This window comes from Aythya marila, assembly GCF_965140915.1.
Source record: "Aythya marila genome assembly, chromosome: 13".
In the NCBI taxonomy this organism is placed as follows: domain Eukaryota; kingdom Metazoa; phylum Chordata; class Aves; order Anseriformes; family Anatidae; genus Aythya; species Aythya marila.
Window position 1 is genome coordinate 8828100 of NC_139054.1, and position 60948 is coordinate 8889047.

The 60948-nt window shown below is 42.3% G+C and overlaps 2 protein-coding genes across 2 annotated transcripts; both read right to left on the reverse strand.

Moving 5' to 3' along the window:
- Nucleotides 1–16637: 16637 nt before the first annotated feature.
- Nucleotides 16638–23715, reverse strand: LOC309882946 (protein FAM162B-like). The gene is made up of 4 exons (XM_082770484.1): nt 23460–23715; nt 21326–21431; nt 19762–19870; nt 16638–19059 (listed from the first exon to the last, which is right to left on the reverse strand). The coding sequence occupies exons 1-4, from the start codon at nt 23620–23622 to the stop codon at nt 18952–18954; spliced, it is 486 nt and encodes a 161-aa protein (XP_082626610.1). The 5' UTR covers nt 23623–23715; the 3' UTR covers nt 16638–18951.
- A 15056-nt stretch (nt 23716–38771) lies between these two features.
- On the reverse strand, nt 38772–52840 carry SLC6A14 (solute carrier family 6 member 14; the record flags this gene model as incomplete). Its single annotated transcript, XM_082771245.1, has 14 exons — nt 38772–39241; nt 39963–40130; nt 40897–41006; nt 41230–41329; nt 42541–42659; nt 42759–42884; nt 42969–43197; nt 44264–44404; nt 46067–46199; nt 46830–46965; nt 48408–48569; nt 50114–50245; nt 51936–52104; nt 52790–52840. The coding sequence occupies 14 exons, from the start codon at nt 52838–52840 to the stop codon at nt 39092–39094; spliced, it is 1926 nt and encodes a 641-aa protein (XP_082627371.1). The 3' UTR covers nt 38772–39091.
- Between the last annotated feature and the right edge of the window lie 8108 nt (nt 52841–60948).

Here is a 60948-nt window from a genome sequence, read left to right on the forward strand (position 1 = left end):
TTGCTTCAATAACTGCCTCAAGTGAAGGTTGCCCCCCCCCCCTCCCCAAAACCAGGGCACTTCAGGCTGACCCTGAAACTAATGGTATGGAACAAATACTGCAACACCACAGGTAGCAGCTCCTTCATACTGACCAAATAACCTCAAAGAGAGCTAGGACACTTCAAACCCCCCTCTGCACCCTCGAAGGAAAGGAGTTGCTCTTGTATCCCTCTCTTTTCACCCTTGTATTTCACTTACCTTTACATCTTCAGTCCCCTCCTACTTGCTCCTGCCCATCAGCAATAAGCATCCTTTCTCTCTGTGCCTCAGGCTCATATTTATTTGTTCCTTCCAGCAATTCTGAGTCCATCAGCTGCAGCATGTATTTTCCAGCTAATCTTCCTGAGCTGGAGGGGCAAACCCACCTGGTGCTCATCTCCTTGAGGCCCTTCCACTGTGCCTTGTTGTCACTTTTGGCCATGGCTTCTAGAAGTGCCAGAAGTCAATTGCCTGTAAGTTGCAATGTTTAAAAGTGATTGCACTTCAATCAGCAGCTAGCCCTGCAGACTTCAGGAGTTTTGATTTTGCCTTATAGGAAAAAGAAATGTTAAAAACATTCTAGGCATAATCCTGGCCAGTCAGGTACATTAGATTTTGTTATTAGTAGAAGAGATTATTTATTTATTTATTTATTTTAACAAGACTGAACAGAGTACTCAGCAATGTTGCAAGTAACATGTTGAAAGTACCCACTCCAGGGTTCACAAGAGTAATAGGAAGAAACCTGACTGATGCATTGAGCTGGTACAGCAGAACAGAAAACTCTTCCCAGTCAAGGAGCTTTTGCAAGGAGAAATCACAATTTAAAGGACACTGTCAGAGCCACTGCACAGAGAGGAGAAGCTAGATCCATATTTAGTTATGTCCCTAAGCAACAGCTAACAAAGCACTTCCAGGTGAGTGGAACCAGAGATGAAGTGAGAGTGAGGGTAAAACTGGTATCCTCAATATGAGTGAGGAGAGGTGTTCTGGACAAGGAGGTGAGGGAGAAGTCATGGGCTTCCTGTGCTGTTCCATCAAATACCAGTCATCTCCAGTGAAACTTCCTGATCACTGTTGCTCACTTTTCATGCTGTGGTAATTAAAATGCAGTCTGAATCCTTGTTAGCTTCCCTTGGCTAAGACATGAGAGCTAAAACCCACTCACAAGTACTCTTAAAGTTCAGTCACTGCTGTTTGTACAGCACTGTGTTGCAGAGCCAAGAACAAAGCATCTTGGTGTCAAGAAATCAAGGAGCCTGTCCAAAATCCCCCACGGTGGTAATCAGCCTGATCTCTAACTGAAAGGTATATAAAAATATGTGCAAATGGTATTTCTGCCCTCCCCCTTCAAATCAACAATTTTAAAAATAAAAAGTATGGCTTTTTTCTTTCTTGCATGTGACTTCAGCTTTTTGAGTTATCTCCATAACTACCAGGCAGAGCTGAGCTTTCTGCAAGGCTGAGCTTTCCCCCAGTTTCCAGCACCTATGCTGCCCTGTCCTAGGAAAAGCTAACTGGTTTACTTGCTATAATCTAGCCATTAAAGACATCCCAATATAAATATGTACAATACAGGGAACATTTCTGTTACACAAAGTTAACGCGGACAGAGAGATTTTCTGTCTTATTGTTAGATGTATGGATACAGGAGAACAGACAACTGCTGAAATTAATGATACCCAGCCCCTTACTTCCAGACTTTGGACTTTTTACAAATCAAAGATCTTCCATTAAAAATTTGAGGTTACCTAAACTTGCAACTTCTCATCTTATATATCTTCTGTCTCTTCAGGAGTATTGTTACTGTATCCTGACTTGTTCTGGTTATGGACTCCTTCTGTCATGCCATGCTCCATGTCAAATCCCTCTCTGAAAACATGATACACCAAATGGCACAGTACTACACAGAACATCTGCCTAATAGACTCTCATTCCTTTCATCTTCTTTCACATCAAAACACAAAACATTACCAGACACTCTGGAAAGCCAGCATGGTCTCCACAGTGCCCCAAGATCAATCTACAGTTTTAATGTGCTTTTGTCAAAAAATGTTAATGCACATAATGGTAACATAATGAGGCAAGGCTTAACCCAGCTGCATGACAATTAAAGCAGATGATTATTATTTCACAGGATCTAGTCCTTTTGCAAAGAACTCACTTGTCTGTCTGTGTGCCAGATTTGATGTTACAGTTTTCTGTGATATGAAGTCTACCTTTCAATCAAAATATCTGTATCTTATATTAGAACTTGAGCCAACTTAATTTGCACTGATAATCGGCAGTTTTGAGAAAGTTTTAATGTGAACCAACTATTAGAAAGATCAGAAGATCCTGGAACAGCAACTGGAAGTGAAAAGCACTAGTGGTGGACTGAGACAGTGCAGCAGATTGAGTGCTTGACAGACAGGGGATGCCACAGCACAGGGAGGTCAGTGTACAGAAGCTGGCTGGCACGTGCTCATCGGGTCTTTGTTCTGGCTGTGAAAAACTGTACTTGCCAGAACAGAAAAACTGGCCTAAGAAGACATCCCTTACGTGTCTGCCTGGGTATCCCCAAGGAGGCCACGTGTATTTCTGCTCTATCTACCACAGCCCCTCTTCAAATGGACCAGAGCTCACCAGTGCTTCCAGCCATCATGTCAGACACATTTCACTGGATATCCAACCAGCCATGAGAATGTCACTTACAAATAACCCATCAATTACTCATTTGCTAAAAAAATCAGTCAATTAAATGCATCCTGGGCTCCCTGGGTCAGTGAAGCACTCCTGGGTGGGTGGGAGCAGCAGACAGTTCTTCACATCTCTCATCTTTGTGCCCATGGGATCAGAAGCCTCATACTAGAATAGTTTTTATTCTCATCTGTTTGCTCTTCATATTTTATTTCAGATCTGGGACCAATTTAGTGTGTAAATGCATACTGTATGTTGATAAATTATTAGCCTTCTTACATTGCATGCCATTTGGTAAACCCATAGAGAGCTACTTACCATTCCCCACTGTGAATCAAAGGGCATTTGCTTAATAACTCCATATCCAGATGTGTTCAGTGAAGCACAGGGAAAGTGTCATTGTTTACCAGTCTGAGAGAATGTCCTAGATCCAAGAAGACACAAATCCTACCCAGAGCAGCTGCCAACTATGTGTGTTGCTCTTTGGAAAATTTAGTTTAATGAGTGCAACACAAACATCTCCCCCATGAGCCACAGCAGCAAACACCAGTTGTACCCACTGCCTCACTCTGAGCGTTACACAAAGAGAGGCACCAGCTACCAATACAATGGGCGTATGGATTTTCCCCTAGGGAAGATTAGCAATAAATGTCTGGGACACAAACTCTCAGCTGGATTAACTCTCAGTAATTTCATTTTTGTAAGATCATTCCTCACAAAAGCTATGAGCAGTCTAAACACCTTCAGGTGTTTCTTCTGACTTTCTTACTTGGTTGAGTCTCCTTTAGGAGCTAGCCTGAACTCTTGTGCTGTCTATTCTTAAGTCCTTTTGTTCCTTATAAGGAACCTATTCTGCACTGAAATCTCTTTATTTATTTACCTCCTTACTTATTTAAAGCAAGAACAAAAAGCAAGAAGTAACATGGAAATGCGAAAACTTTCAGCTGTTTAAGATGGCCACAAATGGAAGTTCTGTCTAATTCAATAAAATGTACTTTAGGTTTGTCTTTTATGAGAGGCCCTGCATTTTCTCATAGCCTCAAAACTTAGATGTAAAATCTGAAAAGTGCAGCTTCTAAAATGGTTGAGTTATTAACTGCTGCGCTAAGAATATTTGCTAAATTACAGCATGGAAGTATTCTCCAGCTTATTATTTCCAACGACAGGCATCTTTTATTAAGAAACTTGACTTGGATAATCAAGAACCACCCACTGTGAAATGAATGAATTGTGTTTTCCAGAGAGTACAATGGCTTTCTTTACCAGTGCTATGCCTCAACAGAATGGTAATACTTCCTTGACTTGGCACATGTGGCTTTGGAAAAGACGTGCTTTTTTTTTTTTTTTTTTTTTTGGCAGATTAAATTGTTAAATTAAAGCAAAGTCTTAAGGAGTAATAAATAGCAAACAAACAGTAGACCTAATGGACCAACACTAAAAGCAGAGTCCCTCCTTACTGTTTCTTTAAAACACCAGCTGGAAGTTTTAACATTTCATTCAGAAGAAAATAAGTGAGCAAAAAAACATGAAAGAAGGGTGAACTCTTCTTTCTTTTAAAACATTATTTAACTCTAAAAAAGTAAAAGTTAGAAGCCAGTGAAAGGATTTACTGACAGCATCTCTGTCTCACCGTTGATAGGAATGAGCATGCTTTGCTGACACTTCTTCACGGTGAAGCTTTTGGGACCTGCCAGACAGATCTGCAGGATGAATTTGCTTTTTTGTACAGAATGTATCAACACAGTGTTGGTCAGGTTAGGTAGCCCTGAGGTGTGCGAGGCTATGCACAGCTAAGCTTTATTTTAGGTTTCCTTCTAAGCTTGGATACACCTTCTTACAAAACACCATTAAGGAGTGCATCAATCAAGACCTAAAGGCCAGGAGGCCCTGTGCTAGTGGGGGGCTACTGTGCTCAAGACTGAGAGGGAGACTTCAACAAGGAAACCTGTCCAGAAAACTTAACTGCAAGACAATGAACAGCACATGAGCTCAAAAAAATCACCTCCTATGCAAAGGAAGAGGTCTGAGGAAGTTCTCAGGTTCCCCTGAAAGTGCTAGGAGGATGAACCTCCAAATCAGACAGTTTTACAAATGCATTGGGGAAAAAGAAAAAAAAAAAAAAAAAGAAGTAATTTTTTTCTTGCTAGCCACAGAAAGAAATAGATGCACAGATTTTCCAGGAAGCTTGAATCTCTTTGTGTCAGGATGGCTCTTGCACAATACCAAAGATCTGCACATATGTCAGCTCTTAACACTTCAGGGACTCCCAGTATATCTTGATTTTACCCTATTTGGTGAAAATTTATATCTTACAAGCTTTGGTTATGGAACAGCAGCAAGAAGGATGAAATTTTTAGAGGCTGCATGATGTAGAATCTTCAAGCCAGGCATCAAGAAACTTCTAAATAAAATATTTTTCCTTGCCATCTGTAAAAATGAGGCTGCTATGTCCATTCCCAGTGGGCTTTGCCACCTCCTGCAGCAGCAGGACACGCTCTGCCCTTCTGCAGCCTGTTCTGGCAGCAAAGTTTCCCCAGTACTGGCAGCTGTGCTGGGGCAGCACGGTCCTTGAGCTTCACAAGTCACACCAGTGGGTTCAGATTTGCATTTGGACTCAGAACAAAGAGAAATCTATTTTAAAGGTGTTTCTTGGCCAAACTACAAAGCTATTTCTTTTCTTCTTTTGTAAGAATGTGTCGTTCTTACAAAGAATAGTCAAAAAAAATATGAAGTTTACTTTGTTTGAATATCTAAGTTATTCACAAAGACACACCACCCTCTATAACAATACAATGAGCTACTCCAGAGAATGCTGAAATCAGTCAGTATTTTCATCTATGAAGCAAAACATACCCTCTCTTTTACACTTGAGTCTTTTCTCTACTTCCTTGGAGATTATAGCTGGAGGGGTACTCTCTTTGAATTTTACTGGATGTGATGACGTTCTACTTTTTAACGATTGAACCATTAAGTTTTGAATGGCAGATTTTTTCTTCTTTTTTTTTTTTTTGTTTTGTTTTGCTACTGACATAACATCGTTATGTTGTTTGTAGGAATTATGGTTTTTATCTTCCTGTCAACAGAATATGCATGCAAATAGACTTAGATTATTTATAGAGCAACATGAAATTAAACTGCTTGTATAATGACTTAAAACCGGTTATCGCTATCCTGCATAATATCTGTTTAAACACACCACTTGCAACAAGCTTTCCTAATCAAAGGAGGAAACAAAAACACAATGTCACTAATTTTATGCATGCCGTAATGTGCTGTTCAGCTCTCAGCATTGCATCCCTGTGCAGTGCAGAAAAATGATGCTGTTTTTACTGATATGTGCTCTTCAATTTCTTCAGTGCTCTTTGGAGAGTACTGTCAAATTTCAGATTTTAAGGCTCAGACACATTTGAAAAGCTGAAGGAAACATTCAGACACATTTTCCTGCACTTGCTATGTATTAGAAGCATCTCAGGTCTTTCCTTGCACAGATGCCTTTCCCTAAGTTCAGTGTCTCACAGTGGTGTGTCCAGGACCCCCTGTCAATGCACACCTGTGAGCCACGAACACCATGGGAACGCGTGGTACGGAGCTGCAGCTGGGAGCCCATGCAGCCCACATCCTCTGCAACAGCACTTTGTCCCAGGCCAGGAGTATCTCAGCGATGATACAATGTTAGGTCCTGGGCTAATAAATTCAGCATATCCATGTTCCCTTTCTCTTCCCAGTTTTCATGGTAGACCACTAATGAAATAGTCACACCACAGACTGAGGATTTTTTAAAATGCCCACAACTCCTGTGTGCATGGGAAGGTGTGTGGACAAGGCAACCCACCAGGCTCTGGTACAGGCACCTTCTGGCCCATTAGACTTGCTGGTCTGTGGGGTTGGGGTGTACTGAAGGTTGATTCCTTCTTCACACAGACAAGCTGCTTCTGTCCCCAACATCTGCCCCACCAGCCAGCATGGTGTCTCTGCATTGCATTTGGCAGAACTTGGTTGGTTTGCAGCAGTTCAAGTGCCTGTTGGAGCCTGGCACTGGGCTGCTTTCCCCAGGAATGCCTCACATTTAGAACTGCCTTTCCTGGCTTTGCCTCATCTGCTCACATCGACTGAAAGCTATTAAAATCATTAAGTGCTTCAGAAATGGCTTTTGTCAGAAATACAGCTGCCTTCTGGCTGCCTTCCCTCTGGTCAGAGCTAAGCCACAGACTGCAAGGAGTCTCGTCCCAGCACCACAAAAGCCACCTCTACCCCTTTCTACACTTCCCTTCTTGCCTCTTGTGTCCATATACCTGTGACAGAGACAAGGCAGTGTCCTTGCACCAGTGACAGAGATGCACTGAATGTCTGAAATAAAGGTTACCCTTAGTGACAGCTCATACTGCATTTCCTTTGCTAGAAGTGGTGGCAAGCCACAAAAAAGCTGCAAATACGTGAATTATTTCCAAAACATAACAAAAGAAAACCAAGAAAGAAAGAAAGAAAGAAAGAAAGAAAGAAAGAAAGAAAGAAAGAAAGAAAGAAAGAAAGAGAAAAACTGAACCTACAGTCTGACTAGTTGCAATCTCTAAAGCCTCTTCAATGTTCAAGGGGTGAGGTCAAGCAGCATGCTGGGTGAGCAGGGTTTTTGGATGTGGGTGAGGAGCTCACAGCCCAGGGCAGCTCACACCGGTGGTGTAGTGGTGTGAGGAGAGGTTGCTCAGCACTCTCAGGGCAGATCTCATCACAATGAAGCATGTGAGAGCGTGACAGGAAATAAATTGGACCTTCAGTCAACCATTTAGAAGTGCTAGAAACTCCCCAGTGTAAGTTATTCAATTTGGTAAGAAAAAAAAATAGAAGCGGATTAATTTTTTCCTGCCTCTCTGTCTATTTTTTCCTCTTGGACTCACTCTGCTGGTGATGGAGGAGCTGGTGCCATAAAAAGAGTTATTTTGGTGGCTCTGGTCCACACAGAAGCAGGAATTGGCCTCCGTTTATATGAGCTGCCATTTTTCCTGAACACTTTAATGATGCTGGTTTGAAAAGTTGCCATTTACTCACAGAGGAAAGTGCAAAGGGTCAAATTCTTCCTTTTTATTTCTGCTGTTCATCATAACTGTAGCCCTGTTTTATGTCACTCTGGCACTCAACAAATTGTGTCTGTCAAGGGATGAGTATTCCCTTTCAAATCTGGTGCTCTTGGCCAGTACAAACTAGGCAGGGCAGGCAGATGAGGAGAAGGAGCAGAGTCCTCCTGTCCTCTTAAGATCTTCAGCCTTCACAGCCCCATGTTGCTGCTGGAAGGAGTAAGAAACCATCCCTCATTTCAAAAACTTTAACTGATAGGTAAGAGCCGTGAAAAATCAAATGAATCATCTCCACTCAAAGGAAAAAAAAAATCCAAGGAAAGAAAAAAATGATACACTTATGGCTCCTACATGAACTCAATCTTATATCAACAAAGATCTATTTAAAATGGGAGCAAGTCCTACCTTCAGAGCCCACTCACTGCCCTCTGTTCTGAATCTTGCAGAGCAAATTTTGCTTTTTCATCATTTACCAGGCAGATTACAGATCTCCTGAACTTTTAAAGTGATTAATCAGCACAAGACTGGCCAGTACCAAAGGCAGAAACTGTTCCAATGGCATTGCCTAGGCTGTCAGCCTCCCTCTGAAAGCCACCTGATGGGCTGCTTCAGTTTGCAATCCTCACGGATGCCCCAAAGGCATTTGTAATATTACCTGCCTCTTCCATAGTTGCATAACAGATTAACTATCTGTAATGGTATAAGATTTCATAAACAAGTGTAAAAGAAACCAAGGTCAAAACCCAAACCAAGATGTATAGATTGACATCCCAGATGTTAATAATAATAATAATAACACACATTTTGGGAAAATCTTCAGGCTCTGAGGATAGATTTCACACATCCTGGAGATACCTGTGGATAGAGGCCTGTCTGAGAGGGCTTTCTTAAACAAAAATGTTACATTTTTCTGAAGCTGTAAGGTACCTGGCTTGTACCCAGTGTACTACAACTACATAGGGCTGCTCTGAAACAACCTTTACAGACAAGGAATGCTGTGAGGTCTGAGCAGAGAATGCTGCTCCCCATAGCTGGAGGTGTTCTGGGTAGCAACACTGGCACAGAAACCAGAACCAGAAACAGCCCCTTGGCATGGCCAAGGAGCTTCACTCTTCTCGTGCAGTTACCCGAGGCTCTCAGCAATGAGAGACCTCTGCTTCCCTGAAACTATGGTAACCATGGTGATTCACTTTAGAAATAAAATACTGCTGCATTTCTGGCAGAGGAGATAGCAGCTTCTGCAAGGTGTGAGCATGCTGTCTTCCCATATCCTCAGTCAAACAGGGGCCACATTCATTCTCTGTCCAACTACATAACATAAATTTATTTTAAGAACACCACAGAATTCAGCAGGAGAAGAAATATCTGTGTATATTTGAGCAGAACAGGGCAGATCCAACTGGTCCTGGCTGGCCCCACACAATGCCACAGAGGGGACATGCATGGCGCAGGCTGCACAGCACAAGAACTGGCCCCATCTCCTTTCCGAGCCTGGGGACTACAACATGCCTCCTCAGCAGCCTCTGCCAAACACGTCCAGAGAAATCCTGTGCTGCCCAACACCAAAACCCCAGGCAAAGAGTGCAAAACTCCTGCTGCTGAGATGCAGATTCTGGCTAGAAATACTTGTGTTTTCTTTGGAGCCAGCAGCTCTGCTCAGCTTTGCTCTGCCAAATGGAGGCTATGAAAATACTTCATGTCTTTTTCCACACCCAGAAACCAGATATTGTGGCCCGATGCGTGTTGCTGGTAAATCACAGAAGAGCCCAGAGAGATTTGTTGAGAGGTGTAGGTAATCTGAGCAAGGAGGGACACTGCTATTTGCTGTGGAGGGAGGTAGATAAACAGCTGTTTGGCTGGACCCTGAGCTTCCTAGCTGGAGAGGGGAAAGGGGAAAAAATTGAAGTTGAACAGGAACTGGAAGCCCAATGGGGTAGAAATTTAGACCCCACTTTCTCCTTCCCACTTGACAGCTCTCACATTCTGACTGAACCATAACGTTAGTAAACAATCTATTTTGTGTTCTCACTTTCACAGGCTTTTCACTGACATGTTGACATGCAATTTCTCATCCTTTTCTATTATGCATCCTGAGCACAGCATCGGGAGTCTTCCTGCAGTTAGAACTGACAGCCTGGAGTTTTCACTCCTCATAGCTAAGGCATTAATAAAGCTATTTTGCTCATGTTCATGAAGTTGAATCTAGCCTTAATGGCTTTTTCTGCTACAAGAAAGAAAGGAAAAAAAAAATAAAACAGTATTCTGGAACTGCTTGAATCTTAAACAAGTAACACCATAGTAAGCCAAAGGGAGGAGAAAGTTTTTTGCTAAAATGTACCCAGGCTTCAGAGCAGAACTTTAGAAAGAGACATTTTCAAAATGAGGAAATGCCGGGAGGGAGTTTTCTCTGCAGCAGGCTATTGTTGTAGAACCTGAAAATTGTACTTAAACACTGAATTGCTTCATTGTTAGAAGCACTTTAAACATAAAACCTACCAGAAACACGTTTCCTTGTTCTGGCTGTGGGAGGTAGTGGAGCTTTTAGATCAATTGTTATGCAAATCTGCCTCTAGTTTCAAGCTAGGTTAAAATCTGTTCTCCAGACAATTAAAATTGGAGTCACTAAAGTGGTTCTTGCACCAAGGTCAACTTTCTAAGGATGTCAGGCTGTGGGTTTTGCATTTTAAAATGTATGTAGGAGCCCCATTCCTCTCTCACAAGGGATTGAGGGGGAGGAAGGGGGTGTTACTGAAAGAAGGTTGGTGCCTATGCAGGAGAGGAGTGGCTTTGACCAGAGCTCGCCACCACCCCAGCAAAGCCAACCAGAAAATCCCACCTTGGACCAGGGGCTGCCAGCCTGCATGGGTACACCACCACTGGGAGCAGGGAAAAGGGCTGTGGGGATTTATAGCAGCAGATCTGGTGGGTGCATGGTACTGTTAAGTGCACACATAAGTGCACCCAACTCTGCTGCAGGCACCGATTTCTCCATGGTGGCTTCAAGCTGCACAGCCCTACAGTTCCCATGCTTTGCTCCCTGCCTGCGTTACAAATACCATTTGCAACATTAAGCCATTCACCACACTGTCCTTTTTTGAAAGACCGCAGTCTAGAAAATTAAGCACTAAACAACCCATAGTTCAAAAATGCAGATTTTTTCAAGAAGATTAAGACCATTTACACAGACTCCTGTTTCCTACTCCCTCATCTCAGACCACAAACTGTTACCTGCACCTCCACCTCTCCGGAGTGAGCCTGATTTTTCTGGAGGACCAGTGCTGTAAAACTACTCCTGGCTTTATGGAGCCAGGTAAATAGCATGCAGTTGATTTATACCCATCAATTCATGACAGGCAGACAGGTTTTCCCTTAAGAAATGTGCTTTGTTGGCTGGAATGTGACTTGTTCCGTAAAATGCATGAGTATGTCATCAGCAGAGGTGCACGGTGTGTGTGATGAGCAGTGCATATCAGTGCCAAGCCCCCGGCCCACCATCAGACCCCACTTCCCAGCTCCCTGCTGAGATCATTCCCATCCCTAGGGAGCTTGCCAGGGGAGCCCAGGCTGCACATACAGCTCACCTCATGCCCAGCACAGCATGAGTGAGTGACAGTGACACCTGGCCAAGCAGCACAAGCTGGCGAGGACCCACTGCCCCAGGGGGGTGGGGATGAGCACCAGGAGAGCTGCATTGTCTGCAACTGAGTGATTTGGGTTTGGTTTTCCAATAAGCAGAGCACTGCTGCCTGCTCTCGTATGAGAGAACAGAGTGAGGCCCCAGCTTCAGCTGCTCAGCATCCAGTGTGGGGACTTGGGAATGCTAATGGTGGGCTAACAGCTAGCACAGGACACAACACACATTGCAGCAAGCACAGCGAGGCAGCGGGGGGCTAATGGAGGGTAATGGCTCTACAGTCAGAAATCATATCAGTTCAGCCCACACAGAGGTCTAGTTTCCAAGAGAGCCGTTATCTCAGCTCTGATGCATGGATGTCAGAGCTCCTATGCCCATTTTATTGGTTAAGTACATGTTTTTATTGCTGTTTATAGAAGTATTCCTGCATGCTGAGAAGCAAGGGAGCCCGTTGACTAGGAAGCACTGAACTTGCACCGACAGCTGCGTAAGAGCATCCAGACCCTGGCCAAGCCTCTGTGAGAAGGCTGGTCAGTGCATGTGGAGGGCTGCCTTAATTTCCTGGTCATGACCCACTTAAACACAACTCAAACCACTTTTTCTTGCTGATGAAAACATTAACAGGGAGGAGGGTGTCAGAGGAAGAGGATGGCTTGTAGCCAGCCAGATGCTTTTAAATACAACCCTTAAACTTGGCTTGTCCTGAGGCCTCATCTCTAAAAGCAAAACAGAAATGGGTGCAGCCTGTGATAGTCCACACTTGCACTTGTCCCCTCTCAAAGTACCCCTGCTCCCTGGGGTGCAGCAGGCTGGTGTCTGCATTGCAGACACGTTGCACATGCTACATCCCCCACACCTGGCACAGCAAGGAAAGAGGCTGTGGGGAACCCTTACAATTTCCTTGGCAAAGGTGGGGATAAAATGGCCCTGGCAGCACCCACACGTTTCTGCTGAGCCTAGCACGTTGCACTGAGTGCAGCACAAGGGTCTAACAGAACATGCCACCCTGAATGCAGTCCCCTCTGCTGGGACTGTGTTGTCTGGAGCGAAGCCAGGGGACCAAGGGAAGTGGCTGCAGCCCCGACTGGTGCCAAGTAAACCCAGACAAGCCACATCACTGATCTCCCTGCCTCTAGGATGTGTAAAGTGGCACCAGCATCCTTTGAGAGCCATTGAGGCATGCAGGGTTAGATGCCCCAGTTTTGCAGAAGTGGTAGAAAAGCAGAGCTTCAGCTGTCTCTTCTCAGCACAAAACTTTCAGCTTTTTTGCACAGGGCTGAAAGTGAAATTCTCATCATTCAGCCATCAGATGAGACAGCCACACTATTTCGCTGTCTCAAGGGAAACCTGCTTTTGAAATAAAGGTAGGCTGCAGAGATTTTACTTTCTTTTATGTAAATATATGTGTAAAAGAAAAAAAAAAAAAAAAAGAAGAAAAAAACTGAGAGATATTGCAAATTATTTTCCAGTCTGGTGCATTTCTTTGTGCACATAAAGTGGCTCTGGAAATGGGTGACAGACTCATATTTAGACACACTTTTGCCAGGACTTTTTATTATTATTATTTCTGTCTAATTGAACCAAAATGAAATACTGGGAATTGAGCTGCTCTGCTGAACCCTTTGTCCTAGTTCTTCCCAAAAGGAAGTCTGACCTGCCAATGTACATTTTGAGCTTCTCAAAAAAAAGGTCAAGCTTCCCACCCCACGAATATTGCAGAGTGCTTTGTGTTGTGGGAAGCCTGGATGAACAGCAGCAGCTGCCCGTGCTGGCAGAATGGGCAGAGAAAGGACGTGACAGCAGAAGGGATGCACCACTCTGCTCTCCCCTAGGCTGGGCACCCTGTTCCCAGCCCTGTCACCCTGAGGACAGGAGGGCCCAGCTATGGGACTGCAGCTCACACCTCTGGATGTAGAGATGAAGCTGCCCTGAGGTGCCCATAGCAGCTGGGCTGTCATTCTGGCTTTGGGGAGGATGGCACCTTCTGCTGCAGAGCATCTAGGTGCCAGGTCAGAGTTTGGCCTGTGGTAAAGGACACTGGGAGGGAAGCAGTGACCTCTGGGGAGCTGCCCACACAGTGCTGTCTGGGCAGCAGCTTTCTGCTCCTCTTCCTGTTCAGTTTCCTTCCCAGAGCCTATCTTGGCAGGACACCTGCATGCTCCCAGCAGCAGGAGACACTTGCACATCCAGCTGTCACCCATGGAAGTCCAGAGGCACCTGGACTTCACCTGAAATGAGCTCAAAATGCCTCCCTGGTGCATTCAGCAAAGTCACTAAGCAGTAAGGAGATAAAAACTCCTCAAACACTAAATATTAGCAGCTACAGAGAGGCTGTGGGAGTTGGCACATCAAATACTGCAGCTGCACAGTCGGCTTTTTGCCCATTTCTGCAGAGTTTCACAGTGCAGCACTTGGCAACCCACAGCATTCCCCTGCCAGTGCGTGGGCTCGTGCTACAGCGGCAGGCACCCAGCAGTCCTCGGCTTACAGCATCCCCTACACCGCCCGCACAACAGCCCGCACAACAGCTCTGGGAGAAGAAAAAAGGAAACGAGTGGGAGAGCACGACATGCAATAGTTGTACTTTTGCTTAACATTAAGGTTTGTTTGTCAAGTAAAATTGCCTCTCATGGGGCTTAGTGCACTGAAATGCTGGGGTATTTAACTTCCTACCTTTCAAGGCTTACTCCAGCCCCTTGGTACAATCTGAAACTGTATTTTGGAGACTGTTCTATCTGCCCTGGAACAGCATTATTTTAATGACATCTTTATAGCTCTGGTGGATGCCCTTGGTAAAGATTTTAGCCCTGCTGTTAGAAATTTGTTGCAGACCAATGCTTAGACAATGATAAAATAGCTAACAGGGAGCTAGGAGTTGTGTGCAATTCACAGTGCACCACGTGAGTGAGGTTTGCATTAATACAGTCCGTGGAAACAGAAACATGAACCATTGGGAATGACTGTAATTAGCATATGACTAATTCATTGGGTTGTTTGGGTTTCCATTTCATTTATAAGAAGTCTCTGGACCATACCTCATCCGCATATTACAAACTGACATGCAGATCCCTTGATTTTCTGGTCTAGCCTCACTGGCAGTTTCTGATAACTGTTCACGCTGCAGAGCATACATAAGCCATGAGTGAGCTCAGCTATTTCCTGCAAAATCATGTTCCAGACTGACCTTCTCCCCCTGGCAAGCCCTCACACACCAACAAATAGCAGTCCCTGACCACATAGCTCAAGGTTTGGACCCCTTCACCAAGGAAATGCAACACTACAGAGGAAAAATCAGATCTGAGCTTCAAGTTTCCATGTAGAAGGCTGCCTCCAAGCTCAGCCAAGGTGTGGAACCAGCCCGACCAACACAGAGCTGAGGTCTGTGTCTGGATCCTGCACAGAGCAGGGAATTGAAATGCTCTGGTCCTTTTAGAGCACTAAACCTTTCAGGAGCTACCTGCTCATCATATGACAGGCACAGTGGTTTTGTAATAAATCATACAGCATTAATGATCATCAAATGACTTAACCATGGAAAATTGCTCTAATGCTACCTCAGTGCATTAATAAATGATCCATTAATTATTTCAAATTACTGAGCATTGGTCTTGCTTCCCTGCTACGCTAGAACAACTTCATGACAAATACAAACAGGAGAATAGTGTTTAAACTAGCTCTGAAATCATGACAGGTGTGTGGATCCCAGAGAGCAGCAGGGCTCTCCTGTGGGTCAGCAGCAGCCAGAGATCAATTGACCAGTGAGTGAGTGGTACCCACCAAGCAAATATCAGAAAGAACAGGTGTTTTGAAAATAGTAGGAATTCAACTCCAAAAGAAAGCTGATGGGTAACTACATACACACAGGAAGGAGTTGAGATGGAATATTTTTTACTCCATATTGAAGACAATGTCCAATGCCTGGAAGCTGAAGCCGGGTACACTCAACCTTAAAAATCAGCAGCAGTTTCCCAGCTTGGTGGAAGATTAAACACTGAAAAAATGGGAAATTCTTTAAAATGAGATTTTTCTGAATAGCAAGATTTCATTTGCATCCAGGCAAAACATCCTTCACAAGTGCAGTATTGTGTGGGTCCTGCTGCATACCAGGAGACAAGCTGATCAAAGCAGATGGATGGAAGGAAACGAAGTGTCACTAGAAACGCCCTGAGCAGGTCAAAGAGAGAGACAAAACAAACAAGAGAGAGACAGAGATCTTCCGAGCTCAGACTTTCCCATCTTACACCCTCTCTCCAAGGCACTGGGATGCTCATCATGCAGAGCCTTGCATACAAGCTTGATATCACCTCATTGGTAGAAGAAAGTTCAGGTGTATTTAACTCTGCCCCACAGCAACTGGGCTCCTTGGGGAAGCTGACCTTTTAGAAATCAGAGGGATTTCCAAAAGCAGTGGATGACAGCTTTTAAACACAGCCAGAAGGAAATACAGCATTGATTTTAATAGAAGCAGAATTAGATTAGCTCCAGCTACCAGGCAAAACATTCCCAATAATTATTATAACACAAGCCTCTATGGCACCAGCCAACAGCCTGTTGTTAACCATTTCCATGTAGGAGTTCATTAAAATGACAAAAAAAAAAAAAAAAAAAAAAAAAAAATCCTACAAGATAGAAAGCTTTCTTTCCTCCCAGGGCAGAGTGATAAACGAGGAGATGGGAGTTGAAAGGACTCACCCCCAGTCTGCCTGAGCATCATGACAAACCAGCATGCCTTCAGCTCTATCCCCTGCCTTGAAGAGGACCCAGACCCTCCTGCTGTCCTCAGGGACAGGCTGGGTAGATACAGGGCATGCTATTAAAAAGAGAAGAATATCTCCTACCTAATAACAACTCCCATCCCTTTTTAAAATGACTGTGGGATCAGGTGTGACTCTGAAGCAATATAGATGGGAGAAGGAAAAAAAAATAAAAAACACTACCCTAAGGTGGTGAGGTTCAGCCAATTATACATTCAGGAAGCTGTGTTAATTAGAAGCTTTTCAAGAGAAGAGTTAAAGGACTCTGCAAACACAGATGGAAACCGATTTTAACAAGCAGTGATAAGCCCCGGTGTCGGAGAGGCATCAGAGCAGTACAATGTCCTCTGCTGGCATCTCCAGTTACTACAGGGACGGCTTCAGCCGAGGCTGTGCTACACCAGCAGCGACTTGTCACTGAGTGCAAGCCAGCCATTAGTCCAATTGATTCTGGGTGGAATATTACAATATTAAAATGACTAATTTTGTAGCTGGAGCTGGTAAAGGATTATCCCCTACATAATCTTCAGTGCTCTTCATGAGAGCCCAAAAGCACCTGGGTCATCTGATTGCTCAGAAGTGACCCATCATCATTGGCTCAGGGAGGAGGGATTGATTTTTCCTTCTTCTTAATGACAATGTGTAATGCAACAGCTTTATACAGTAGTCAACAGAGATTAATGTTATTCAAAAGGGTTTGACGATTATTCATACCTGAAGCAGGTTTTGTTGTTTGTTTTTTTTTTCCAGGCATAGGAAGATGAAGAATAGAACGGAAAAAGTCATAATCAATTTGCTTGTTTTTTAAATATGGTTATGAGGTTCTCCTTTTTTTGTTTAAGTCAGGTAAGTTCAGAACACGGATATGATTTTGTTTATAAGCATCAAAATGGGCTCCTTTAAGCGTTACATGTGCTGCCTTAAAAAGGGTACATGAAGGCCATTTAAGAATTAAAAAAAATAAATAAACCTAAGCAACTGACCAGAGATGTTTTAGTTCATCCCCAAGTGAACACTAACTTTGAGGAAATTCTTCAGGTTTATTGCATTAACCAAGAAAACCAGGTCACATAAAACAAATGAGCACATATTACCTGTGCAGGCAAAAAGCACCATCTCAGCAGAGACTTGCTTACTTGGTACTTGTCCTAGACTGTTATTTTCACTTTTCTGAGATGTGCTTCACAGGGAATACTACAGGGAGCAGACATCGCTTTTTGCAAATTGTACTGTACAGGTCCGTGAGTTGGAAACAAGGACTGTGAACACCAGCTTGTGACAGATGTAACATCCCTTTCACACACGTTCCTCATCCCAAATGGGTGTGCAACATGGAGAAAAGTGGTCCTAAAAGGCCTCAGAAGGGAAAAAAAAAAAAAAAAAAAAGCCACCAAATGACCACAGACACAGGAGACAAAGTGCCAGAGTTCAGCTGCTGACCACTAACTCCCAAGCCCTGGGGATGATCCCATCCTTGCCAGCAATTTGTTCATGTAGTGACATACCAGCAGTAAGTGGACATGATTTTTGGCACAATAAATCTGTGAGACCTGAGTGGGAGCTTCCAGACTCTGCTGGAGCCCAAGTGTTACTCACACAGGGTACAAACCAGCAGCAGCAAAGAAAAGCCTTGGTGTGATGCTCAAGACACAGAACAAAAGCTGAGCTTGGTTACAACATTTACCACCTCCTGTGGTGGCCAGGGTGAGACAGATGGGTTTTGTCACTCTGCATCCTTTGGTACCCCACGCAGTGCACCCAGCTCCATGGGCTTGTTTACAGGTGTTAGGGATTTATGAATGATGCACAGGGGTTCAGACCACAAGTGTGAACTGAGGTTTGTGTTAAAGTTTAATCACTTTATGAAAATAGAACTTTCAATAATTTATTAGGATCTCTCCCATTTGTTAAACAACATCCAAGAGCGCTTGGTGACACTTTAGATGAAGCTGTAAAGAGAAGTGTTTGTTTTAGATGTAATTGGACAGCTGTTTTATTATAAGTTAATGAACTATGGTGATTAAAAAGAATTCTGTTTTAGCAAACCATGTTTTAACAATTAATCCTGACTAAAATCACAACTAAGCAAGAGCTAGGGAGCTTTCATGACAATGACTGGAAGCAGAAGATGGAAAAGCAGACCCAGTGAAGTGCAACAGGACTAATGGTGCCTCCAGATAGGCTCCCTGTGCAGGGTGTGGGTTCCCAGGAGGGCAGCTGCCCCACAACCACCAAACCACTCCATGAGCCCACACTACCACTCCACACCACCATCAGCTTCTCTGGCACAAAGCCCCTTTGGGCCCAAGTCAGTCACGAGGGCCTGTTCACACCCCTCCAGCCCTTCTGTGCTCGTGCCCCTCCTTTCCCCCTGTCACAGGAAGGGAGAGGGAACAGCAATGGCAGTAGGCTCAGAGGTAGAGATATTTGACCTCTTTCTGGTTTCAAAAAAGACTTTTCAGACTTGTTTTGCCCCAGCTCTGTGTCACTTTTGACAGCACCACAAGAAGCTGATCCAGAGATGAGGAGTCCTGCACCCGTCCCTCTCACTCTTCCCAGTTTAGAGACATCTGCTTTTTAGCTGAACATGGTGACTAAGACCAGAGACCACAGAAAGCAGTCCTTGGAGTTTCCGTAACATTTTCACAGTTCGTACACAGCAGTTTTTAAGAAGCAAAGTCCTTGCTCTGCTGGAGTTGCAGGGAAAAAGTTCCAAAGCATAAAATGAAAACAGGTATGTATGCCATGTGTGCAAGTCACTTATCTCCTGCTGTTATTGTAAATCTGTTCCTGATCATTGTGGCTTCACAGCAGCTGCCTCCCGATCTTTTTCCACTTCAGCCCTCCATTTGGCCTTCTTTTGTTCATTCATCCTCAGCAGTGTGTGATCCCTTTTGGCAGCCTTTGAAAAGAAATGGTGAAAATCATTGCATGCACACATTTCCCACCACTAAATTTCCCTGTATTTGCACCACTTGCTTAGATATCACACTGTTCTTTTTGATATTTTGTAGTGAAAGACATTGTCTCCTCATTTTACTAAACTGTCATCATTTTCAGCTTCTAATTAGTGGAAAAGTTGCACTGCTTGATGTTTACAGGTGATCAAGCAGGACGGAAGAAGGGCACAGCACTTGCAGCTGGGACATGCTAGTCTAGCTGCTGACCCTCCCTCCCCACCAATGGGATGCGGAAAACAAGTCTCGTATCTTTTAGTGGCCATGGTGGCCCAATGGCTAGCTGCGCAGTGCCATGGGAGCCCCACTCCCCTTGCTGCAGGGTAGGGCCAGGCTCTGCAGCTGTTGTCTGAGCTGCTCCACAACCTTTGGACTGGCCTCCTGGTGAAACACCATGATATGGGGCATTGCAGTGCACTGGCTTACGGTAAAATAGGTCAGAAGGAACACATTAACAAGCAAGTTGTGTTTCCGTGTCTATCTCTCCTCAGGAGAATAGGGTGATAGAGGTCCCAAGCAAATATTGCTAATACGCACTTAACACCTATCTGTCACCCGGCTGCTTATTTAAAAAGAATATTACAAACAGCATACACAGATCATACGTTTAAGTGGATCAGTTCCCCTCACTCAGAAGCAATACTCACTTCTTTGCCTGTGATTACCATGGCCAAACAGCCCAGCAAGGTCAGCGCGATCATGATATAGCAAACCTTTATCCTCACAGTGTTCCTTGCTGCATCGAGGACCTCAGACCTGTGGAAGACAGAACAGAGTTTCCATCCTGTAGCAGCATGTGGGAAATAAGATCATGGGGAGCTGGATAATGAATCCTCAAATCTTCCAGCAACTGCCTTTTTATGTACTATGAATTTAACCTTCTCTTTCTGCAAGTGCTTACGGGACTCAAGGGGAAAAAAAAAAAAAAAAAAGCCTATGCAGGAAAGGTTTGGCCAACCCCCTTCTCACACACACACACAGAGTCAGGTATTGCTACTCTCAGCTGTTGACAGCAACAACACAAACAAACTCTGCTCTTGTATCTTTTTTCACAACAGAATGAACAGCTAAAAATTACAAGGACAGAAAAGCAATTTCATCGTGATAATAGAATTACAAGAGGTCCACTCTTGGGAGCTGCAGGGCACAGTGTGGGGTGCTGCACAGTACCAGGAGACACTGGGGCCATGCCATGTTACTCACAGGGGAATAAAAGCACACGTATGACATTTTGGCTGAGAACAATAGAGAGCTTTCATGCAGCAAAAAGGCACAGAAAGTGGTGATTGCATGTGTAGCCACATCCCCTTCCCAGATGCATGAAGTGCCCTGCAGCCCTGTCTCACCACCACGTAGACCTCTGCCAGGCAGCTGGCAACAGGCACACCAGTATCTACTGCAGCGAGAGGCTGAGACTGAGCTGGAGCATACAACTGCACCAACCGTCCAGACTTGTCTTCCCAAAGGACTGCACGCAGCCATTTCTGAGAAATCTCCTCCACCTTCCATGAGTGACTCACAGGATTTATCTAACCATTCATATTTGCAAGAGTCTACAATGTGACAACCTGAGTCATTCATGAAATCCTGTCCAGCTGTGGATTTCTTTACTTAGCAAGGAGAAGGCCAAGTGGAGGAGCCCCCAGTATGCCCCAAGTCTGGAGACATTAGGTCTCTGAAATGAAATACAATCCTTTAGCAAAATTCCACGGGATGTGAGATATCATGGAGTGTAAAACCACAGACCAGACACCAGGAATTCTTTGCAGATGTTTGTCACCAGAGCTATGCATAGCCCTAACTTTCTTTTAAAATGTATGTAGTATTATTAATTGCTAATCAATAAAAGCTAGCCAAGAATGTTAAAAACCCAAAGTAGATGACATTGTACCATGGTAATTTCTGAGCTACAAAGCTACTTGCCTTGCAAAAGACACTTCAGCTGAGTCTGAAACTTATGCTACTTAAAATAAGTGAATCTATTGTACTTCATAAGGTATAACAAGGAGTTAATGCTCCCAAAAGTTGGGATTATTTTTGGACACCAGTAGCAGCAAGCCCCAAAACCATATCAGTCCACAAACACCCACCCTGTAAACACACTTCTGACTAATGCAGACTGCAGTCTCAATCTGTTTGTTCATATCCAAAAGCATCATTCAAGCAAAATTAATTTAACATCAGAAGGAAAAAGGTTTTACATATACTTACGTTATGTACTTGGGAATGTCTTCCTCCTTTTTAAAGCGTCCTGCCCATACTAAGACCTTTTTATCAAAATTTGTAGGCCTTCTTTCATTCATGAATGCTTTGTAACCTTTAAGAAATTTTACAAAAGGCAACAGTGAGCTAAACTTAAGAAGAGGAAGAGAAGAAAAAAAAAATATATAGTTACAGAGAAAAAGGATTCAAAGTTCAAAATAGCGTTTTTCTGTTCTGTGAGAGCCAAATGTGCCTTATAATATCAATGGGATTATGTAGCTGATATGAGATACTTGCTTATGTTTAGAGCTTATTCAATTTAAAAACATATATTTTCTTTATTTTAAGTGGGTTTTAAACTAAAAATTTCTCCAACATTTCTTATTAAGAGGCAGAAGGGATGTTGGGCTGAGGTCACCCCAAGCCCACAGTATGTTCTCACCCTGCTTGCATCTTGCTTTTAAATAGTGAGTTCAGCACACTGCCAGCAGCACTAATAAGTCCTCAACAGCATCTCCTTTGGAAAGTGCTGATAGAGAGATGAGGCCTGTTAAAATACAGCCTGGTGGGAGGCTGTTGTTCTCATGCAAGCTGGGTACCACGTTTCTGTAATCTAATGATGATACATTACACCCCAGCAGACTACCGCAGTGATGCCATTAGCATGCTGTCACTGTGAGAATGTTGAGAAAGAGACTCCAGTGCCTCTTGACAGAAACAAGCCCAGTGACAGGCCACAACGTGGCCAGTGGCAGGGAAACCCTGTGAAAATAGGGTAAGCAATGGTTAGCCCAAAACCTGTTTTATGCCTTGCATGTCCATATCATTGTCAGGCAGCTGGATCTGCTCATGCACCCAAGCAGGGTGCACACAAGATTCTGGATTATGATGCCCTGTACTTGCAAATGTGAGACTGGTGTTTTTAGTAGTGCCCTGTGGGGGAGGCAGGCATGCCCCAGGGCATGCAGAAAGGGATGGACATGGACATGAACGTGGACAGTCTCAGTGTCCCCTACTCCCTGGTTGTTGTTGAATTACTGATGTTTGGCTAAAAGGAAATCGCTGCAGATACAGAAGAGGGCACAGAGCATCTCTTCCTGCCTGTGCTGAGTTGTAAAGTTACATTAAGTGTCTTGGCCCCAAGTGTGTTCATGTGTGCCAGGTCTTGTGAGTGGCTGAAAAATTCCAGGTGTGAATCTTGGTACTTCAATCCCCAGGTAAATTTAATCTCCTGCTTCTCATATTTTTCTTAACCAGTGTCAGTGAGACCAGGAGAGAGACATCTGAAATATCAGTGAAAGCCTGAATCTGATTTGCAGTCAGCAGTAGGATGGATTGCTAAAAGGACAGGCTCCATCTCAGGGAAAACAAGGGCAAAGCCCTTTTCTAGACAGCCATATCTATTCCATGGAAACACCAGCAGCCCCACACAGCCTGGTCTTGCTAGGGTGAAGAATTTGCAGAGGCATGGCCAAGGAGGTGATGGCATGGATTATAAAGAGAAACAGTGCCAGAGAGATTGGCCACTGCAGGAAGGGCTGCCTGGTACAGAGACGTCATCTGGAGGGGGCACCAAGCAGCTCCCTGATGGGAAGATCAGGCTAGAATGATGCCCAAGCATGGATCTGACCTTCCTTCTCACTAGAAGGAGCAATAAATCCATCCACTGCCTTTAAGTTACTGCACTGAGCCACTCCAATGTCCCTGTCAGCGATGGCATACCCCTTACCTCCAAGGTGTGCTGGGTGGGGAGGGATAGCACATGGCAGCGGCAGGCATCACCGTCCCTGAACGTATGGGGATGTGCACCCATCCTCCACCAGAAACCCAGCAGCAGGGTGTGAGAAGAAACTTTTACTTTCTTTTTTAATTAACAGATTCCGGGGCATGAGATGTCTGCTTGTTTGCCAACACAGGAGAAGGACTATTTAACACAAAAATCTTTATTCCCGAGTACTATGCTACTAGTTGGAACTTCTGATTCTCTCTGTGCCTCAGCAATGCTTATAACCCCAACGCAGCACTGAAATAGCACAGCCATAGATGGGAACGAGGGTCATTGTCTAGCTGTTTCCTGAAAAAGAACAAACACCTTCCCCTCCATTCCGCAGCACAGAACAGTGACCAAAGCATTTCTACCCACCTGGATTAGCTGTCTGCTGCACCACATCCTGCACGCCCTTGGCTTTGTCACCGATGGCCCTGGCAGGGCGCAGGAGCAGCGGAGCAGCGTGGGGGCTCCAGGTGCTCGGACGAGCCCCCCACCACCACAGCCTGGGGCTGCTGCCCAAGAGCCTCCCCAGCATCCTCGGCTGCTGCCTGCAAACAGCCAGGGCACCGGCTGGAGCCCAGAAGGTTGACCCAGAAGTTATTTACATAAGACTACCGCTTCCTGTGAGTGGGGAGTAGCACCCTTTTCCACATTGGCTGCCAAAATTTTCTAATTGCGTCATGATGACTATGTAAATTTATTGCCCTTGTTTGTCAAAGTGACTAACCTTCTGCATTGCACAGGCAGGGACGGCTGCTGTGGCAGCTCACACCCAGCGTGGGCTCTCCACCAGGCTCACCATCCTAGGGAACTGCTCTGGATATCAATGGGTATTTATTTTTTTTTCCTCACTCTTTATTATGCTAGGACTAAAATAGGACAGTGTGCTATATTCTCCACAAAGATAGGCTTTGTAACTGTTAATTATCACAGTCAGTTAAGCTGTTAGAGTTCTTAATTGTTCTCAGCTAAGAAAATAATCTTGCAAATCAGTCCTGTTAAACAGCCTCTGTGAAGAGGAGAGGCTTTTCTGCTGTCTCAGAATAAAGATGGTTTAGTGAAGGGAAACTAAAGGCAACACTTGTAGCTGTAAATGCATGTGGTGACCCCATCCTGGGATCATGACAGTCCCACATCTAAACAGCAAACTTTCCTAGAAAATAAATATATATCAGACATGGTTTAAATCGATAAACTAAGAAATCATGTAAAAGACCTCAGGTGATGTAGTATTTGTCAGTGAGTACAATTGGTCATTGAAAAGTAGCACCAATCTTTGAAATATTTGTCCTTTTTCAATTCAGTCTCCACAAAGTCTGACTAGCACTGGGTGCTTTTTATAACATCAGCTGTGCTAGTCAGAGAATGAACCAAAAACAATGCCATTTTTTTCACTTTGACATTTCTCCTGTATTTTGCACAAATTCTCCCTGATGGGTCAGGAAATGAAAATGCAAAATACTTTTCTCATTTGTAGCAGTGAGGTATTTACTTTCCTTAAATGTATGAGGCTCCAAAGCTGATTTACAGGAAGAAAAAAATCCATTCAAGAGGGAAGAAGCTATTGCCAAAAGGAAAATGTTCAGAACTATTTAATAATACTATCAAGTGCAATATTGCAGATAACCAAAGTGTGTCTAACTCTGAGGGGAGGAACTGCAAGGGGATAGAGCTCAGGATGTTGGCAAGGATGTTCTTTTATGGCTGAGAGGATGAAAGATGCAAAACAGATGCATCTCCAGCTACCCAGCTCCTGGCCCCAAGGAAGAACTCCAGTGTTTATAGAGACATTTTATATTTTTGAGAACACAAAGTTACTGATATTGAGGAAAGAAGAAATGCAGCAATGACAAACGGTCCTTTTCCTCTTTCATGAAAGCTCCACAATGCATCCGGACATTACACAATGTGTTTAGCTTAATTTGCGTGTAATTCAGTAAAGCAAATTAGATCCATTTCCAGATTAGGAACCCATACAGAAAATAAATGGTGGTTTGAGCTTCCAGCTGCAAACTAGATCTGCAAACAAGCAGAAATCAGTGGCTGTGATTATGCTGGAAGAAGCAGAAGAGAAACCTAGTAAAGTCACAGTGTCCTGATCAGGATTGCAATGGGGGGAGATGGGGTGTGCAGAAGAGAAACCTGCATTTATAGCATAAATTTTACAGGGCTCAGCATATCTAAGCATCCCCACAGACCCTGTTTTCACCTCACAGAAGAGCTGCTGAGTGGAAAATGGGCCTTGTCCACTCAGACATCCCTCACTGCCTGGGCAGGTGGGCTGGAGGTGACAGGGTGAGCTGCTGTGATTTCCACCTTAACAGATACGTTGAAAGTGTTTATTGCAAAAGTGACTGTCTTTACCTCATGTCCCAGTCTGGGTTTAAAAAGAAAATATATATATATCATTTTTATTTTCTCTCTCAGCTTCTCAAATGCAGAGAAAATCACAGGGTTTCCAGGCCTCCAGTGCTTATCCACCTAGGGGTTGCCAATTGTTTCCTTTAAAAAGCACACCAGCTAACAGCTGTATTAATCATGTCTGCTGCGAGCAAAACAGCACTTCAGGATTTATTATGCCAGAATTTAGAAGTGCAAAGACACACAGGTCCTCATGAAACCACAAGAGGCAGTTATTTGCTCCTGAATTTTACTCATTTCTCTGGCACTGGGAATGATTATCGCTGGGATGAGTTTTGCTCTGCAGTGCAAGACAGCTAATAAAAAGCTATACACACCACTGCATTAGGAAATCAAACTTTCCCTCGTGCACCATGAATCTTTCTCTGACCTAGAGTATCTTGAGTCTCTTCCAGACAAGAGATGCAGGGTGCTCTTGAACCAAGGCTCCTATATGCAGCCTGGTGTTCTTAACCTTCCTCAGAGAGGTGTTTTATGCCCAGCAAGTGAATGTCCCCCCGCCCAGGTTACAAAACATCCCTATAAGGCTCTTCTTTTTTTTTTTTTTTCCACTCCCATCATCCAGACATAGCTGGATACCCATCAGTGTCTCATTATCAGAACACAACCATTATTTCATGATTGTTAAGCTCACAGACATGGAGTTTTCTATATAGCAGTAACATCTTGTTCAGACATGCAAAATTAGCAAGACCAGGCTTAAGGCACCATCTTGTCCTCTGCCAACGTCCTTCTGCCAGGAGGAGACCAAGGCCCCAGCTCCTCAACAAGCCCTGTACAGTACAGATAAGACACAGCAAGTATCTGTAAAGACATCCCCCAACCTTTCTCTGACCCTCGCTGCAAGAGGAGAGCACGGGTCTTAAGGTTTTTGAGTTACAAAGGAGCAGGCTAGTTCAGACAAAATAGAAGATGGTTTGCAGCTGCAGTGACAGTCATGACATTTCTCTTTTCTCTGCAAGATTGATATATAGCTATAGACTTTGCTGCACACTGGTGCTTGTGCTGAAGATGGAAAACTACACACAACTTCACAAGACTCCTTCCTGATTCTTCAACACCCTCAACATCCTTTCTGCCTTCTCAGACTCTGCTCTTGCAAGCAGGATTAGCAGTCAATCATCCTCCCCTCCCTAAATGTACACAAAAGCCTTTATAGAACCAGAATCAAAAAGCCACAATATAAAATACATTACTCTTTGATTTCTGACTGCTTTTATAGTGTCATTCCCATCACCTTAATCCTGATTATTGCCAAATTATTGCAGCAATGAATAATTTGGACCCAGGTTGTCTTCACTTAAACTTCTTTATCTGCTTTCAACAATCACAGGAATGAAAGTTTATTCCTCCAAAAAGCCCAGGCAGGACTACCTCTTTACATCTCCTGGTTAATTTTCATAAGACTGCACAACATTTTTAGTCATATTCACAAAAGAATTCACAGGAGTATTTAACTGAAAAAAATATTACTGCATTGTTTTCACATGCACTGTCCTCATAAATATATGGCTTACCATCAGGTTCTGCTTAGCATACCACACAAAGTTTTCACGTACTAGGATGGTGATGAGGAGCAGAAGATAATCTTATCATAAAATTCTTTACCTTCCCCCCATCTAATTAAATGTGCTACAGAGCTCTGCTTTTGTTCGTAGCACATATAAACAACTCTAGATGAGCTTGTGCCTTGTAAAATTATAAGTGAGACAAGACAACTCAATGTTCTCCAGGAATAAAATTTAACAGAGCAAGAGCAATGAATTGCTTTGAATATCTCACTCACCTGCAGAGCCCAAGCACCCATCCCTCCTCTTCAGGGATCAGTACTCCACATGCCTCTGTTCTCTCCTCCTATCTCCTCCAAACTGAATCCTGAGAAACTTAAAGCTCCATATCTTTTTCTTACCAAGGCCAAGTCAAATTAAAGGAACAATCATGGCATCTTACAGCAAACCTTGGTTTAGAGGGTTTGTAGCACCAAAACCAATCATCAGCATGAGGCTCTAATCACTTCAGGAAGCTTGGGTTCATTTTTTATAATCTTGAGTGCTATCAATAAAACTAAACATCTAATAAAAGAGAGTAGTGATGGTGAAGGACACCCCCCCTCCCTGTTTTCTACGACAGGAGCAGTCATTTTCCCCAGGTGAAAAGGATTTGAGCTGGTCTCTATCTCTGTCATTAACACAAGACAGAGCATGATTTGGCCTCCTCCCTGAGCTGTTGTATTTAACAGTTTTATGTAATCAGCCCTGAGTGTGTCGGGTCTGAGCAGAAATGTCTGACATTACAATCTATAAATAGTTCATATCTAAGAAGATACACCTTCTCTGCTGTCAAGGATGTCTGTTCTCAGGGCTCTCAAACCACAGCTAGCAGGACTGATGTTTTGCTGGTTAAAGTGTGTTCACTTCTGGAACCATATGAGAATGCAGCTCTCCCTCTCCTGCTGGTAATGAAAGCACCTATGAACACGGATGTTGCAGAAGCCAAGAAGATCAATAAGCTACAATCTCTTTGTTCCCTTCTATCAGCTCTAGGTTTTTATCTAAGGAGTAATAGGATATATGTCAGTTGCTATGATGCAATATAATATTTATTGGTCACAGAAAAACACAGTTATGAATTGTCTTAATAGCAGTCAAATTAGGTAGAGCTCGTGGGCTGGACCTAGAGTCACTATCCTCTGCAAACAAGGATAAAAATGGGACATGGGAGGGGTCTAGAATGCACTTGGTACAAAGTGCAGGGTTTATAACAGGTGGGGTCAGAAGGACAAAGCCAGTGAAGGCAAAACAAAGCTATTACTCCGACAAAGCCCCAGTATGACCTTTTCCCAGGGTTTGGGGTGGTCATATAGAGGCAATGAAACGGCATATGGCCTCCAGCACAAAGGTGAATGGGACACTCAGCAGCCACCTACCAATGGGCTGAAATGTGTGGTGGCTGCCTACGACTGCCTTCATCATGGAGAGGCTGATGAGGAGCCATATGCAAGTAGCAAAGAGCCCAGGATTCATGGAAAATCCTGTCAGGTGTTCAAGATATTGTGATGAAATTGCAAGTTTTAAAACCAAGGAAATTAATGTACAGTGAGCTTTGCACCAGGTCACTTATTTCTGGAATACTGCACAATTGCGCTCTGTAGCATAAATGTGCAAAACCCTACAAGGAAAAAAAGAACATCAAAATACTAACAATTTACATTTTGACTCACAGTGTAGAAAACCATTTAATTTAAACCTTTTCCACACCTGTTTCCCCAGCTGAAGCTGAGAAACACACTGACACGGAGACTGGTTGCTCACTTGTCACTTAATGATTTTCTTTCCTGAGAAAAATGGCATTGTCTTCAAAAATAGATGCATTAAGAAATTTTTCAGTCCATTAGTTGATAGTTTGGGGAAAAAAGAAACCTAATTTAAACAGATTGAACAATTATGTGTGGAAATGTCTTTTCCCCACACTTGTTTTAATATACAGATGACTTTCATTTTTTCAGCTCCTGCAGAGAAGTCACGTTACTACCAATCAGGCCAATAAACCTGCCTGTATTGTTATCAGCCCCTGCACTATTGGGTTCAAATTTCACCTTTTAGTGACTGGTTGAGTATATGTGAAATCAATACAGGAGGAAATGTGCAAATGTATCCTGGGTAACACAGGGGAGGCACTGTCCCAAGGACAGGTTTGTCCCAGCAATGCACACCATGGTAGTTCATAAAAGGGCCAGGTGCCACCTGAAATTTATGACCCATGTCTTGACAAGTCCTCTAAAGAGACCACAGAACTCTTCCAAACACTCCTAGGTGAGATGTGACCAGCCTGTAGGATGAACTTGAGGGCTTATGTTGTAGAAATGGGGCAAAGAGTACACATCTCTTTGGGGCTAAGGATGTGAATTTCTGGATGCAGTATTTTAACTTAGGATGACTCCAGGCTGCCAAGTAGATGCCTCTGAAAAAGCAGATGAAATTTCAAGATGTACAAGCAAAGTCATTCTAGAAGAGAGAAAACACACTTAGAATACTTATATGAGGTATCTTGAATAATATGCACTGCTCTGGCTACTCAAGAAAGGGGGGAAAAAGAAATTAAATAATGGAGGAGGGGGTGTAATATGTATTTGTCTTAGCTAACAAAATACAAATGGAGGGGGATCGTGGTAGATATCTCTGAGAGAAACTCAACAACAGAGAAGAGGGACAGTTAGGTAGGCTAAATCACAGCAATGGCACCTGATCAAAAAGATGGAAGCTGTTGCTGGTGGTTGCAAAAGGCTACACATTCCTTGTGCTGCTCTGTGTACCTTGCAGCAAAGAGGCAGAGGCTGTCTCCATCCCAAATGAAGCACATGTGGTAATGGGCAGCTTTATGGCTCACCAGACTCCTGCAGCGCTGTTGGGAAGTTTAACTTTGGACCATAACTGCACAGTCATTAGTGTTTACAAAACAAGTTTCCAGGGAAACAAAATTACACACTGAAGAAATAATAAGAGGCAATGTAATCAGATGTGAGAGGGAGATCATTTCATTACCTGAACCAGGCCTCATTATTCACCGTTTCCCTGGCAAAAGCTGATAAATGCAGGTTAATGAATCTTAGTGCTCTAGATGAGCAAGGGGAGCACTGGCTCAGTCCTGCCGCATGCTAAGCAGGACCAGAGAATCTAACTTTCAACCAGAGGTGCAAGAGATAAAATACCAATTTATCCCCTTGCAGAACTGCAGTGAGACAGGAGAGGGGCTTTACCCACTGCTCGCTTGGTTTAACAGAGTAACCATATCTGTGGGAATGCTGCAGTTCATACCTGACCCCAACTCTAAATGTCCCAAGATTAACGTGGGATCTGCCACATTATATGTACACCAGTGATAGATGCAAGGGCCAGAGCTGACTATTTAGGGAAAGACTTCTATGTCCAACAGTATCATCTGGAGACTTCCCAGATTGTCCCAAGAGTCACTAGCCAGTTCTGTACAGGTTGGGGGTGCAGAAGGAGCACCTATTAAACCTGTGAGACAATGCCAATAGCCAGGCAGGGTCTGCAGAAATAACTCAGACTGACAAAAGCACAGATCACACTATATATCTGTTAGCATTTACAGAGCTCCAGAGGATTATGACTCTCAGAGTACATAGGGATGCTATTCTGTCTGGGGCTGTGTCAGTTTTTTTAAGGAGATTAGCCCTGTCAAATCTCTGAGAGAGGGGGTAGAAAGACCCATTTTGATGATTCACAGTTTACTAATATTTCTTTTCACCTGTGTCTTTTCCCCTAAACTCCCCTTCCTTTTTATTTTATTTTGTAAATCCTGGATTTAATCAAAGCCTGAATCTCCACAATCGAATGTGCAATTGTCCGACATCTGAATGTCTAGAGAATCACTCCAGCACAAGCAGAAAGGTCTCATTTGGCAGCACCAAGCCGACTCTCTGGAGACTTGGGACAAGGGTCTATGATCGGCCAGAGGGTTTGGATTCCTGTTGCATGATTTCAGGCCTCCCACAGCAGTGTGACTGGCTCCCACCCAGCTGCAGCGTGGAGCTGCCCAAGGGGCTTTATGCAGAACCCAGCCTCGCAGGCAGGTGCTGGGAGCAAGGATGGACTGCCTGCCCCATAAGCTCCACACTGTGACATCCAGGCTATTGTGTCCCTGCCCAAGGGGAGCAGGCTGGCCAAAGATTACCAGAAACATTTTGACATGCAGAAACACTCATGAAAACATTTTAAAGGATTTTGTTGGAGAAAACTCAAATTAATTCTGTATCTAATTACTATTGAACTCCCTAGCTGGAAAGCATCTGAACATTTCTCCCAAATTGATTTTCATGGAAACATCAATCCAAAATGATTATTTCCAAGATCTTGAAGGGAGTAGAGCACTCAGGACCACCCAGGCTCAAACCCTCCAGATGAACCCAGGATTCTTCCAGCGATCACACTCCTCCTCTCTTCTCCCAGGTCACAGGCTCCAGGGTCTAGCCAATGCCTCAGCAATCAAAGTCTCTCATTACAGCCTTTCTGCCTGGCGCATTAATTTGATCTGTCATTTCACAGCCCAGTAGCTCTATCTGAACAGGTGGAATATGGCAGATTCCTCTCATTACTTTAGTCTTTGTCAAACAACCAATATTAATTTGCAGTGTTCTACATATTTCTAGATTTTCCCCTAGGCATTCATCTTTCTCTGATCAACAGCCATATCAAATACACCACTGTATTTCTAGCTTCCACATTGCTGTCTGCCTTCCCAATCTGTCCTATAAATATGACCAGTGTTTGGCCTTTTTGGCTCCTATTTGGTGTTTGCTTATTTGTTTCCCTCTTTGCTTTCAAAATACTTGAAAATTATTCAAAGTAAAACACATATTCATGGCTGCAAGCTGCCTTGCAGGCTTTCTTTTTGTGACTGCAAGAGGGGACCTACCTTTTCAGAGCACCAAAGTGGGTAGATCTTCACTGCACACCATCATCACAATTGCACCCAGCTCCTACCACAACTGTAGCACTCTGCCAGTCACAGCAGGGCCAGCAGACCTGGCCAAGCCAGTGAAGCCAGATAACCTCTCAGCTCCCTAAGTGTGGTGCAATTGAAGAGCTGTGCTGCTCCCCCCCCGTTTGGCTTACTGTGGAACTCTCACTCATGGCTCAAGCTGGACACAGGTGGGCTGCAAAAGACCATTTCTAAACTGTCCCTAACTAAGACTCCCTAAAAAAAGCAGTCCCCTGGAATCTGACATGAGATACCCAGTCAAGTGCCCAGCTGAGCAAACCACTGCCCCTAATTTCCTGCCTGGCACAGTCTGCACCCTGCCTTGTACAATACCACTGCAATCACAAAACCATGCATCCAGGCCCTTCTGTTCAGTGCATGCAAAGCTGCACCCAGGTGAGCACACTGCCTGAGCACTCCTGCAGGTGAGGAGGCAGTCCATTCCTTCAGTCCACCCTGGGCTCCCACAAACAGAAGTGCAGTTCAGTGCTTGTGCACAAGCTTCCTATCAGTAGCACTATTTGTACCCAGCTGCTTTTTTCTGCTGTCATCTAAATTCTGGCAGCAATAAAAATGAGTGATTGGTCCCCTGCTTACTCACGCGCCTGTTCTCCATCCACCCCAGGCCATCTGGTCGCACTTGCAGATGACATCCTTGGAAGCAAAGGGAAATGGCACAAAGCAGCATTCCCGGTAAGTGAGGGAAAGGATTAGCAGCTCCCTTCTTTCCACCAGGTCTGACCACCTTCCCCACACACAGCCTTCCATGCAGGAAGTTGTTCTCACCAACTATGAAGCTGTGGCCTCACAGACACTTCTGTGAGGTACAGGCTGGATGGAAAATTTTCCCCGCTGGTTTGAAAACTCTTCTGAGCAACTCTGTAGGTAGGCAGATATCTCAAAGCTATCTTCCCATTTCATGGCTAGAAGACAGAAGCAAAATTTTAGGGTGTCCCCATTTTTGAGTGACTGCAGCCAGGTGCCTGGTTATTTCAGCTGCCAAGCCCTGCCTGTCCCACGAGACACAGATGAACTGGCAGAGAACACAACGAATAAGGAAATGCCAACTGTTATACTCACAAAAAAGCAGCAATTGCCTGTGCAGGAATAACAAGGAAAAACAGACTTAGTGGCTAGCTGGAGTGCTGTGGGAGCAGTATGGGATCACAGGTTCAGAGATGCCCCAGCTCTCCCACATCAGCTCAGTTGCAATCACTGGCTCATTTATGCAGGGATTTCTGGATAAACCATTAAAATATTGCTGACTTTCTCCTGTTTGAATGACTTGCTTTCCCTGCCTAGTGTAATTTGCATGCCATTTTTATTTCAACCCAATGCAGAGAGGTACATACAGTAACAAAACTTCTGCCATTATAATTGGCAGTAAGAGCAAGACAGCAGTGACTGCTGGGTGGACTGGGTCTTCTTTTGCTCTTGATGCTGCTCTGTGTCCTTAGGCAAGTTACTTCAGTTACTTTGGTACACTGTTGGACAATCGCCCCTCTCTGGCTGTTGTCTCCACCAGCCATTACCTTCCACTGAAACTCCTCAGTACTGGAGCAGGGGAGCTCACCACCTTCCTTTTCTGTCTTTTTTTTTTTTTTTTTTTCTGGCTCTAAAATTGTTAGAAACCATAAACTGTCATTACCTAGCCTCTTTCAATCCTTTCTTGATTTCCTTGGAAACGATTTTTCTTAGATTATTTTCTCCCATAATTTTCCTTAGATGACTCTTGTCTCTGCTCTCCAGCCCTGATTTTTGCAAAGCAAAATCTTAATTCCATCAGTTGCTTGCTGAACAGACCCTATTTCAACACTCCAGCTGTCTTCTTTCCCTTTCTCCAAACCTCTTCAATTCTGCTTTGGCTCTTGAGCTGGACTCTATTCAAGAAGCCCAGACAGACTTCACCCCACACTGACTCCATGCTTCACTGAGGTCAGTTATACTTTCATAATTGGCTGAGTTGTCACGCACTGATAAAACAGTTCAGGAAAGTTAACTTTAGCTGGTTTTATTGGGGGAGAAAATCTTCCTTTAACAGCTGTGACCATGCTATCTATTGTCCTCACTGCGATGGAGCAGGGTCAGCCCAGGTTAGGCTACCATTCCCCACAGCAATTCCTTCAGTGAGAGATCCAGTTTAACAAGCTGCTGTCTCTTGCACAATAGCCTCTCAGTTCTACATCATGTCCTGCTACCTAGCCAGAGGTTGCTGTCTTTGATTCATCTGATTATGGTAATTCTAGCCTTCAGGGGATATACTAAATCATCCCATGAGTTTAAAATAAAATAAAATAAAATAAAATAAAATAAAATAAAATAAAATAAAATAAAATAAAATAAAATAAAATAAAATAAAATAAAAATATGCCAGCACTGTTAGTGTGTGTGTGTGTTTGTTCATTTTTTAAACAAATCATTACACCAATCTACTTTAGAGTAAAGTCTTTACTCGTGGTATGGAAATAAGCTTAAAAGTATTCCCAACCATATGCCAGGACCAGAACTTGACTTTTTTTTTTTTTTTTTTTTTTTTAACTGTAAAAGGTCCTACCAGCATATTTACATCATAGATCAAGTTGGGAAAGATTTTTGTCATCCTTCAGATAGTTTTAAAGCAATGACTATTTCCTCATTCCAAATGAAGAAAGGTCAAAACACCAACATGCCCCCTCACCTCCCTTCCAAAATATTTCAAATTGGGCAAATTATTTTAAGTTTCAAGAGTGTAAAACTTCATTATTTGTCTTTTTCAGTACTTAATAGCCTGTATTTACTAATGTTTCAAAACAAAAGGATTTGGACTAAAAGGCAAAATCACTGAAATCACTGAAACTGTGTTTTTCCAACAAGGTAAAAAGACCATTTCTCTGAGGCCAGCAGCCATTAATTTGTTTCAAGACTACTTTCAATTTAAACATTTTGGAATTTTCTGCCTGACCAGACATTGTGGAGCATTCCCAACATGCTTGAAAGGTGACTCTCAAGAACTATATGATTTTGCTGTCAGCAGATAGGCTGTGCAAGCAGTAGATTTCTCCTTGGTCCTGTGGCTACTCGGAAAGTCAGCTCTGCTCATATTGGTACCTCTCACTTCTCATTCATCCATCTCCAAACAGCTGCACTACAACTATGTGAGGGATGTACCATCCCTCAGAGCTCAGCTGCGGTACCATTGTGCCCACATCAAACACAAACATACTTATGGATATGAAGCCAAATAATGACACAAAACCCTGCCACAGGCCCACAAAATGAGGGAAAAATAGATTTAAAGCTGAAACAAGAAAAGGAAGACTTCAATTTAAAACATGTACATTGCTTTTGGGCTTTAGGACACCTCACCAAGGCCATGTCATCTACAGGTACAGAGAATGAGAACAGCGTGACTCTAGGGACTTGAAAGGGAAGAACACAAAACATCCTAAAACTGAGCTGTGCAGCCATTTCCTAGAACTACCCATCTGCTGGGATGGCCTGCAGCCAGCTCCTTTCTGCAGAGAGGCCAGACTGGCTTTGGCAGGGCAGATGTATTGGTACCATAACAGTCGGTCAAGCAGAGGTTAGATGGAGCACTGAGTTGTCTTTTTCCACCCAACTGGAACATTTAAATTAAAAAAAGAAAAAAAAAAAAAAACACTTTTGGTATTGCCTGACTGATTCATAGCTCAGAGGCTGCTCGAGGCTGCCCAACAGCTACCAGCAGGGCAGGACCGAGTGCCAAATGACTCAGTTTTCCGGCGGCTGCTTCGTAATGCAGGTCCCGGAGGCCTCGGGTGGAGCAAGCAGGGCCGGGGGCTGCTCTGGGTGCGGGGAGGTCCCCGCCCGCCCCCGCTGCCGCGGGTGCCGGCAGCGGAGCCGCAAGCACGAGCCCAGGCTGCTCTCTGCTGGTTACTGCAGCGCCACGCAGCCCCGGCAGGAAAGCGAGCTGGGGGGGGAAAGGGGTGATCCGGGAGAAATGCATGGATTGTTATTAAATTTGGCTTCTGACCCCCGAGCCGTCTCTGCAATGGAAATAACTGGCGTGTGTGGGTGTGTTGTATTTGCTTTCATAAGCTAGGCCCCACGCTAACTTACGTGTTTATACAAATAATACAAGTACCATTTGTAATACCTCTTTTTAAATGTTTCCACGTTATAGATGAGGCTTTTTGGGGTTTTTGGAACTGCTCGTGTCTAAGTTCTCATTCCTGCCTGAAAACATACTTCTGTTTTGAACCAATCCAAAATGAACATATTTCATTTCCAGTTCTACTTTTCTTTTTTTTCAAGAGTTGTCCTCTCATTCCTGTTTAGTTTGATTCAAAACGGAACCATTTTAGCCCCTTTCCTTAAAGAACAACAACAACAAAACAAAACAAAAATGCAAAAATATATATCCCACCACACAAGAAAAAACACAGACATTTAGATCACTTGCCCAGCACAGAGCAACCTCCCTTTACCAGGAACACTACATTGGTCAGCACTGCAGATTTTTCAGCACAACACACAGTAGGATGTTTGCCAGAAGACTGCATGGATGAGGAAGATGCCCAGGTGTGCTGCCTCCATGCTAAGGGACAGCAATTCTTTGCATAACCGTCAGGGGCTATTGAACAACCCCAGGTGCCAGGACAGAGTTGCGATAGGTAAGGAATATGAATGCTGACACCTAAATATTCATTAACACTGCTCAGCAGTTGCCAGCTTTCAGCAACATAAGGAGTAAATCAGCTTACCTAAAGAGAACAAAATAATTGGGTGCTTTGCAAAGATGGAACTTGCTCATGCACCCATATACACATACAGAGGGATCCCCCAGCTCTGCTACAGGCGAGGAAGGCAAACCTCATATTCATAAATGTGCTGATTTTCTTACCTTCAAAGAGAGAGAAAGCACCTATCTGGGTCCCCAGCCCTTAAGAATTTGTTTTCTGTTGCTCTTCTGGGAGGCTTAGATGGTACAAGATCGTGAAAATAGCTCCTAGAAGCTTGTAAGGGAAGTCTAGAGCAGAAACCACATCAAACTAGCCCTGTTAAAGGGGCCCTGTGTGCAGCAGCAGGGTTTCTCCACAGAGCAGTTGATGGGCACCAGGTATTAGTCTTCAGCATTTCTTGCCAAAGCTCTTCTGGACTCTTTTTGGACCTTTTTCAGCCTGCCTGCTTCGCCACCGCCTTTGGAGCTCTCTCATTAGCTACTTAACTAACTTCTCTCTCCTTCCCAAAGACTGTTCCTTCCCAGGTACAAGCTGTTGCCCACCACAGCCCAGTTGTGGCTCTGATGGTTATTGGGGAACAAACACCACAACTTTGCAGCACAGCCTCCCTGCCGCTCCCAACCTCTCCATGCATCAGAGCCAACAACAGCACTGTTTTCTCCTGATTCATGGCTAGACACTGACCCCAAAGCAGTTGGAATGCGGGAATATTTCACTACCTCCTGTCACAGACTCTAATCCCATAGTCCTTTTTATAAACCCTCACACAATTACTACCTTTTCTGAGTCAGCTCCAGAACATTCCATTCTAACTTCCCTAAGAAAATGATTCTTGAGGTTGAACCTTTCAATCTGGATCTCCCAAAAGCTTAGGATCATGGAACAGTTGGTGGTACTTCCCACCCGACAAAGTGCTCTCCACAGCTCCATGTAAAAGGCTGAAATCTCATTTTCCAGGTCAAAAAAAAAAACTCCAAACAAACTAACAAAACACATTAAAAACAGAAAATTGCATTTTATTTGCAATACAGTGTTGATTTGTCACAAAAATATCAATATAAAACATACAGCAAGGTATGCAGCTTGGGCATCAAGCCATTATCCACACTCCTTCAATGTCCAGAAACAGTGACAAAGCCCTGAGAGGAAGGGACAGCTAGAAACCCTGTTGCATTGTTCCCAAGGAACATTATCACAGTGAGAGAGACATTCCTCAGCACACAAAATGTATGCATTCATTCCATAGATCTTTTCTTCCCTTTATTGGGAGTTCACTTCTATTTGGGAGCACAGACTTACACTTCTACCTAGGAACTGGGGGGTTACGTTAAGAGAACCTAACTTTTCAGTAATCTCGTGATTTCAGCAAATTTTGGACTACTGGTATTACAAGGCAATTCTAACCTTCACTTAGGGTAAAGTTCTGCTTCTCTTGGCTCTACTGGAAGACTAATAACACTGTCCGAACATTTTAAATGCTCTCTGGTCTCCTTTGCAAGGAAAAATCACAGCCTGAATGAAACATGCAGAGAACAATAAAAAAAGCCTTTATGAGTGTAGAGAGAGCAGACACAGCAGAAATCAAAAGTTACTATTTCAGTCTGCAGAGCCTAATTACAGATTATTGGAAACAAAGAATTTTTGAGTTATAGACAGATGAATGCTGGGAATGAAGCATGACAACACACAAAAAAAATGACTATTTGTGGATCCCAGGGGAAATAATGACGAAGAAGCCTGCTTTTCACCATGTCATAGCCTTACTTCCAGTGATGAAAGTTTTTTGCCACTCAGCATTAAGATGCATAGATGAAATGAACACATGCTGTAGAAAATATCAAATTCTGAGCAGCCTCACAGCATTGAGCAAGGCTTAGAGAAAAATTACTCATTTTCCCTAAGCTACAGAGCCAAGCAGCAGCACACCCCTGCAGCTCACCTCCAACTGTGGAGCACTGTGGAGGGCAAAACACAGCAGAAGGTAGCAACTACACACTGTCTGTAGCACACTGGTGCATGCAAGCACAGCACCTCATCTTAAATTTCACATGGCTGGGGAGCACCAGAATGTGTTTTTCTTCTCCTCCACACCAGTATGCACAGTCCAGCTGGATACTGGTTGGATGCAGTTAAGCATGTCCAGTCCATCAGCCTGGGGAGGCTGCAGAGCATTTTTCTGCCCTCTCAACCAAGCTGTCTGGGGAGGTGTGTTCCTCCTCAAACATACTTCTCTAAAAATAAATAGTATGGCTTGCTTTCATCTGAGGGTTGAACTTTGAAGGGCAGAGGGTTAATTTTGTTGTTGTTATTTTGCATTGTCACTTTCTAATTGTTAAAGAAAAAACACATCTATGTTAAAAATTTGTCATCCAAATGGCCATCTCATTCACGAAAGTATGTGAAAGCAGACACAGTAGGAATCTCATGTTCCTTTTCCTTTTGGGGATTTACAACATGACTGTATCTTTCACCTCGGTGACATTCCAGATAGGGACCCCAGTTTGCAGTAGGCCTGCAGCAGCTCACAATACGCTGGAAAACAAAAAACAAGACACTTAATGTCCTACCTTAGTCTGTACTATTCTTAAAATTCAATAAAGCTGTAATTCTAAATATGCCCTGTAACTCAACAAATAGCAGACAAATTATCTTTTTTTTTTAATAAAAAATAAAAAATTAAAAAAATAAAAATAAATAAATAAATAATAAATAAATAAATAAATAAAATAAATATTTTTTTAATAAAAAAAAAAAAGCATTCCAAATGTCTTTGTGTTCAGTGGGTTCAGCCACAGATATCATATAAGCAAGGAAAGATGCAAGGAAAGATGTGAAAATGGGACTCCCTGGAAAAGCTTGGTAAGAAGAGCATATCTCAGTTCCTACATTTGTTCATTTCAGTGAGGAATAGGAAGTAAAACTCCAGGAAAAAAAAAATATATATATATATATGTATGTATGTGTATATATATATATATATATTTAAGGTTTAAAGGTAGATGGAATAACACCAGAAGCCATGAAAAACACTGTTGAATGCGTGGGCACACTCCCATAGAATTAAATTTTATCTTCACATCAGATCACAGTAGCGTACATTTGCCTCCAATTAAACTACCAAAGATGAGCTTTAATCTAAAAATGCAGTTGATGACACCTTGAGGAACATGCTCCTGAAAAGAGGGCACAGACATTCCTTAAAATTCCAAGGAAAGTGAGATTTGATACTCTGACGGAGTTTTTGTGCCCTTACCTGACAAATGTTTCCTTCAGCTTTACATATTTTTACAACAGCAATGATGGGAATCCAGATGACACAGAAGATAATCATACACCAGCCAACAGCAGTTCCCCAGGCTGGATATAAAACTGAGCCATAAGTGGGAGTTGAAAACGTGACCAAAGACCAAACCAAAATTGCCTATTAAAATGAGAGAGAGAGAGAAGAAGAGTTTCACATAATTAACTTGCACTGTATTTCCAAGCTAGTTAAAAAAAAGGACTATCTACAACTACTGCACAGTTCTCTTTTACTTTTTGGACATGTGATTTGTTCATGCAGCTCAACACTTCAATTACATCTACATTTAAACAGAATGAGATTTCTGAGTTCTGTTGCAATGTTATGCTGGAGAATATATGTGTCTGCAAATCTCTTGGATTTGTGATATTAATAAATTCTGTAAGACAAACATAATCCAACCATCTACAACTACAATTAGAAATGCAGGAGTAATGAAAAACTGAGATGCATGTGACAGCACAGACAAAAATCTTAGACAGGGGAACAGCTGGACGTCCAAAGAGTAAATCCATGCCAGGGATCTGTCCAGAACACGAAATTTCTCTCAAACTGGAGAGTCTAGGTTTTCAATTCATCATTGCAGACTGAGAGAATATGAAGTCAGCTGCTAGGACAGACAATCTTGTTGCTCAGTATTACTCCTTGAAATGTGGATTCATCTCACTAGCTACTGATCTAAGGTCTAGTTTCTCCTGGAAAGGACACAGAGAGGAGTGATATGTATAGGAAATCACAGGTAGCATATAGATTGGTCTACTGACTCCATCATACCTTATCTCTACATACGGTGCCCAGACATTCATCTCATATCTGCATGGAAACTCATTCTATATCAAATTAATAAATTCTGTCACACTAACGTAATTCAGTCATCTGCACTCACCACTAACAGCACAGGAGTAAGGAAAAACCAGCACATTCTCCACCACATCCAAAAGAAACAACTCTTCTTTCCAATCATCATCTCAATGTCTTCGATAAATCTGTTTCCTCCTGTTGAAAAACAATTAAACGGTGTATTGTAAAGCTGGTATGTATCTTGCAAGTGTGTTTACTTAAAAATAATAGAAGAAAGGTCTCCAGTTCTGTGATAACAAGATGAAAGACTTTAACCGTTAAGAAGTTATAAATCTTTTATTGCAGAATAAACGTTTAATATAGATTGTGCCTGTGATTGTATAATCCAATCATGTCTTTTCAATGCAAAAATATTTACCGTAAATGTAGATGATGCCTATTATCTCCAGGACAGCAGCAATAAGTATTCCCCATCCAGCACAGAAATGATCTATTAAGTTAACCCAGTAAATTCCTGCCTGTAGAACAAACAAGAAAGAGACAAAAATTTACCTGGTACCCATAATTTCTTTTTGCAAATAAAATAAGTTGTGCCATTCAAATCTTTTTAATTAGTTACCAGTCCAAGTTTTTTAAATTCCTGATTCTTTGGGTTAAGTACACATCCGTGAACATTATTTTATTTAAATTTCTCTATGTAAAATTGAAAAGCACATCTGATGAAATACCATAGATCTGCATATTAACAAGATATGCGTACGTGTAAAGAATATATAAACAGCTGATAACAAGATTCAAATTTGGAACTTGACAGTACCAAAGCATCAGCTTCACAGGAATACAAGAAAGAATATAGGATTAAATGTTAGCAAATATTGCTTCACCAGCTTGAATATTGAGCAACAGGAATAGCTATGCCAGTTAATAACTCTGATAGGTTTGTATTTTCCTACACACACAAGTGTCCCAGATTGGTTAAACACAGCTTTAAACACCTGAATACAGTAGTAGGATCACAAAGCAGGGAACAAGCTTTATAACACTTCACACTCCTTCATATTAAGTCCTTTGCAAATTTCTGTCTCATTTTATAACCTGTTTTTTGCTTGACTACACAACTGCTTATTCACCACAACCATCTTCATTACATTCTCAGACTAATTGCATGCATGAATCTGTATTTCTAATGTAAACATTGCAATGAACCTTTCCATCCTTAAGAGCAACTGCCTCAAGAAAAAGTAGAGTGTACAGAAAATTCCATATTTTTCAGAAGTAATCGTGAGCTAGTTGTTTTTTATGACTTGAGCAGGCTATTACTCAAATGCTGTCCTGTCTGTTAGTCGGTTATAAACACAAAGATCCCATCCACATCTAGCAACAGTTCCCACAGTGCTGCAGATATACTGTATATATATGCTTGAGATTACACAGATAATCTCCTAAACTGAAGAGCGAAAAGTCAGGTTGATGCCTCACAGGCTATCTATAGGCCTCCAATTTAAAAGCATATCTCAGTTTAGTAACCACAGAAAGCCTTAGGTTCTTCAAAGGTTCCCCATGAGAATTTCCGCTTTGCATGTCCAGCACATTGTCAAAATTCATGATTCTCTCAGATCCATAAAAATAGGGGCATTCAAGGAAGCCCTTGTCACACTGTGAAGGGATGATTTGACTTATCACTTGCAGCATAACTAAAGCCATTGCCAAAGAAAGCTTAATGCCTCACCTGAGTAACACAGATAAGACCAAGAAAGAAGAGCAATATGCACACACCCAGGGTTATAGGGATTCTCAACTTTTTCATCATTTGGGGGTATATATCTTGTATGGTGGTTGTAAGTGTTTCTGCAAGGGAAGGATAAGTGTGGGTTTTGAACAGAAGCAGCACAATTACAAAATGACTTTTCATTTGAAAAGCAATGGGTTATTTAGAGCTTCACTCACCTATGGTGGCAAATTGAGAGTCAAGGCCCAAGAGCAAAAGCATGAAGAAAAATAAAAAGGACCAAAGAGGAGAAACTGGTAACTTGGAGAGAGCCTCTGGGTAGGCTACAAATGCCAGATCAAAACCTGCAAAGAAGTGGAATGAAGGATGTTATTGTTATGCCTTGGTCGAAGTAGGTCCCTGTACTGACAGTGTAATGATCAACTTACCTGAATCTACAACCTCTGAGACAGGTCTCTCCAACACAAATGCCATATGTCCCAAGACGGAGAAAATTGCAAACCCAGCAAACACACTGGTGAGGCAGTTTGTTACACAAACAAAAATAGCATCTGAGTAGCAGTTGTTGTGGAACTTATTGTACGAAGACAAAGCAACAAGCCCACCCCATGCCACAGACAGGGAGTAGAATATCTGAGTGGCTGCATCTTTCCAAACCTACCAGAAACAAGAACATGAGAGTTACTGTACTACTTATAAAACATATCACAAATATTCAAGTCTTCCCTCCATGGAAGCTCCAGCATTTTTCTACACTTAGTCAAAGTATCTAATTTTATTTCATATGAATTTCAGAGTAGGTGGGATATAACCTGCTGGTGACCCTGCAGTCTCCAGCAAAAATAATATCGTCTGTGATCTCAGGAAGGTCACATCCCAAGTATGTTGCCAAATATATAAGCCTTATTGGATTAACCGTGAAGAAGAGATTCAATTCATTCACATATGTAGGTTGTTGAAATAGGAGCCTTGTCACAGTGCCAATTAATAAGGAAAACCAGGACAGGGTATCAGAAATGAGAGTTTCCATGTTCTCACCCACTTGTGTTCCTCACACCACGACCCAGACAAACCACTTCTGTGAGAAACCAAGCCTCTGCTGCAGCCCTGCAGCTAGTGCCAAATGCTTTCAAAAAATACCACAAATTAAGTGCACTGAATATTTGTTTTTCTTCAAACAGATCTAATGCTGTCCTAAACTAGAACAGAAAAAAATCCAGTCTCCCTTTGCATGAAGTGCCTTTCCCTGTCCATCTAATTTTTTGAGCTAATTTGCTGTGCAAGGCACAGCACGAATTTCCAGCTCAGGTGGTCCTTCATTTTTCTGATAAAGGCCCTTGAAATCTTTAGCAACATGGGCTAACAAGTAAGCAGTGCTCACTCCCACGGAAAGAACTTTCTCAGCAGGCTTTGCTAGGATGAAACCCATGCCTCCAGAGAACTACTTGGAGGCAATATGGTAGAAATTGCTACTCTCTGGTGTGGTAGGGAGGGAGCAAAGAGTAGCTACTTTTTAGATCAAGTGTAGCTGGAACGGGAATTTGAACTTCTTATAGAGCTGGAAAAATCAGAACCCTGCTGTGGATAAGGAACCAGGGCAGGAAGTGAAGAATCATTTGGCTGGATTAAAAAAATAAAATAAAAAAATAAATTGCTCCATAAATGACAAGCCCATATAACCACAGAAGTTTGTCATGCCTCCAGACCTCACACTATGTCTCACCTCTGCCTCCATCAGCTTGGTGATGTTGGACTGTTTCCCAATGTAGTATTCAATGCCATCCAGAGCACCCTCCAGGGTGGCACCTCGTACCAGTAAGATGAGCAGGATGACATAGGGGAAGAGTGCAGTAAAGTAGACAACCTACAGAAAGAAGGGTGGGGAGGCACATTAGCAGTGAGGGGATACACAGCCCTCTGTGCATGAGGAATAATGACCGTTTAGGCTAAGAGCTACTGGTACAAACAAAGAACAGATCATTAGGGAAGTGAGGCCGAAGGTGAACACACATGTCAAACACTAATCATCTGGCTTAGCCAGTTCTGGAACTTCATTCCAGCAGAAAGCCCAAGCCACATATCCACTTCTCAGATACCACTTGATCAGTTTCAGAAAGGTTTTCTGACATGATTTACTGCAGTAGCAAGGCCTGAACTCAACTACCCCAGCTGCCTCTTGCTAGGCAGTGTTTCTAGCAAATGAGAGCTTGGAAACAGTCTAAATTAGGTTATCAGGATGGAATTATCTCCTGTTGAGACTGAAAAAGAAAACCATGCTGGAAGCTTTTCTTTTTACTGGAAACAAAGATTTTAAGCTCTCCCAGACACCGATCTTTTTTGTTGTTTGTCTATTCAACTTCTAGCGTGATGGGATCCAGGCCAGCAGCAGGGCCCAGCAGTGCTATTAAGATGCAGGTTATGTTCAACAATACTATTGTTTCTCTAATCTTGGTTTCAGCATTACACAGCCAGATAATTGACACAATATTTCTGATTACATAAAGCCATAGCACTACACCATCATACGATGGGTCGTCATTTTTGAAGTCCTCCTTCACATATATTTGCCCACAACGGCAAATTCTCTCCACACTTTATCTTTTCCCAATTCCTTCCCAACTAGATCGTTCTGATTCTTAACTTATTTCTCAAAGAGCCTTACCTTAATACAACAACAGAACTGACAGTTAGAAGAGCCATTTGCTGAGAACCCAAGGAATGTGAGTGTAAGAAGAGCATTGTGCCAGAAAAAAAAAAAAAACAAGACTGGGTAAACACAGGTATTCCAGAGGTAATCCAGTACCAAGAGCGAGGGTAGAAAGCTTGGAATAGAAAAGGAGAACAGAGGGAGATATTAGAATGAACAACAGCAAACAGGTAGTGAGGAATCACAGCAGGCAGGTAAAAAAATGAAATTCAGCCTTCCTGAAATCTGGAGAACTCACTCACCTACTCCCAGGAAAACCCAGGCAGCCAGGGGAGCTCAGCAGAACTAGAGTTTGAAAACCAACATTTGTGGGGACCTGACCCCTAAAGTCTGCTTGAAATCTTGAATATAAACAAGATTTCACAACCAAGTAGGAAACTGTACCTGCATATCTGTTTGCAGGACTTGACCTGTATTGTCCAAACATCTTAGCTAGTCTGTAGGTGCAAATTATTGGGTGTTACCAGGGCAGGCGGGTGTGTGCAGTCACATGCACATATCCATCACAACAGGCCAAGCAACTGCCAGAACTCAGCCTGGATCGTTTGCGTGACAGCACGAACTCTGAATACATGGCCCTGGTGGAGCCAGGAGAGCACTGCTTTAAGTAACTGCTGTGCAATCAGCACCTTACTCATATTTTATGTAACAGTTATGAAGCCAAGGAGCAGCAACAACTTCTAATTCAGAGACCAACAGAGGGTAGTGGGTTAGGATTGCATCCTGCCTTGTGCTAGCCTCCCTCGTGTCCAACTGACACTAGAAGTGCTGCTGGGCAGGATCAGGCAAGAAGTCTGCTGTCTGCTTTCCCTAAATTACCTTTCCAGAAGATTTTATTCCTTTAAATAATGCAGCTGCAACAATCATCCAAGACAGGAGGAGGCAGAGGGCCAGGTACCACACAATGTTACCAGTCTCGTCCAGCCCACTTGAGCGCTGAAGAGCCACTTTACTGAAAGCACAAAATACTGCAATGAGAACAGAGTGACAGCAGAACACACTCCCCTTTGGCCCCTTCCTAAAGGAAAATGTGCTGCTTTCTGCATATATTACAAGACCCTGCAGACATTTTCATGAGTGTGCAGCTGTAACTGCATGGAGTTGAAAAATAAAATATTCAACTGCATGTTTTTCACTTTTAATTTCCGCCAGCCCTCAGTTCTCCATGTGTCTTCCATCATGACTACCACAGCCTTTCAAGTTAACTGTAAAATTCTATTGGCAGAAGAAGAGCCTCTGAGAAGAATCAGTTCCCAGACAAATAAAAATCATGTGGCTAAAGAAATGGAGATTTCACATTAGGCCCAGGTTGTTCAGAAGGTGAATATATTTTACACAATAATTCCTTAAGAACGATATATATATATATATATACACACACACACGTATAGATATAGATATATATATCAGGACTCAAGAGAAGTGGAATTCTTTAGCTGGATTATTTTTCTGTTTGCTACAGGTTGACTCTTTTGCTTCCATATATGTAATTTTAAGTGCCCAGCCTCACCAATGAAAATTTAAGTTCTGTCTGCACAGATTTACATGCCCACACTCCTTGACTAGTTTATGTCTTACTTACTTCCAGTACTGCTCACTGGGAAATTGCACTGGTTTATAGTTTATGGTGTCATTGATACACGTGAGATTGTTGCTTGTGATGAATGAGTAGTTTGCATGAATGATTTCTCCATTTAAGGTTGCATTGCAGTCACTTACTAAAAGGAAAAGTGAAAAAGGGACTATTAACAGGCAGTGATAAAAAAAAAAAAAAAATGCCAGCCTACTATACTAAGTATGCTTTCTCAAGTTATAGCTTCAGTTTTTCTACTAAAGTAACAACATTTAGAAATAAATTTGAACTACTACTTGCAGCTGTGACTTCATTACTCTGAATGTAAATCTAAACACCAGAAACCTGGTGTGCTCGGCTACCCCTTTCACTTTTTGTAGAGTACTTGCAAAAGGCAGAACTGAGGATAGTTAAGATCTGAGCCTTAGTTATACTACAAAAACCTTTGTCCCAAACCAAGCTTACATGCTGTTTAACCTCTAGCAGCTTGACATTATTATAGTAGATGACTTCTAAAGAACTTTAAACATTTTCACTACTGTCATTGCTTTGTGTTATAATTATTTTTGTTTTGTTGTTTGTCAGTCTGTTTTTGGGGGGGAGGGGGTGCTAGAACATAGAACAAACATGATCTGCTCTCAGTATTGAAGAGCAGCACTGTATCAGCACTTATTGTGAAAGTCTGATTGAAGAATACTTGAGAACAACACCTTCAGTTGTGTTTTGTATTGCTCCAGCACTTTGAAATTTCAGATTAAAACATGTTTGTTCTACTCATAAGCAGGAATCTTTTTTTGTTGTTGTTGTTAAATAAAACATCTTAACTTCATTTTATGAAACCTATGAATCTTATGAGATGTTAGTAAATATGCAGTTAAGAGAGTTACAATTAGATTAGCATTTTAAACAATATAATCCATCGTGATCCTGTCCTTGTTATTTTAATAATCTCAGAGGTTACATGGCAATACATTTCCAACTGGGCTAATAATTAATAATTATCTCACCAGCTTCACCTTTTGCCTTAAACTGGTCTGACACGGAAATTGGTAAGGTAAATGTTTGGCACTACATGGACTGCCAAATATCAAAAACAATAGCATGGAGATATGCTCTAAACATAGAATAAATTGCAAAACCAATGCCTTGTTAGTGCTTTGGATTACCATAGCCACAGGAGAGGCATGAAAGTACCCCCGAAAAAAGAATAAAAAAGTATAAGAAAGAGTAAGAATAAGAAAAGTAAGAATACTTTTGTTTCACATAAGGGAGGTATTTACTTTGCCATGAAGCCTAATGAAATGGGAAAGCAGTATTTCTTCTAGTATGTACAATCCCCAGAAACATTAGTGCTTAAAAGAGGAAAAAAAAAGGCAACTAGAAAGTCCACCCCAGCTCTCTGTAGATTTCCTAAGTACCCAAAGCTGGTAAAAGGGAAGCAGACAAGCTTCAGGTTTGTGTGTTTAGAGACAAAATCCAGGAACAACTGTTTCAAGCCATCTTGCTCCTGTAATTTCTCCCAGAAAACAGCATGAAGTACAATTTTGCAAAAGAGTAATATTAAGATATATTTGTTAAGTTGAGTACTTAGGCGTGTTTTGCTGCAGAACTCATCTGCCCATGAAAAGCAATCTGACCATGGTAGCACTTTTTGAAATGAGGCAAATAAGTAGTAGAGTGCATAAGCAATGATAACGTTGTAGTAGATCGCCACAAACGTTGAGATGATGACCATCGTGACGCCCACTCCTAAGAAAGAGAAAAAACATTTGTCTTAATTACTCTAAACTTGGGTTGAAAAATTGAACAGCCTTCAGCTGGATTTTAAAAAGTTACTTGGGAAAAAATTACTTTTAATAATTGCAAACCATGAAGAGGTAAAACCATAAAATGAGAGGTATGACCAACTCAGAGGTGGTTTTCAAACAGAGTTTGAATAAGACAAACAGAATAACTGGAACAGTTGTTAAGTCCAAGTCTAAAGGAGAAATTCAATATTTTTGTTCTCTCCTAGTTCAGTGGGAAGCTTTGATTGCTTAGTGCTTAGTAAAATAAATGATACAAAAACTAGGACTGATCAAGATATTTTATAGATCCTTGTGTAATTATTAATTTTGCCAGTGAATGAGAAACAACACAGCTATCTCTGCCAATAATACTGTTATCCTCCTTTGTTAAAATTAACATTGTCCTGAAAGTTTGGGAAAATCTGCTAAACAGGTCTTAATTGTTTTAGAGTGTATATTTAAATTTATATCTTCACAGATACGTAAAGCATTAGCTATGTCTATAGACTTTTTCTTTGAAGATAAGTCACTATTCTTCTCAAAAATGATTGTTTGTGCTGCAGAATGGAGACTGGCAAAAGGAATAAGTATTTAGCCAACCAGCTAGATTGTAATACCTTTTGTTTCTGTAGAGAAGGTGACAGGTAAATTTCTTATTTTATCAGAAAAAAACTTCCTTGTTCCTACATTAATTTCCCTGACAGATAAAGAGGACAAACAAGACCAATTACATAGTCCTTTACACCCATCATTTCAAGTCCAGGATGAATATAATTGAGTAAAGCATACAGTCAGTTGCTTCCAAACGCATGCCTTCATATCAAATTCGAACTCTCACAGAGATATGCAAACTACTACAGAATATCATTTCTCTTATCACAAGAGGCACCTCACCTTATAAATCTGAGGTCTGACCTATTTTATCATAACAACAGATGAATCCCAATGCAGTGACGTGGATGAATGCACAAACAGTGGTGCATAAAACAATCAACCTTGTTTTCCTGTACCAGTTCCAGTAGCCAAACATAGAATTAGCAAATCAGCATGAAATTGCCTTGTGAGGTATTTAGGATATATACGTAAAGGAACAGCAGTAAAGTTAAGTTCCGAAAAATGATTTGCAATCTCTTACATACAGGGCTAAATATTTTACTGGGGTTTTCCCTCACACAGCAAGCTCTGTAACTTTCCTCTCTCTGGACAGCTGCAGATAGCCTGACAGGCTGCATGACACCAAGGCAATCACAGATAAATCCTCTCATAATTAACAACTTCATGGAAAATCATTAACCCACATTTATTTATTAATTCACTAGTAAGAAAGATATATATCTGAGAATGTAACACTAACCTTGTAATGGTAGGAATATTCTCCACACACACACACACACAAAAAAAAAAAAAAGACTTCTTATAGTTAATAGATGTGGATTAATGATTAGTCCATGGAATTGTTTATTAATAAAATGAGAAATAACTATAAGAAATTTTAACAATACCAACCTTGAAACAATGGTAATATTCTCCAGACAGAAATTGGCCCTAGACTGGCAAACTGCCCCAGGGAACATTCCATGAAAAATAAAGGCAAGCCAGCTAATGCCAACATCAGTGTATATGGGATTAGAAAAGCACCTGAAGGAAGAACAGAAAAAACACACACACGTAAAACAATGAATATTTCAGTAGTCATCACAGTTGTAGTACATTTTATACTCCCACTTTTCCCTACTCCCTGCCTCAAATAACCCACCGATTTTGTCTGTTTTGTTTTTTGAAGAATATAGATTTATGAACTCTTCTGTAAGACTAAATAGTACCTATGATGAAGGGACACATTACCAGAAGAACAAATGATTTGCATGGTATTATTTCTCTTATAGAATTAAAAGCAGTTTACAGGAGCTATTGAAGACCCTGTTCTCATAGAAACAGGAGCACTGCTCAGCTGTAGGCTCCATTGGCTTTGTCTGCTTTCTATTTCATCTTCTGGCTTTTAACTTAAAGAGGAACAGAACCATCTCTTCATGTACTTAACTGTGAGTTGCAGCTGCACTGTTAGAGTAGCTACTGGATGTCAAAGCATGAAAATTATTTTATACGGTTGGCTAACTCCTATGTCAAACAGGATCTCAGCATGGCTTTTGTGTGAGTCCATCTTAAAGTGCACATTAACCTGATATCAATGAGAACCCTGTTCTGTGAAAGGGATTGGCACTGCTTTTGTGTATGTGCAAAAGACAGGGAAAGTGAGAGTTCAGCTTTCCTAAACATGACCTGATATCCACACATGTAAGTGAACTGAAGTTCATCCTCTTTGCTATCAAACATAAAAGCAATCAAGGGCCCAGTACTACAAGGAACTGCAAATACCTGCTGTAACTTAAGGATGTAAATGCCCCTTCTGAATTAGCTGGGGCAAAGAAGGATACAAGAAATAGCACAGATATGCTCCAAATGCTAAGCTTTCTGCTGCAGCAGATACAAAGGCACACAGTCTATGGAATAATGTAATGGCTTGTTTTGTTTTCACAATTTTCTTCAACAACTGTAACTAACAACTGGGCCAATAACTCAAACCAACAAAGTTTCTGTACCAAGAATCCCATCTTGTGTTTCACATGCAGCTGAAAGCACTGTGCTGCATTCAGAAACTAGAATTGACTTAAAATGACTGTTAGGCAGAGTAAATAAATATATACAGGTAAGTTTTCTACAGTTACTTTTCTACACTCTCTTTAATTAAGGGCGATTGCCTGGCAGGTAGACAAAGCCCTGGGATCATAGGTGGGGAATCCAGAGCCTCCATTTGGCTTTGCCACTAGTTTATCATGTTAGCAGGTAAAGGTTCTCTCTGCCTCATATTTCTCAAGTATCTGATGGGGATAGTTATCAAGCTCAGATTAATTATTCCAGCTTAGTTTGCGTGCTGGACACAACAAAGGTTGAGAGAGAATTCAATTACTCTCCACAGACATATCAGAAGGTTAACACTGAGGAGGGAGAATGGCTATTTAGGTTAACAGAGGATATTGACACATTGACGGAAAGGCGCAAGCCTGTCACAAGTAAATCATTAGAGCTCTGGAATACTCAGATGGAAGTTTGCAGGTAAAACTAAGTATTTCCCTCCTCAGGTGGTACCCAAAGAACACGGAGATGCTTCTTCCTCATCTTGCTTTTCCTATCAGTGGGCATTATGCCATTTCCCAAGGAGATGCTCACATCCAGCTTTGACAAAACACACCCAGCCTCAGGGCTTGCCTTCATCTCTCTCAGAGATAGCAAGGAGTGCCCACCCAAAACGGCCATTCAATACAGTTACCTCCACCATTCTGGTAGGTGAGATAGGGAAAACGCCAGACGTTGCCCAGGCCCACAGCGTAGCCCACCATGGAGAGCAGGTAGTCAGCTTTGTTCGACCAGTTGCCACGTTCCAAGTTCTCATCGCTGTCACTGGCATGGGCATCTTTTTCACTTGACAAACTGAAGTCCTTGGAAGAGAAGAAGAAGGATGACTCAGGATCACTCACCCCTCATGTGAGCAGGGCTGTCATATCCTCACTTATCTGTCTGCCACAGCACCTGGGCATCACTGAGCATGGCAGCTACATAGGGAAGGCAGAGCCAGGCAGGTTGCCAGTCCAACTGGTCCCTGGCCAGACAGCATTAGAGAGTGTTGTCCCAGAGAGCCCAAAGAATCTTCAGGGACAGTCTCTCTCTACTCCTACCTCAGCCCCTGTGGGGGCACCACCTCCAGGGGACACCCCCCCTACTGTGCCCCAATACATGCTGAGGTGCACCCCTACCTGTCCAGGTGTTGACCCCAGCTCATCCCCCTTTGCTTACATGTCTGAGTCCCCTTATATTCTTGTACCTGCCTGAAGATGCTTTAATGCCTGTCACGATGCAACCATACCTCACCTGTCCAGCACTTCCATAGCTGCCCAGGTACACATACCCTTCCAGCCTAAGTGCCCCACACCCACATGGGATACTTTCATACCCTGCCTGCTTAGGTTCACCCATACCCGTCCTCCCACACCTGCCCAGGCACCCTCATAACCCACCTGCCCAGGTGCCCTCATACCTGCCCAGATGTTTCTGTATCTCACCTGCCCTTCTGCTTTCATACCTGCTCGAATTCCCCCACCTGCCCTGTGCCTCCCCCATCCCCACCTTCTTCTTCTTCCCGCAAGAGAGGAAGCCCGGCAGGTTGAGCATCCCCATCGCTGCCGCTGTCGTTGACCGCTCCGCTCTGCCCGCGCCGCCTGGCTCCCGGCCCTTTATCGGAGCCGCCTCCCGCCGCCGCCCGCCCCCCTGCCGGGAACCGCGGCCTCGGGGCTGCCCCGCGGTCCGGGCGGGGCCACCGGCGAAGCGGCGCCTCCCGCTCCTGGGGCGCTGCTCAAGGCATCCCCTCGCCACCCGCCGCAGTCCGTGCCCACTTCCCCTCCGCACACCAACCGCGCGCCCACATCCTCGGGAACACCCACCTGCCTAAGCCTGCCCCAGTCTCCTGCCCACTTCCCCTCCTAACTACCCCCTGCCCTTCCCAGCCTTGCCCCAGACCCACTTCCCTCATCGCACACCTTCTTCCTTCTCTGCCCGTATCTTGCTTCCACCTACAGAGCTGCCAACTCCCCCCGACGCACACATGCCTAAGCGCCACACACCTGCCAGAACAAGCGACCCCATGCTCATCCCCTGCCTCTCACTGCAGGGCTGCTGCCCAGCCACCTCACCTATGTTCATGCCATACCAGCAGACCCCTGCTCAAGAGTTACCCCTCTTTCATATCCATTTCCCACACATCTCTGCCTCCTATTGCTTCTCTCTCTTCTCCGTCCTGGAGTCTAAGCAAAAGAAACACATGAAAGCAAAGGGCACAAGGGGGTTAAGCAAGATGGAGATTTCAGTTTCTAAACACACCTTCCATGCACAGGACAGGCACAGAAAGGGCAGGTCATAAAAGCAAAGCCAGCCTCCAGAGGAGGAATTTAACAAGCATGACAACTTTAATGACAACTTTTCTGAAGACCTCCCCTGCTTCACCCACCCAACTGGCATTCACCAGGCATGCCCTAAGGATACAGAGGAATACATTGACCAAAGAATACCAGGTGTGCATGGGCGAGGGGATGCAGGTTGACTAGCTGCTTAAATGCATCTTCAGCTGCTCTTTTCTAAGACTCTCAGATCCACACTCTGAGAACCATTCACTGTTGGTCCTCAGTTAGTGAGATTTCTTGTTGAAGAAAGCACTACCAAGGCTCAGTCTAGCCATGAGGAAGAGCTGTATCAGGAGTGAGAAGTGTGGAAGAGAATTCCTTTGAATTGTAGGAAGGTCAAATCAGATTTTTACTTAAAAAAATAAAATAAAATAAAATAAAAAACACCCTGTGCAGCAGGTTCTGTAGAAGACTTCTATTTTAGCCACTAGATGGATGCTAGAATACTATATCTTTTGAACAAAAAGTAAGCACAAATCTAGTGTGCTGGCATGATAGTCTGGAAATTAAAAACAAATGAATCAACAAATGTTCTTGACAGGTTGCCCATGAATTGTGGATTCAAACAGTCAAGCCACAAAATGCCAAGCTTCAAACCAGTTCTCAACAAAACAACACAGAATTTACATACCCTGAGGACAAACCAAGAAATCAAGCAAGATCCTTCCAAAGCCAATTTGATTTAAACAAACTAAAATAACCTTTCTGGCAATCCTGATTTGAGTTCGGAGTATGGGATATATAAAATGAGATAGCATGACTTTGGTTTGGATTCTGGTATCTGTGGATCACTAACTCCCCAGGTAGAAAAGAAAATGTTCCTGTAAGCAATGCTGGGCCTGACAAAAGCACGGAGCTCTCTTCCAAACTCATGATTCAGAACTGGTTATCAGCTTGTTTAGAAACAAAATGAGATGAAAAACAACCTGTTAGCCACAGCCTCTCCCTCCTTATTAGGATTAAGTGCATGTTGTAATGTTGCAGAGTCATCATCTGTGGCATTTTCTCTGTGTAACTCAAGATGACTAAAAGTAAAACTATACTGCAGGTATCGCTCCTGGGATGCATTCAGTTTCTAACCATATGAATGTTTATTTCTAATACATTTTTATATTTAAAGGGAGAAATAAAAATCACAGAACAGTCAACATTCCAGGGGTGATCAGTGGAGAGATGAGCATAGTTAAAGAGGAGAATTGTGCCTGAAGCAGAGCTTTATTTTCCCTGTGTGTTAGATATGCAGCTGAATAGCACAGTAGTTTGATCTGCATTTACTAGAGGTTGAAATCATCAAGCTTGAGCCCTGAAGGCTGCTTCCTTACAGCTAGCATAGCCACCCCCACCCACCAAGCACCCTGTGAGCCACTTATCATTGGAATGCCTCAACTAGAAATACAGAGATAACAGCCTGGCTTTGGCAAAGATGAGATATCTCATCTCCTGCCCAGCAGCGTATCAGGTACCTAAGTCACCTTTTACCTTGGAAAATCACTCCTGAATTATTATGAAGTCAACTTATTGAGAATTCTGTTAATCTAACTTTAAATAAATATATATATATTGTTAATAACCTTGATGTGCTGACAATACAGCAAACAATCCTGGCAGTTCCTAGGGAGTAGAGAGATCCCCCATGTTTTCCATTCAATTGCACCAGTGATTGTATCACACGTTGGACATGGCCTCTAGCTAACACATCACAGCTCTGACAGTGAAGTAGATGTGTTTGGTATGCTCATTCAAGAACAAGATGATTAAACTCTGTTTCTTAATTAATATCTTCCATGATAGCAATGCTTACTAGCATTGGCTTCTGGCACACACATTCAAAACTGACTCAGTAGACAAAACCAATGCTAGGGAATTCACCATTCCTATTGCCAATGAGCAGACGGTAAAGACCAGAAAACCCACTCTGAACAGGAGCAGTGGTTTTAGAATAGCAATAATTCTTGCACTGAAGCACTAAAGGGAAGCTACTGATATGTGTACTAGACAGGCAGTCCTCTCTAGGATAAAGTGATCCAGAGAGGAACAAGAGTGAATGCTGCAAGAAAACCTGAAAATTCACCAACAAATGCAGTCCAAACATGGGACTTAGCTGTACACATCTCCTACAGTGTTAACAGTGATACCAAGGAGCACACTGTCCCAGGGGATACAGTTGCTGTTGAGAAGGAATAAATACAGTGATTGGCCATTAGGCCTTGGTCCATGCAATTACTGTATAGAGATGGCAAGACTGCAGGCATCTATAGTCCTGGAAAAATGGTCATGAATCTTGAAGTAAGTTTCCTCCTATGCAGAAAAGATCAAGCAGATGCATGTGTGTGGGAAACTTAGAAATCTCTGTAGAGTTGCTTCATATCTTTTAACATGTTTGTAGCCAGGCTGTATTACTCATCCTTTTGGTATTTGCATGTGCATTGGAGATGGTGAATTTATCGCCAACAAGCCAAAGAACCTATATATCTGTTGCTTTAATAAGCTGCACTGCTCATTAATCTAGCTGTGGAAGTTCTCACTGAATGCAACCAAACTCTTTTAAGTATGGCCATGGTAGTGTAGTTCATGGAACGCAACTAGATTGAGGGTGTATTACGTTTTTTGTGCATCCATAATCGTGATAGTTCAGTACACTGAACACAACCGGACTTATAATGATTATTTGGGTATCACTCACACTTACTTTAAGCTTTAAAGCAACGATATGAAAGTGTCCACCTGTGGGATGTGGTGGTGAGGCACTGGAATAGGTTGCCCAGAGAAGCTGTTCCCATGCCTGGGGAACATATATGTATATATTTATATTTATTTATATAAAGTGCCTATCACATATTGATAAACACTCTTTGGAACCCATGCCTGGAGGTGTTCAAGGACCTAAATGGCCTTTAAAGTCACTTTCAACCCAAGCCATTCTAAGACTCTGTGAAATGCGAATCATGTAGTTCAAAATGTCTGCCCTAGCTGAGAGTTCAAAATAAGCAAGAGACCAAATGCAGGAACAATTGCCAGTATTCTGCAAAGCTAACAGGCAAATACATCAATGGTACACAAAGGTGCTATGTGAAAAACTGGCAGTCTGGTCCAGCTGCCTACAAGCTAACACATTTTATCTGTAGAAATTAACTTTTGGTATACCTGTAAATTCAGTTACAAGGCATTCACCCCATGGAATACAGTGTGGTGTCATGAACCTGCTTTACACCTAGGAAAAACAAGGTATGTGCCAACATGCATTAGATGGTCATGACAAGGATGCTGGTACCTTCCCACAAAGCCAAAAATTTGAGTGATGGACTGCATATCTGTATTTGCTGGCTGACAGAAACAGCTTCCTCATGCTTCTTTTATTCCAGCATCATTGCAGCAGCTTCTCCACAGCTTCAGACAAACATTAGGTAACCAGATGGCAGTAACATATGCAACAAGATTACAAATAAATAAATAAATAAAAATAAGTTGATCTTCAGGATCTGAGGAAGATGTCACATCTAAACCATATAACCATCTCTCACCAGCACATAATTACTGTAATCCAGACCTCCACAGCCACATGGTAATCTAGATGAGAAGAGAAAGAAAGACAGAAAGGACTACTATAAACTGACAGACAAGGTAAAACAGATTTAGGCAGTTGGCTCCTGCAGTAACAGGTATAATCTATTCCTACAGAGATGAACAAAATTAAACCCTACAATTCTTATTTAAACTAATACTTTTTGTTTAAGAAAGTATCACCCTTGTTAAAAGACCAAGAGATGGTGATCTTAGTGGTCAACTGGACTGCAGATGATCTGGAAGAACCTCTACCGCTAAATTAAAAAAAATCAAAAAGTCAATCAATGGTCAAGTAACCAACAAAACCAAGACAGTGTTCTCCATCAGGTGAGAAATGTATTATTTCACTGTGTGCCAGATGTAAGCAAACTGGGATTATACCTGGAAGGAATGTACATCAACAATTGCACAGAAGACAAGACACAGAGATGATGTTAGTATTAATGAGGGCACAGACCTCATTCAAGAGATGAAACCCATTGTTTTTCTGAAGTACCCATCTGCAGCTGCAGAGAGGTACTTGCAGAAGCAGGCTGTCGGGGATTGTAACAGAACACAAAGAGAGTGGAAAATAATTATTTAAGAGTCCTCTGGCCAATACTTGCTTGCCTAATCCTAATGGCCTCCATCCAACATTTTGTGTGAGTCAGACAACTGAAACAGAGCAGCATATTCTGCTTCCATCCCTGTTGATCCCTTCAGGGTGAGGGGTTAGATTTTGTTCATGGGAATGGGAGATGTTCTTCTATATATCCTTCTTCCTGGATCTGTTTTGTTTGTTTGTGTGTTTGTTGTCTTTCTTTACGGCTTTGTGCCTTTTTTTTTTTTTTTTTTAAACCACAGCTGGAAGTTTTTGGTTGGTTGGTTAGTTTTTGCCTCTACTGTTCAATAGGTCATTAGTAAGCTAACTTCTACTCAGTTTGGATCTCACAGCCAAAAGCTCATTTTCATTTAAAATCTGGTATGGAAGTTCTAAGAATATTTGATTCATAAACTTTAAAAGGCGGTATTGAAAGTTTTCAATAATATCAAAATAATTGTATTCACTAATATAATATTAAATATTGATAAAGAGCCTAGACTAAGAAATTAGAGGAAATAAAATGGAGATTAGAAACAAAAAATGAAAACTGAAATTAAGTAATCTGTTTTAACGTTGAATCATTTGAGGATTTTTCCATCAAGATTTGTAGCAAAATTGACATAATTTTGTGAAATATTTTTATTTTGTGGGAGTGGCATTGTCTTAAGAGAAATTTCAACAATATTTTTAAAGAGACTTATACTCTATTCTGCATTATGTAATCATATTAAAGATCAGTATTGACCCAATTGCAAAGATTGTTCCTTGATCAGATTTTTCCTCAATCTTAACACTTCTGGATTCATCTTAGAGGTGAGAAGTACAGCAAGGTCACTTCTGCTGAACTATTTCCCTCTGTCTGCTATCATACCCCAAACAGCAGCTGAAAGTCAACTCTTCTATCTCCTTATAACAGAGAGGCTGGAAAAGTGCCATAAATGCAAAATGTATAGCCCTTCTAAGTCACACTACTAGGAGAATCTCTTTTTTTTTATTTTGAAGGTGGAGGCTTGAAACTATATGGAAAGCAAATTTGCCTTCAGGTATTTTTAGCAGGGTGCAACCTACAATTAGCAAAATATACACTAATAAAGGTAGTGATTGTGATGTTCTACACATGCATGTGGGAAAAAAAAAAATATATAAGGCAGAAAAACTCTCAAATATAGCGGCAAAACTGAAAGACTGTACTAAGGATCTTTTACTAAACAGATTCAGGAAAAGGACTTCATCCTCCCAGCTACTCAAAAGGGAGTAGCAAGTCTCATCCCCTGAATTAATCAAGGTGTTTTCAAGACTATTTGAAAGACTGTCAGTTTTTTATCTACAGTAGTTAGTCTACACATTAGAAGTCACAGTACCTGACACCTTATTGATTTGGCACATATTACTAAAGTTGTCACATGTGAATATGATACTTCTGAAACATGGAACCCCAACTAGATTAAGTTACAAAACAATCAAAAAAAAAAAAAAAAAAAAAAAAGACTAGGGTGTTCAAGGTAGGATTAAATAGAGGTTATGTGTTTATATCAACTACATAAACCTCTGAAAAATGACAGCAAAAATACTGACTTGCTTTAGAGTCACTTCAGTGCAGAGATCAGCTGCATTTGCAGACCAGGACTGTTAATTTCCCCAGTTCTGCCGCTAGATATATGTCCCAGAGCATCTTATCTTTCCATAGACGAATGAGCCTGGTGCCAAACTAGCATCTAGTTCTGTCTGAGATCTACCAGGCCAGCCCCTGCCTGCCCCTTCCCTGCCCATCCTGTAGGCATGCTCCAAACACATGCAGCTTGTCTTTGATTAACTGAAACACTTTGTAATGCAAAACCTTGGGTGAGTATCATTAAAGTCATAACAACAGATATAACTAACAGAGGGAAGAAACAAAGTACAGGAGAACAAAAACCTGGGAGGGTGCCATAATCAGAACTTAATGATTAGGGAGTGCATAGGTGTCAGAATATAATGACTTACCTCTTGGGAAACATTCCAGAGGCGTGACCAGTAGAAACTAGGGAGTCATTTTTAATTGAGTAAAATAAAGCCTATGAATGAGAACAATACTAGTTTTCAAATATGCTGAACCAAATACATCACTCTCATGAACAGTTTTATTTTCAATTTTTTACTGAAATACCAGTATCAAGTGCTGATATTTCAGCAAAGCCAGATGGTTATACACAAACAGCTTTTCACAGAAGATGACATAAATCCATATTCTTGAGAAACTTCTACCTAACAGTAAGGCTTTGAGGTATAGGCTTTGACTACCATAAAGCAAAAAGAAAAGTTTTCAACTCTGTCCACCATTCATTCATGTAATTTTGCATAGTAAAATACAGTACTGTTATGTGATCTCTAAGGGAATTATCCTTGGAATTATTTTCCTTCACAATAGAAGCCAGTCTGTTAGCCATAAAAATTTCCTAAAAATTTAGGAAGGAAAATGCCTCCACCAATGCTTTCCTTTGTGTGGTATCTATTTCTGCAGATTATAAATACTCTCAGAAATGGTTCATCAAATCAGTGGAACTTCTCATGTAGGCAAAAGCAACCTCACGTTAAGTAATAACACCATAAAATCACATGTTAAAACAACACAATTCTAAATATAAAAGGAAAAGAAGACAGGATTTACACATTAACATCCATTGCAATATACAATGTATGATACTTCCCCAAACAAAGTTATAGGGACACTATAACAACAATTACTTAACTAAATGCTTTTATTATTATTATTATTATGTACAGAAAGGTGAATGACAGAGTACATGACAGAGTACAGTCCCGATGTGATATCTAAGTGTGGGTGTGCATCTAAAAGGAATTTCTCAGGATACAATTTCCTATTAATCATGCAGTGTAAAATCTATCTTTCCTTGCAGTTTGACTCATTTACACCTCATTTCAGTGTCCATAACGTGTGTGGGATCAGAGCTTCAGATGGAACAAACAGAGCTTTATGTCTTCCTCTATGTAAGGGTAATTTAAAAATTGATCATTAATGTGCAGAATATAAAATTTTATGTTTAGCTGTTGTAGTTTGAGGAACTAGATTAATCCCAGGCCACTCTTGCAGTACAGATTTTTCAAGATAGTAGTTCATTTAAAGCCATTCCAGCAAAAGACATGAGCCATTCTAGTAAAAGACACCAACCAGCACTCTTTCC

Bases quoted from the DNA above. Each gene is read 5' to 3' on its own strand.
- LOC309882946 (XM_082770484.1), bottom strand. From the start codon at position 23,622: ATGCTGGGGAGGCTCTTGGGCAGCAGCCCCAGGCTGTGGTGGTGGGGG. The intron at 21,432-23,459 runs GTGGGTAGAAAT...AATTTCTTAAAG, and splicing joins GCAGCAGACAGCTAATCCAG to GTTACAAAGCATTCATGAAT. The intron at 19,871-21,325 runs GTAAGTATATGT...TGTCTTCCACAG, and splicing joins GACATTCCCAAGTACATAAC to GTCTGAGGTCCTCGATGCAG.